This window comes from Phoca vitulina, unplaced genomic scaffold, assembly GCF_004348235.1.
Source record: "Phoca vitulina isolate PV1807 unplaced genomic scaffold, GSC_HSeal_1.0 scaffold16, whole genome shotgun sequence".
Taxonomy (NCBI): Eukaryota; Metazoa; Chordata; class Mammalia; order Carnivora; family Phocidae; genus Phoca; species Phoca vitulina.
This window is the reverse complement of record NW_022589719.1, coordinates 4,203,398-4,275,486: the sequence shown is the minus strand read 5'-3', so window position 1 is coordinate 4,275,486 and position 72,089 is coordinate 4,203,398.

The following is a 72,089-nucleotide window of genomic DNA, read 5'->3' as shown; positions in this document are numbered from 1 at the left end:
GTACTCTTACCTTTAACAGCTTTGTAGTTGAAAGACTGCAAGGTCAGGGTCATAACAACATAAGATTGAGGACATTTAGTAGGTAAAATCAATAAGACTTGTTATTGAATGGATGGCTGGGGACGGAAAAAAAAAAGGTGTCAAGGATAGCTCCAGGTCTGAAGGTGAAAACATTTGTTAGATCATTTCCCTTTCTCTTCATGGAAGTCCCTTTCTCCCTAAATAAACTGGAAGTTACTTTTGCACAAATACTATAGCGTAGATTTATTAGAAAATGCCCAAATCTCTCTGCTTATAATAGGCACTCAGTTAATGTTTGCTCAGTGAGTAAAAGCATACAATTCAGGGACTGTAGTAGTCAAAATAATGGTGCTCCAAGGAAGTCCACTTCCTAATTCCTAAAACCCATGAACATATCACCTTATATGGCAGAAGAGACTTTGCAGATAATAAGGAGCTCAAGATGGAGACATTATCATGGGTTATAATCACAAGCATTCTTAGAAGTGGAAGAAGAAGCAGAAGAGAGAAGCAGAGGAAGATTTGATTACAGAAGAGGAAGTCAGAGTGATAGAATGTGAGAACACAATGCATAGCTGTTGGCTTTAAAGATGGAGGAAGAGAGCCATGAGCAGGGAAGGTGGGCAGCCTTCTTTGCCCTGGAAAAGGCAAAGAAACAGATACTCCCCTAGAGCCTTCAGAAAGGAACATTGCCCTACCAGCTTCCATGAGACTCATTTCAGCTACTGAACTATATAACTATAAGAAAATAAAATCACATCATTTTAAGCCACCAAGTTTGCAGCAATTTAGCCATAGAAAACTAATGCAGTGGCTAATAAAATCTTCCAGTGATCCAAATGTTCTCCCTATTATTAGCCAATCATTTCAATTTCATTGACTAATACCGAGGCTTAAGTACTCACTTCTATGGCTTATAGACCTATTACAATAAACCTCTAAGGATCATACATCTTAATTTTAGTCTACTTTAATTCTCTGAGTTGTTAAAAAGCAAAAGTTGACTAATGTACATTTTACTTTTATTTTTCTTTCTCATGGTGGCAAAGTGGGAAAAAAAATCAAAATGTTCATAGTTAATGAGAAAAGCAAGAAAGCTAGTTTATTTGCTAAAATGAATGTTAGTTCTGTGCTGAATTTCCTGAGTAGCATTCTATGATACATACTGGAAATTAATAGTGTTAGCTGGTGTCATAATTCTTTTATACATAAGTATATATATTTTATACACATTTATGTAATCATATGTATATATCCAAATATTATTTGATCCCTTGAAATTTGAAGGTTAGAGAAGATTTATTAAAATCAAATGAAATAGTTAGACTTTTATATATTGATTGTAAACATCCAACAATTAGTATTATTATAAGTCTATGTTCCAAAGACTAGAAATACAAATATATGGGTTACTTATTTTGGAATAATTTAAAACAAGTTCTCATTGACAAAAAGAATCAAAACAGACCCCAGTTTTATATCAGAAATTGAAATGTTAGGTTGAGCTGATTCCAACAGTATTTTAGTCTTCGGTTTTGGAGAGATGCATGACCTTACCTTGTGAAGAAACAGAAATCTGACTTCTACCTGGCCCCTTGCGACTTTGTGATGTGGCCCTTCAGGTTGTAAAGAGCAGTTATTCCAACAATTGAGTCACAGTGGTGACTGTGTTTTGTTACTGATTATACAAGAGGTGAATAGAATGTGATTCCTGCTCTATATTAACTGATTTGGAAGGTGAGTCAAATCCTATAATCTATTAACAAGAGGTTTTTATTACAGGTGTGAAAAGGGGATTATGGTAGTTTTGCAAGATTTGTGATTAGGGGAAACTAGATAAAGGGTATGTAGTATTTCTGTCCTATTTCTTGCAACTACATGTGAATCAACAATTACCTCAAAGTAAAAAAAGAAAAGAAAAAACCCCAAAAACAAAAAGAACAGATTAACAAAAATAGGATTGGGAAGCAAAAAGCCTCTATATGATCTTATTTAGGCATGAGATTTTAAACCAAGTAAGTGTGACCTTTGATTGTCCTTCTTCACAAGCTGCATGCTTATTGAATGAAAAACAGCTGGAATCCAAAGAAAGCCTACATGCAAACTCTTGTAAATGGAGTGAAACCCTTTGTAAATGCATGTTTGGACTAAGCAAGTTAGAGCACAGATGGCTGAATGAGAAGTTACTATATTTACAGAGGGGCATCTGTTACATTACATTTAACTGGATCTATGGAGTCAAATTTTTCTCCTCACAACCTGTACCAAGTTATTGCCAATGCTCTCCACTCCATTTAGCATCTCTATGTGTTTGGCATGCTTCTGAGTTTTCATCATGAGCAGCCTTAATTGCAAAATATATAGAGGTGGTTTTCACAGATACATAAAATGGAGGTAGATAAAGTGTGGGGCCAGGGTTGACATGGCCCCTGTCTCCACGGTGCCATCTACTGGGCAATAATCCAGGCAGGGACGAGGCTGCATGGTCCACCTGGAGATGCACACTGCTCATGTGTTGTGTGCCCATATTTTATTGTCACTGAAAATATAATGTTAGAGTCAGCAGGATTTTGAGTGATTTGAATGCCCAAGAAGAGCACTTTTCCTTGGAGATTTGAGGCATATAGGTCTGGATTTATAGAGAAATGATTCAGACTATCTGTACATTTTACTTTTATTTTTCTTTCTCACGGTGGTGAGAGTGAGAGTGAGAGTATAGTGCCCGGCCCTATTATGGTTTCTCCAGTTTTTATGGTATGCATGAAAGAAAATACAGCTGCAACTTGAACTCAAATAAAGAACTTGCTTTCCCCCAAGTATTGGACCAGTCTAGGGTGGGTAAGATTGGAATAAAAAACTATATTTTTTGTGTTAATGTTAATAATGCCAAATTCCATAACCAAGCAAAGTCCTGAATTTTGCCTTATTCAGTATTAAATGTTAACTAGAGTAAAGCTGGTCCTGGTGTATTTTTGTGTTTTTGTTTTTGTATTCTTAAAATAAATGAATGAAGAGAAAATCTAATTCAATGGTGTGAATTGCTTTTTTTTTTTTTTGACAGAGAAAGATAGAGAAATTGAGGCAGATGATACTGACTTACCTAAGATCATACATTTAGATAAATGGAGGAAAGCATAAGACTGAGGATTTACAAGGTTGTCTGACCCAAAGTCTTTACTCTTAATCACTCCATGCAAATTTACCAGTTTAAAGATTAAACTGGAACATATTAAAATTTTTAAGAGTTTATTTGAGCAGAAATCAAACAGAATTGGGCAGTGGCAGACGGAGAGTGGAGAACAACTCCACTGTCAGGAGCAAAGGGAAAGACTTTGGAGAGAAAGTGCGAAAACAAAGAAAGGAAATCATTTGATTGACCGCAGCCGAAAGCCTAGTTGGCTGTTTATGATTGGTTGCCCTTAGCAGTTTGATTTTGTAACCTTAAGGCTAAGATTTTTGTTTGCTTACACAGACTGCCAGGGCATTAGAGATACCTCAGTCTAATAGCCTCCTTGTTTAATTACTTTGACAGTGTACACATAGACACACACAGAAAAATAAAATTATATTTTTTTATTTAAAAAGAGCATTTTTCACACTATAAGTTCATTTTCTTTAAGTTCTCATAATATGCTAATTTATTTTATTTTTTCCTTCCAAGTTTTTATTTAAATTCAAGTTAGTTAACATATATTGTGGTATTGGTTTCAGGAGTAGAATTTAGTGATTCATCACTTGCATACAACACCCAGTGCTCATGGTAACAAGTGCCCTCCTTAATGCCCATGACCCATATAGCCTATCCCCCTACCCAACTTCCCTCCAGCAACTCTCCATTTGCTCTCTATAGTTAAGAGTCTCTATGGTCTGTCTTCCTCTCTGTTTTTATTTTATTTTTCCTTCTCTTCTCCTATGTTCATCTGTATTGTTTCTTAACTTCCACATATGAGTGAAATCATGTGGTATTTGTCTTTCCCTGACTGACTTATTTCGCCTAGTATTATATACTATAGTTCAATCCACATTGTTGCAAATGGCAAGATTTCATTCTTTTTGATGGCTGAGTAATATTCCATCATATATTAATATGCTGTTTTAATTAAAAATCATCTTTATCTGCTTACTGGTAAATCTGTCATATTATGGATAGGTAAGATTTTTTTTTTTTCCTTTGGAAGGTTATCAGTCTAGTCTAGAAGCTAGTCTAAGAGCAAGAGAAACTAGTCTAAGAAGCAAAGACCTCCTCATTCCCTAAAATGTTACTTAATCTCAGTATGAGCTTTCTTAGAAAAAATCTTCAGCTTTTTCTCCCTTTTAACTAGAAAATTAGTTCTTATATTTTTTTAAACAAATGTACATTCCTTCACATTATTTTATTTGGAATTCTGAAATTAATCACAATGTGTATTTCCTGGGAATATGCAGACCCCTGATAATTTAAAATGTTAATCTGCATCCATATGATAGACACGCAAAAAATAAAAGACATTTTTGTTCAGTTCTTACATTCTGGATAAAGATGCCAATTCAAAAATGTAGTTCTAATGCTAGTGGACATTTTCAGACATTTTAAACAACTTTTGTTGTTGTTATTGTTGCTCTTCTAAATAATCCTATAAATAAAGAAGTTGTGAAAACGTAATATATTTAGTTAACAAATATATTTTAAATCAGGCATATTCACTAACTTTATTACACCTTAGGTGATTTTTTTTTATGTTAAGTTATACAAGTAAATGAACTCTAGTACCTAGGTACCTTGGTATAAAAATGGATATTCAGTAATATTATGCATTTATTTAAGTTATATGTTCCTATGATTGGAATGAAAAACATACTAAGGTTTAAGGGAAATAATATTTTTTAATTGTCATTTTCTTATAACAATTTATGTGATGTCCAGGTAATTTTAGATGATCACCTCTATGACTCCAGTATTTCTACCTTTCTAGGTTCACAAAACCATTCATTCCCTTCCTCTGTCCACTCTTCTGTTACTGCCATTAATTGTCACAGAGCTTATTTAGTTTTACGCAAGAGCTCTTCATCAGATCCACTTTGCAGCAAAGTGACTTCTTGCTTTGAAATATGTAGAGCTGATTAGATGTCTAGTCTTTCTAATCTCAGTCCTCTTTTTTGTTGTCATTTTCAAGAAGACGAAGGAAAAAAGAGAATAAAACCTCACAATACTAAATCAGAATTTAAATAAATTACTTAAAAGAGAGAAAATGACTTACTGAATTAGGTTTTCATAAGTGAGGAAGCAAAATATACTATAAAAGTTTGGAGGAGTAGGGCACCTGGGTGGCTTAGTTGGTTAAGCGTCTGCCTTCGGCTCAGGTCATGGTACCAGGGTCCTGGGATCCAGCCCTGCATCGGGCTCCCTGCTCAGCAGGCAGCCTGCTTCTCCCCCTCTTCCCCGCTCATGCTCTCTCTTACTATCTCCATCTCTCTCTCAAATAAATAAATAAAATCAATTAAGAAAAGTTTCTGAGGAGTTTTAAAATGACTCATGGTGGAGTGCCTGGGTGGTGCAGTCAGTTAAGTGAGTGACCCTTGGTTTCAGCTCAGGTCATGATCTTGGGGCCGTGAGATTGAGCCCCACACTGGGCTCCACAGTCAGTACGGAGTCTGCTTGGGATTCTGTCTTCTTCTCCCTGTGCCCTTTCCACTCATGCTCTCTGTCTCTGTATCTCAAAATAAATAGATAAATCTTTTAAAAAGATAAAATAAAATGAGTCATAGTAACCCCTTCTAATAGTAAATAGGAAATTAATTATCAGTCCCTTAATAATAATGACCACTATAATAATATATATTTAAAGTATGTGATTATCTTTAAAGTAATGCTTAAAATATGGATATTTTCTCTTCAGACAATAATATCTTTTCATATTAAAAAAGGAAAAATTATATACTTTAAAGAACTGTATAGGTCACTTTCTATACATTAAAGCTGACCTATTTCAATATTTGGGAGGAAAAAGGGCTCTCTTTGAGACTATTAGTTTTAGGATAAATTGAGGTGATTTGAAAAATAATATGACAAGGATTTTTATAATTTGAATTGTGAACATGAGACATGAACTTCTTGAACTCTGCAACTGGCAGTTTATAGCTTATTATTTGCCCCTCTCAACATGTATCTTATCATGTTAGCTGGGCATTACCATTAGAGAAGATGGAATTTGGGGTTGCAAAGAGAAAAATTAACAAATAAGGGTACAGAACAAGACAGTTTCACAATGCAGACTGCAGAGAAGTAACACTAGTTAAAATTAAATATATGTGGCAAAACTTAGTGGAAAAGGCTGAGACTTGTTAAAAGTGATTGACAAAGAAGGTCCACAAGGTACAGCTTTTGGTTTGGGTCCTGTTATGGAGTCATCATGAATGGAGCATGGTCTACGTAGTTCTGCCAAGTGTGGCTGTCTCCAGATACATGAGTGGAATCTGCCGTAGTGTAAATGCCTAGAAAGTAACAGAGAATCTTGCTAGGTATTTCTTTTTCCAAACTCAAAGCTTCTCTCTATTTTTACTAGCATAGTGATGAGATTCTTTAAGTGGGATTTAATGAGAAAAAAACATCAGTCAGTTACTTCTCTTGTTTCTGCTATAGTCAGGGTTTGGTTAGGAAAATAGAAAACACTCTACTTTTCTCAAGAAAGAGGAGATTTAACACAGGGATTTAGGTACTTACAAAATCATTATAAGGGTTGCAGAACTGGTCAGGAAAAGCTACTGCTAGGGTGACTGATCACCCACAGAGAATCAGAAAGTTGCTACTGCCCCAGGTCAAGACTTTGCCAACAGTGGTCACAGTACACATCTGCATTAAGATAGGTAACTCACTGACAGATGCACAGAGGTCCAACAAAGCCCATGCATCTGCCTGCTATAGCCGAAAAGGACTCATGGCTTGTGGTTTCCTTGCATTGCAAATCTTGTGTGACTTTCTTTCACTGGTGACATCTAATCAGAACTCTACTAGCAAGAGTTCTGGGAAATGAAGTTTCCTGTTTACTCCTGTGATGCAGGGAAGAAACTATCAAAGCAAAAATTGCACCAGGCAAGGAGGACTTCATTCAAGAGAGGAAAGAGACCAGAACTCAGTCAGAATTCATTCCACTGGAACGAATGGCGAGAGAAATGCAGCGCGCCCGGGGAGAACACAGGCCATCTGTGTTTTCTAACTGGCTTCACCCAAGGAAAAGTAGACTTCTAGCGTCTTTGACAGGAGGTAATTTTACAAACATTGAGCAAGACACACACTGAAGTTAGGCTCCTTCTCCCTCATAGAGACTGGGAGATGGTGGCAGAATCTTCCCTGATGATTACATTTCAAAAGGATGGTCCCCAGGCCCTTGAGAAAGATATGCCTGGGTTGTAAAACTGGCAAGAGGCTTTTCAAAAAAACTTAAATCTCAAGTGGGCAGAGGAATAGTTTAGAATGACAAGTTTTCTCAAGGAAATGCTCTAAGAAAATAGAGTCAGGAGCCTAGAATCAAGAAGAAGCCTGTCTAAAGTTTAGTCAAGCTGAGGAAAATGTTAAGATCCTCTCAGACAAAATTAGAAGGGATGAGCATTGTGTTGATAGCCAACTGCTTATCTCATCTTCCTTCCTTGGCATCAAGGATACAGATTTTTAATACCTTTTGCAATAAACCCTTTCCTCAGGGACTCATTAAAACTCTCAGTTACACACACACATAGAATTGGGTACTTGTCACTACACAGAACACATGCTGTAGTGTTTGTGGGATAGATATAATAAGACATAGCCATCACCCTTTTCTGAATACCACTTTAAGCAAATTATTGACTATGATATTCCACATTGAAGATAGAAGTATTAAGAACACATCATTAAAATCCTTAATTTCAAATGTGGCACAAACCCTAGGTTTGAATTCCAGCTCCACTACTTACTAACTTGTGTAAGACCCTCAACATTGTTTATCCCAGATTTTTCCATACATGCTGTTCATAGGAATAAATAAGAATATCTGGGAAAGTATCTAGTATATTATATGTCACAACTAAAAACTAGTTCTTTCTATTTTTTCATGGAAAATACTAATTATACTTGGTTTTGAAAGGCAAATGTAATTTTAAAATTGGATAAAGAAGGGAAAAAATGGTTCACTGAGCCATGCTGAGTTTTCTATCCAAGTTTAAATAATAGTTTAGATTCTACTTTTTTCAGCTTAGGTTTAGTCACCTAAAAAAGAACCTATTCAAATGTTGGTAAGTTTGGTTGCATTCTCTTTTTTATTGATTTCTGTCAACACTTGATGGACCAGAATTTCAATTTTAATGGTACCATAAGTTTGAAACTTGAATTTATTAAGTGTGGTATATAATGGACTCTTCCTCTCTCCTAGATATTGAGCATCTTTTCATTGGGATGACAAATACAGAAAAATTTTAATGAAAATCCTTATATTAACCTACTCTAGCTCTTACTTGGGTTAAATCCAAAATAACTTGGTCATGGAAAAAGCTGACATTTTACTCAAAATAAGTACTTTCTTTACTTGCAAATAATAAATGCATAATGGAAATCAAAATAAATACTTTCAAATGATTTTAACCTTGATAAATTTGTCTTGTATTGAATTTATCTACAATGCAGATACCAAAAGTTTTGCAGAGGACAGATTGGGTATTGACTCTGGCAGAGTGCAAAAGAAACTATTAAATAAAAGTTTTAAGCATTAAATAAATATTAAAAACAGATTAGTGTATAGCCATGAGACATGATGGAAAGAGTATTATTTGGGGAATAAAATTCTAATTTTAGCTATGTGATTGCAAGTAATTTTCAACTTTCTTGGTGTTGAGTTTCTCACCTGAAAAACCAGGCATTGATTGGACTGCATGGCTCTTTCCAACAAATCAAGTGCTCTTACTCTCTTTGGAATTTTTTATGGCTCTCTAGGCAAATCTATCCCTAATTCTCCTAATTCCCTACAATATTTTTCATAATTGAATGTAACACTTCTTAATTATAGCAATTAGCATAATATTATACTTTATAAAGTTACTCTACAGCAAGCCAGACAGCAAGCCAGTCACAAATATAAGCCCATCACATAGGAAATATGCTCCATTTGTGTTTTGGTTGTTCTTTGGGCTTCGTCCAGCTGGCCTGTCAGGCTCTCATCTGGACCTTTTTTCTCTACCTACAATAATAGGTCTTTCTCCTATTTTTTCAAGGTTCAACTCATTCAGTGGAAGTAAGAGTTATTTTTCTTTGTGTAAAAATAAGCTTAATTCTGAACGTAGTTGCTGAGGCAGGCATGCTGCTAGAATCTCACTTGCTTCTTATCAAATTAGGTAGGCGCCCCATAGGGTAGACCCATTTTATAGATGAGAAGACTGAGTTGTATTGGGGAATAGTACATGATATACTGAGCCAGGACAGGGAATGTTGGTAATGAGCTGACTGTTTGGCTAGAAAGGTCGGTCAGAGCTAAGATATGGGAATCCTAGAACGTCTTGCTAGATGTTTACACAGAAATACTTACAATATGTTGGATGCTTCAGGAGGTCTCAGCCCTAAAGCAAACAAAGGGAGGAATGCCAGATTTGAGAGAAAAAGATTTAGAATAGGAACCTGTTCTTTCCTAGATTCCATACCTCCTTCTCCAATGATGTCCTCCCGCTGCTATTGTTAAGTTTGGTGGTGCTTTGAGTCTACCACTCGTGCCCCATCTCTGAATTTATCCCTTTTTGCTTTAGTCAATTTCTCATCTGTTAATATCCTGGCTAGTTTTGTCAAAGTTGAGGGACTTGTAAGTTTCTCAAAGGAAATATTTTGCTATGAGAGAAGAAAATAGCTATCTTTCCTAGTAGAATAATATCGAGACAGTCAACAGGGGTAGGCCATACACTATACCTTTCTAGTGTGTTCTGTTTTCCTACTTTAAAGTACTATCCAGGGAAAGCAAGCTTTAAAATTATTTGTTAATTAGAAATTGCAGTGTCTGGGGTTCTAAGTTTTGACTGATTATATGTTGGCTATACAACCATAAAGAAGAATAATTTAGAATTATATGCTGAAGTACCATCACAACTATATCTCGGGATAATATGTGCGATTAAGATACATGGATTAGAAAGGCGATAAGGTCATTCTCATCTCTCTCCCTCTTAATACTTTTTTCTCTGTATTGTTTATTGGCAACATGGGCAATATGAAAAGGATTCAAAATACATCAATGTATTTTTTTTAAAAAAAGGATTAAAAGGACATATGTTCATTTATACAAAGGGGGGAATATGTGATAATACTTTTTAAGAATGTCAAAAGTAGGAACTGAAAACCATTTACTTTTTCGTCTCTGGAAGTTTCTAAATACCAAAGAATGTGAAACCATCTTAGTATGACACTTATTCTATAGGGTAGGCAGGATTCTAAGATTACCTGCAATGAGTAATGCCTTTGGATTATCTCCTTCTGTTGAGTGTGGGCAGAATTTGTGACTTCCTTCTAGCCAATAGAATATGCAAAGATGATGGGATAGTCATCCTGTGATCTTAGCCAACTGGAAAGATCCTTCTACTGGCGTTGGAGAAGCAAGCTGCAGTGAGTTCCCAGAACCGTGTCAAACATTTAGTAAGGGCTATATGTGTTTGTTAAATAAAGAGAGCGTAGATTACTCAAAGTGTATTTCAAAAACTTCAGATTTTCTTTTCTGTTTTCAATCCTCTACTCATAAATTAGTTTCTTCAATCACAAAGAAGTATGAAGTAAGGTAAAAGTACTTAGGCCTTTTTTTCCCTTCACATTTTCTGTTTTTTGTATTATGTTCGCAGCTGCTTTTGTTCAGGCTATTATGGGGTATGACATATGGGAGTGAATAATGCACTGTGTCTTCGTTTTGGTGGATTTCTAAGTTCTGGATCATTCATAATGATTAGCTACACTACCAACATTTATGAGATAATTGGCAGCAGCAATTAATTTTGTATAGATGGATTCTTTTTAACCAGAAAAAGATGACTTTCAGAATTCCATTATGCATCGTCAGTCAATGAAAAGTCTCTGAAATTCTATGTGATCATCGCACTTTTCTAAAACAAATTTCACTAGAGGAATTTAGCTTTGGCATATTAAGCATATGCTTGTCCAACCCTTTTGTCATCCTATTTCAAAGCTGTGGAAAGGTGTGTTCTGAAACTCATCAAACATTTGACAATAGTTGAACAATCGTAAAGTGAATCGAAACACTTGCATCCTGGTTCTCCCTTCTTTGTATTGTCTCAGCTGAGTTTTTGAAACGTAAGCCAAGGGCTGGCTCTGGGCAAAATGTCAAGTTCAAAATCCTCGGCCAGTCATTTAAATCCTCATTTTGTCCCTTTCTACCTTTCCAATCTCAACTCTGATTATATTCTCATGCCTCAGGATTTTTTAATCTTACTGTCTTTTAGGTTGTCCTCTGAAACCCGGTTTCCCTTTCTTGCCTGTGGCTCTTTGCTCACACTGTTAATATTTCTTTGCCTCCATAGAAGCTAGTGTGAACTTTTTCTCATGCCCCAAGATGCCTTCCCACATGGATTCAGGATTTTTATATGCTTCTCTTATTTCTCTATGTTTTACACTTTTAATATAACCCTTGCTGTGACCTTTGAATCAAAGGATTTATTTACATGTAATTATTCTTTTGCTTATGAGCTCCTGAGGCTCTGTATTACTGCTACTGTGACTACCCCCACTACGAAAACGACTTCTACAGTGCCATATGCAATGTTTTGTAAAGGGTATGTATTAAATCATGTTTATTGAATTGAGCCACATTAAAATTACCAACGCATTTCGTTTTGAAGGTCTGAAATCATTTATAGTTTTTATCTTTATCATGGACAATTTAACCCCTGATTGAATTTGCTTCACCTGTGAAAGGCAAATGAATGAGCTACATTAAAAAAGATAATGTCGGGCGCCTGGGTGGCTCAGTTGGTTAGGCGACTGCCTTCGGCTCAGGTCATGATCCTGGAGTCCCTGGATCGAGTCCCGCATCGGGCTCCCTGCTCAGCAGGGAGCCTGCTTCTCCCTCTGACTCTCCCCCCTCTCATGTGCTCTCTCTCTCTCATTCTCTCTGTCTCAAATAAATAAATAAAAATCTTTAAAAAAAAAAAAGATAATGTCATAAAAGTAATCAGTAAACTATAAAAAGCAATACAAACATCAGTTATTGAAATTTTTTTTTCCTAGATATTTAAGCTATTTCTTCTCTTTCTTTTACTCTTCAGGGTAGTATTCCATGTCTCGAACATTTTATTACTTTTATTTACTCTACTGATAATGTTTGCCTTAGTTATTTCTTAATATGTTAATGTAATCTTTACTTGGGAATCTATGTCTCTATTTCTAACTTAAATACTTTATTTAGCAGGAGCCTGCCAATATTCCTATACATACTTTCTTCTGTTAAACAAAAGGGTAACAGCATTGTAATGATCAAAATAAAAGAACAGTATGTGCTATTAGAGCAGTGGAGGAGAGCTTAAAGAGCAGGAGAAATTTGTGCTAATAGCTTCAAGAGGATGACATTTATAATCAGACTATAAGATAGGCTGTGATTTTTAAAAAGAGATGAGCCTGAGTAAAGTCATTGAGGATAGCCCAATGAATGTAGCTAGAACTCAAAAGTTAGCTCTGGGGTGAACACTTCATTCATAAGTGATCTATATACAAGTGGTATTTTAAGCCATGAACAAAGATAAGATTGCCTAGAGAGAGAGTATCTAATGAGAAGAGAGAAATCTTACCAAATAAGCTTGAGCTTGAGTAAATAGAAGGTAGAAAGCGTAAACATGCAAAAGAGATAAAAAGAACCAGAAAACAGAGTTTCGAGGAAATAGAAGAGAGAATTATGACTAGGAAGCTAAGTAACAAAGTATTTCAAGCAGAAGGGATATTCTATAATATCAAATACTGCTAAGAAGTAACGAACAATGACAAAATATCAGTTGCATTTCTCAACATGTAGGACCCTGATCACCTTGGCCGAGCTGATTCAATGGAGCCGTAAGTGTAGAAACTGGCTCAGAGTTGGTTCTGTGTAATCATCAGGTAAAGAAATGAAAATTTAACTGTGCATAATTCTTTCCAGTTGCGTAATGGAGACACAAGGATAAGACAGATCAGGATAAATAGAATCTAGACAAATGTTTAGTCGGCTCGTGAGCTTAGAATCCTGTCACAGGAAGTTCTGGACCCATCTACCAAGTGTTTTTCAGTGGTCTTTATTGAGTCTTGGGGGACTCACACACCGAGCATTATCACAGTGTAATGTTGCAAGTGTTTCCTCACCCCGTCAGCATGAACATCCTCTGATTCCTGTGTACCCAAATACTAATGAGCTTGAAGTAGTTAAATATGAAAACCTCAAGTGGCAGATAAAAATGAACTCAATGAGGTTTCAAGGTGTCCATAACTGCCTATTTGGGGAGCATTTCCAACTTATATACAATCTGTATGTCCTTCTTGCTGTTGACATGAGCCAAGTATAAACTAGGGTACCTGTGCCCCCAACAACACCTCAAAGTCTGCTTTGGAAAGACAGCAGGCGGGGCACCTGGGTGGCTCCGTCAGTTGAGCGTCTGCCTTTGGCTCGGGTCATGGTCTCGGGGTCCTGGGATCGAGTCCCGCATCGGGCTCTCTGCTCTGCGGAGAGCCTGTTTCTCCCTCTCCCCCTACTCTTCTCTGTCTTTCTCTCTGTCAAATAAATAAATAAAATCTTAAAAAAAAAAAGGACAACAGGCATCTGGATAATGAAAAAGGCACAGAACAGAGCAGATATTTCAGAGAAAGATGAGCAGACATTAACAAAAATCCAAGATGCCCTTTACAAATAGCTACCGTTAGGCTTTTTTCCTAGGCATACTGAAGAAACAAAATAGTCTGGCATTTGAGTTGGTGAATAGGCTGCGATCAAAGATTGAACAAAAGCTGACAAAGATGCGATTTTCAATGCAATTGTTAGTCAACAACTTGACACAGAGGCCTGTTGCTCTGTCAAAATCGGTGTGGGACAAGAACGATGGAGAGTTGAAAGAAGTGGATGATCAGACAATACAGAATCAGGTACCTCAGGCCCTCTACCTAACATAGTGACCACTTCCTCTAAGGGAGAAAGTGCAAACTCATAGTAAGGATTGTACAATTAGGTTTGAAGTGTACAATTAGGTTTAAGTTAATTCTATGTTAACTGCATATATGTATGTATCACACTCAAATATGATCAAAATTCTTTATAATAAACATTTGTAAGTGAGGACTTTACATATTTTTTCACAAATGCTTAGTGGAGCTTATCCGCTGTTGGTTTCTCTATATAAAAACATTTCCACTCAACGTTAAAATATCATTGTTTTTTTTTTAGAATGAACTGGGATATATATATACACAATAAAGCAATATTTGGCAGCTTATTTCTTTTGGAACCTTTTGATGAAGATGAAGGATTTGCTATGATAGTTGAATCCACATTTCATAATGCATACTACTTAGTATTTATTATATATATATAATATATAAATATATGATGGCTCACAGTAAATATGCTGTTTGTTTTGATGCTGATTTTCAATTCCATTTCACCAGAAAATAGGTGAAATTTATTAACCAGCTTGGTTAAGGGAAGACTTTCTGGTCTATGCCTCATCTCAGTTTTGCATTTGAAGTTGTTCTTGCCTTATATGTTTCCGCTAGAATGTTTTCTACTGGTATTCCACTACTTTTTGTTAATCATGGGTTATTTGCAGTCTTTGCTTAGCACTTCTTTCTGTGAAGTGTTTGAGAGCTCATAGATTTCTACTCCTTTCCCATTAGTTGTGACAATTTTCTGCTGTCTTCTTTGTTAATGAGATGGAATGGGTAGGACTGGGACTTTGGTCCCTCCTCCCTCATTCTACTTAGATCAATTTGAAATATAGTATGTAATGTTCATGTGGTCCGGCTTACCTACCCATTCCAGAGCACTTAGCATTTGTCTACTGGTGCCGGTAAACAGGTGCCCCTGATACTTTGGGAGCTTGGCTCCTTTCAAGTTCTCGTAGTTTTTAAGGTGATCAGAAATCCCAAGCCCTTCTGAAGGTCCTGTGCTCTCTTCAGTTTCCACTACCCCATCTTACACTGATGAATGTTCCTCCTCAGGCTGACCTAAGGTTCCGTCTTGAGTAGGCCCTTCCTCTTTCCCAGACATTTATCATGGCCCTCAGCTGTTGAGTAACCTGCTAAGATGCTGTCTGCTCCAGGCTCCAAGCCTCAGATCCTCCCCAGCCTTGTCCCAGAGCCTCATCCTCACCCACTGTCAGAAGAACCGTACTGCCTAGTGTTTAAGGCCTATAATGTTATCAGTTAACTTTCTCATTATTCAAGTAACTCCCTCTCCTCTAATTACCCAAGTCTTTGTAGTGCATTAGTAAATATCCAGGGGGATGATGCCACACTATCTTTATTTCAGTTAGTTTCATATGCTATGGAAACAATACATGGGTTTTCAGCATGTGCATTTTTAGTAGATTTTTCTGAATTATATAAATTTCCCATTTTTTGTTTCTCAGCTATTATCCTATCTTCATAACCTTGGTTTCTGTGTATGTTATGAATATGCAATGTATTGTCTCAATATACAGGCTCTTAACTACTACAGTGTAACAAAGCAAAGCTAGCATTTCTTTGCTGAGCCAATAAGACATAGCAATAAAGGAGCCTCAGGGGTTATCTTTAATGCCAACAAAGTGCCATTAAAGCAGTGGCATCTGGCAGTATTTATGTGTATTTAAAAAAAAAAAAAAACGTTCACTGTGCTTCTAAGAACTTAATAATTTGAAGCCCTGGAGCAACTTTTGCATAGAACCAGTTTATTTTATCACATATATTCCTCCCAAGATATCAATGAGGGGAAGAGGGATCAGCTAGTACCAAGATTTCTATAGAACTTTTCATTTTGTCATGAGAGCAATTCTAACTAAGTGGATCAAAGCTCTCATATTGAGGCATTACCAAGTGGTTTAGACTTAAGGGTCCAGGTTCTTAGAAACTCACCGAATTCAAGAGGGAAATTGAGAAAAGCTCAATTTTACTAAGTCTGTTAGTTTCTCTACCACAGGGCAGAGCAGAGAGATCTGGAACTGTTCTCTAGCAGCAGGCTGATTACAGAGGTCTTGTAGAAGGTAAAGGGCATGCATCGAGATGTAAAAGATCTCCATCAGAGTATATATATGTTCTGCTTAGCAACAACAAGAACATAAGGTGTTATTCTTTCAAACTTTTACTCAGGGAGCATTAAGCTATCTTGGTCTATGATCCTTGGAAAACAATTATCCAATGCCCCTGTATATTATATTACTTACTTAGTTATTATTTTACAAGACACAAAGTGCCAGGCATGATTATGGGCCATTCCCAAAGGGCACATTTATTTTGAAAACCCTTTGAGTGCTTATTGATACCACAAGAAGATTTTATTTTTACATTTTCAACATAAAGATCTTGCAAGATATGAGAGAACCTTTCAGAGACTACATGATTTATCTGAAGAGGAATGCTACCATGATTTTTCAGATTAAAGTGTTGTGTTTTGGGGGAGAAAGACCTAGAATCTGTTTCCTTATTTTCACAAAAGCCATTCTTAAAGAGATAAAATTAACATTCATTTTTGACTCACCAACAACAGAAAAAAAAAGTAAAAGAGAATAAATAACAAAAAGAAAAAACATTTTTTTTCTTTTTAATAAATTCTATATTAATTTTTTTAATTACACAAACTTTTACTTTCATTTCTTATGACAAAGGTTAGGATGCTAAACCATTTTCTGGTAAAATATCTGCTCTAAGATATTTTCTTAAAGTTTATTCCTTTGTTTTGGCAAACTCTTAACTTTTTTTTGTTTCTGTATAACATTGAATCTTTGTCTTAATTGAAAATAATTTACTTTTGCAAAGAAGTAAATGGCTGCACACTTTTTAGAAAGTAAACTGTGATTTTAAAAAGCAAACTTTAGGGTCAACTGGCTGGCTCAGTCGAAGAGCACGCGACTCAATCTCAGGTCCATGAGCTCGAGCCCCAGGTTAGGTGCAGAGTTTATTTAAAAAAATAAATTTTAAAAAATAAAAAGCAAACTTTATACAAAATGGCATATTTTATTTCTAATATAGTTTTCTTTATTTTCAATCATTCTAGGACTTTTCATGTATTTCTTTCTTACTGTCCTTCCTGGCTTTCTTGGTTCAGACTCTCATCATCTTTGCACTTTATAATTTTATATTTGAAAAGCAATATAGCATAGTGATCAAGGGTTTAGGATTTGAAGTTATGTTTTAATTCTGACTTTTACTTTACTTGAGGTGTTACTTAAATCTTTTAGAACTGTTTCCTCATAAACAAAATGAAGGGATTTTCTTTTCATTCCTGTCTTGCATTCGATTCTCTATTTGATGGGAATTCTAAATTTACTTTCTTATTGTGGTGCAGCATACATTCCAACCATCTACTAAGTGCTGGGCAATGTGCTAAGCGATTTACATGTATTTTCTATTTTAATCCTAACACCCTAACCCTATGTATAGGTAACATTGTTATCCCATTTTACAGATGGTGGAAACAAAGCTTAGAGAGCACTTTATCCAAAGATGAGGATTAACTGCATGTAACAAAGACCCAAAGTAAGAGTAGTTTTAGCAAGACAGACGCCTATTTCTCTCTTTATAAAAATCCAGTGGTTCAGGGCTACTTTGGTGCTATACTTCCTAAAATCGTCTGGGTTCCAGGTTCCTCTCTGCTTACTCTTCTTCCATCGCCAAGGAGTGGCCTTGATCCTTGTGTTTCCAGGTGATCATGTTCATGTTTCAGGTGGCAGAACAACTGAAAGATAAAATTAAAAAGGGCAAAGGTAATTTGCCAGTTATCCCTTAAGTGAGGTTTTGTCCAGAACTCACCTATGAGACATCACATGAATGCAAAGGAACATAGGAAATGTAGTTTTTAATTCGGGCTTGTTGTGTGCCCAGCTAGGGAGAATGGCTATTCAACAGTGGTACAATGGTACAGATTATGAATGCTAACGCTAGAGGAAAAGGACTCGGGTTCAAGCCTGGCTCTCTCATTTACGAGTTAACATAGGGCTGTTAGGATACAGACTCATTCTTGCTGTCTCTGACATGGATGGTACGGAGTCTGTAAGAGAAACTGAGGCCTCCATCATAGAGCTAAACACAAACCTGGCCTAGGAACCAAGAAACTGAGAAGAATCTAGTGAAAAACAGAGTTGTTGCATACTTGATTGATAAGTGACAATGCGTATGAGCTAAAATATTGGCTGATGATTCATTTATGCCCTCTAATTTTCACATAAGTATGTCTTTTGTGGCCCATCCTAATAGGAAACATATAGGGAAGTAAATTCTTGGAAACATAGTACAGCCTAGTTGAGTTTATATATTACGAAACCACAAACCCATCAAGCTGTGAGATCTTGGCAAGTTTTTAAATCACTGTGCCTCAATTTCCTCATTTATAAAATTGAGATAATAGGACATACTGCAGGAATTATAAGTTCCCAATAAACAATAGCTATTATTATATGGGTACCGTCTTTATGATTACCAACTTCTATTATTCCATTTTACTAGTAGAAATAATACACAATAAAACTTTTCTGTTTTTGAATCCCAATGGTGAACAACAATAAACCCTCCTTTTCCTACCTTATCTTCAAGAAAAAAAAAAAAAAAGGACAGGTATAATGTGAACATCTCTATCTTACTGAAATAATGACGTCTGTGTACAAGAATTTTAAGTATGAAATACAATTTTCTAAAACATTCTTATTGGAAACAGCTTCTGTACATAATTATTAAATGAGAAATTAGGAAAATATACTAAATTCTACCTGAGGCTGCTTTTTTGGAGAACCTACACTTTGCTAGCTTCTACTCTTAACTGCTCAGGTTACAGATGGTATTTGGCTCTATCAAGGACGTAGAACATGAGCTGTGATTGCTTTTTATTTCATGTACTTTTGTTCTACATGCCCACCTCTTGGGAAGTGGTACTAATGAGAAGCTAAAAGCCTAAGAAAACAAAGAAACAAATGACCAAATAATTAAAAAGCAGAATAAATTCCTTTTGGAGATATAAAAATAAACTATACTTTGCTTAAATGAGGTGAGAAGTCTTTTTCTCAAGGCTCCTGAAATAATGAAAAGGTGAATTAAAATTTGTACCTTTTGTTTCGCTAAATGTTACTAAGATGCTATATAAGGAGACCACTGATTCTTGTTTAGCACAAAGTTACTTGTGGGGTAGATCAATGATGGATTTCTGTCTCAATGCATTGGTGAATATGCATGTCCTTAAAGATAAAATAATAATATTATCAATGATAATAACAATAATGATGGGCAGAGAAAGAGAGATTTTGTACTAAATTTGATTTGTAGTATCTGGATTTTTACCCATTAGGGACTCCACATTTTATTTTTTGTCTTGTCTTCTTAATAATTGATCTATGGGATAGGAGTTCTTAAAACTGATGCATTGAAGCATCTCCGTAGTAGTGAATAGTGGTGGTTGGTGGGCAACCTTGCATATGACTGGTAAGTTTCTGGGCCTTTTACCTTGAACACCTTATGTGGGGAGAATGAGAGAAAACCTACTTTTAAGTCATGTGGCTTTAGGGCTCAGAAGAAATAGCTATTGGGAATGTAACTTAAGGTATTAACATGGTTATCAAAGAGAAAAACTGGGTCTATGTTTTATTCTTAGGCTGTAGGTGATTTTCAAAAAAAAACAGACAAACAAAAGCAACACATACCTATACAGTTCTTTGTCATATTTTAAATATCAGGTTTTATTAAGACCTTAATATATAAGCAATATATAAAATATGAGAAAATAACATTTAATTCCTTTTATTCCTAGGTTATTCTGACTGAACGTTCTAGTTTCTTTCAGCCCCAGCATGATAATTATTTGATGCAATTCCTAAATTTAAATAACAGCATAGTTTTTATTACTTTCATAACAAGCTAGTATTTATGATACTATTCGTGAAAAAGAAATGGCTGGAAACTAAATCTGGTTTTGGATGAGCCACTATAATGGCTATTTTTACAGGATCCCTACTGACCAGGATCCCATGATACAGAAAAAGTTGGAAGTGGAAAATTGGGGGCTATAGAGGTAGTAAATATCAGTACCTGATTAGTAGCCAAATCTCTGACTCTGTAAATAAAGGCGCTGTCCTGGGGGCAGCTGTGTGAGGGCGCTTTCCTTTGCCACTGAAAATTCCATATCCACATAATGTCATCTCAAAGCTTGAGGCTCAGAAATATGAAGCAGTTTGTTAAATGTGGTTCGCACTCAAGGGCAATGAGGATGCTGTTGAAGCAATTCTGTTTATTAGCTTGTGTTTTCCTGGAATGGAGATGCTGATGAATAAGCAGGCATGGCGTGACAGGTAGTAGGGAAACAGCCAGAAACCGTTGCTGAGCATTATGCTCCAAGGGTTTTCTCCAGAGTATTTGTAAGGAGAATTATGCACATATTAGAATTCATATTTGGTTGGGCTCTCACTTATTTTCATCCTCAGATAAACTTTCGTCTGAATTAGTTTTGTTCATAGGTATTTAAAAGTCGCATGACAAAGCCAGAGTCTTTGCTTATAATGAAGCTGCTCTAAATTGACATTAGAAGGGAAAATTGCCAGAAGGAATTAGCATATTAATTCGGAATAAAAATAAACTACGTTGCCATAGAATCTTCTTGAATATGTGTTTTCCACTCAGCAGAAGAGATCTAAGCAGAGAATTTGTTTCCATAAACAGGCAGTTTATGGGAACTGCTTACCTGGGCTCCGTCGATCTTTATTTCCAACCCTGGATAAAAGGGTAACGTGTACCAATGGGAAGCATAATTTTACTTTGGCAGGCTGCCGGGGTGTCCGTGCTAACAACTCTTGGAATAAGAATTTCAAACACGATTTGTACCCTTTTTATATATAATACATTGTGTTGTACTCAAAACCACTATGGATGAGGTTCAGGCTCCAAAGAAGTAGCTTAGATTTGCAATGATGAAAGTAAATTATTTTTATTTCTAAAGGGAAAAGTAATTCTAGGTAGCTGGTAAGCATGCAGCTCCTTCAGTTCAATCTGTTATTCGAAAACAATAGAAAGATATAGGAAAAATCAGTTCAATGTGACATTGTCATGAATTGTAGCTACATTGAGGAAGTTAGAACCCTTTTATATGACATATTGTGAACATATGCAAATATACACACATATTCACATTAAAAATATACATTGAGAAGTCACTAAATAATATATATTTTTTAAAAAATGTGAGGGTATCAGAATTTCTAATGTGAAGATGGATGGACATCTTTGTTTTGACAGTTTACCACACCTTCAGACTTAGGACAGCTGGTGTTGGCAATAGCTCCTGCCAGGGAAGGAATAGGCTAGGAAATTGTCCTTTCTAATAAAAATTGAAGAGAGGAATAGAACACTCTGGAAAAAGCAAGGTAATGCATAAAAGGGTACAGAAGTTAATGTGTAGGACCTTAACTTTTTACAATCTTTTCTCTATTGCTTGTTTGTAATTCTTACGGTAGGAGTCCCAAGGAAGAATTCCCATTTTTGTAAGATCTGAGCCCTGCAAGCAAATGCCAATCTATTATAGAACTTTATCTCTTTGATTACCAGGTTGTGCTGTAAAATTACTGAAACATATGGGCCTTATTAGTGACCAACTTTATTCACAGTACCTTAGTTCAAATTTAGTTTCAAATGCTGTGTTTGAATTATTAACATGTGATGGGCTTTTAGGTACAATTTGAAAGGTAGAGAGGGTTGCTTGTGCATTGGAAGCTCAGCTCATAGATGCCTGGTCACTACTGATAAGAAACACAGCCACAGACACAAAGGGTGGATCCTTTTTCCAGGCCAGTCACTGCATGACACAGAGAAAGAGCTGAGAAAATTATTCCTCAGAACACTTCTTATCAGAGATCTGTGTCCAATCCCCTTTTCTCCATCAAAATATCTGTATCTCAACCACAGTGTTCATTGTTTAACTCTTATTTTCCCAAGCTGTGAATCCACCCTAATTAAGAGAGGGAAGAATCAGCAACAACACTAGTTTGTATTCTTTGTACATAGGTCCATTAAAAGAAAAAAAAAATCTTGATTTACTCTTCAGATATAGGATATCAATCTTTAGGCCAAAAACATTGGGATAGGTATTTTTGAGTTCCAAAAGTTAAGGTAATTATTAGGCATCTTATTAGAGAAATTTTACAGTGATAACTTTGATACTAAATATATTTTTTTCTTTCCTTTCCTTTTTTTTTTCCTTAGGAAACTTACTAATAAGTAGGGTCCTTTTGTTCAACTTCTAGAAATTAGTGGAAACATTATGAAACAAATGTTTTGTTGATCTAAGAACTATAATTAAAATGGGAAATCTAGGGTGCCTGGGTGGCTCAGTCGTTAAGCATCTGCCTTCTGCTCAGGCCATGATCCTGGGATCCTGGGATCGAGCCCCACATCAGGCTCCCTGCTCAGCGGGAAGCCTGCTTCTCCCTCTCCCTCTCCCACTCCCCCTGCTTGTGTTCCCTCTCTCGCTGTGTCTCTCTCTATCAAATAAAAAAAAAAACTTTATAAAAAAAATAAAATGGGAAATCTAATGAAGACATGTTGAAATGAAGTAAATTGCTTAAAGCCACACAACTCAGTAGTGACAAGTATGACTGAATGAAGTCCTGCTTAGTTTATTCACTTTACAAATTGTTATTAAAATATGTTGAATATGTAGAAATGTTTATTTTTTTAAAAAATTAATAAGCAATCTGTAATTCATTTTTTTATTATTATTAATGTTTCATTTATTTGGATTTTTTTCTTAATGGATTCATAAAGTTTTACTAATTTTTTTGTTTTGCCCACTCTTGTTTGGAAACTATATATTTTATTGCTAGTCCTTTAGTGGTTACTCCTACATTTTTTACACATATGCTTAATTAACTTTTTCTAACAAGTCTAAAATTTATTTATTATAAGACAAGAACACTGTTACTCTTTAATTATCTGCTAAATTGCCTGCCCGTCCCTACCAACAATATTTTTTTTAACTTTATTGTTTTGCTTGTATAGAGCAGAGCTTGATAATTGTGTGTTGTATCCCGAGGTGACAAGTCAAGACCTACAAGGTAAATGACTCACTTAGGTATTTCACATGACGTCGTAATGGACATTGGTTTGATTTATATACATATAGGGATAAGACAATTACCCGTATATCTATATGTTTATATCTATTTGTCTATCATCTATCTATATATTGTCTCAATTATTAATGTTTCTTATCTGAAGAAAAATGTATAGAGAGATAGATGGATAATTTTCTTGTATTTGTTAAGTCCAAATAATGTTACACAGTTTGGGAAGTTAACACTTTTTCCTAAGACTGACACACTTTGTTAACACTTTAATATTCACCATGTTAACATCCATTTTGTATTTTCCATCTAATTTACTGTAGAGTAACTAGGAGCTAAAAAAAGAGAAAGGAGCTATCCTTACGATGAATATTTAACATTTAATGCATTCATTGGCTTCCTTTTCCCTTGCTACTCTCTTCCCATTATGCCCACTCTTCACTTAGGTGATTTGCATACTTAGGTTTCGGTTTGATTACAGCATATATAAATATTTCAGCGTTAATTTTTTAAATTGTGGGTTCGGGAAAACTAAACACTTACTTTACTTCACGTTTGATATAACGTCAAAACTGAGAATGATTTAATTTCCCATTTAAAGGAAACTTTTTGGAGGTGAATGTTTCGATCGTGGGGTAGTGACTACTAGGTCAAATTGCTGTCAACTAAGCGACTGTGCCAAGGGAGGAATGTTTTGAATCTTTCAATGAACGGGAATTCACAAAGCTTGAATAATAAACATATAAATGCATTTCTAAGAACAAGCGGTATGTTTTGAAAATTCAAAATAAAAGTGGCAGCAGTGAACCTCTGACTTAACACAAACTGTCCCTTCAAACTTTTTTGAGGGAATGTTCTCAATTCACTTCTGTGTAATTCACATACATGTTTTTGGCTAATACGATGGCAGTAATTTAAATGGAATAAATTTTTGGGAAGCATGTTGAATCCCGAAGTGTTTATACCCTCAGAGCATTATACTTAGTGCTGAGGACATCAGACTGGAGAAAAAATGCTAATGGGGAAAACTGTAGTTCAGTGATAAAAAGCCTGGGAAAGAGTGATGAATTCCTTGTGTTCAAACCAGCTCCGTCACCGACTAGCTGTTAGATTATGGATAGGTTAATTCAGGTTGTTTATCTCTTCTTTCTCACCTGTAAAGTGAGTGTAATAATACCATGTATCTCAGAGTTGTTAGGAAAAACAAATAATTTAAAATATGTAAAGCTTTCGAAGAGTGCTGAGATAGATAAAAAGATGAGATCAACAAAGCTAGGGAATAGCATTCACATTGAGTATTATGGGATTAGTGACATCTGGAACACAACATAATATGGATATAAAATGGTGCCCTTTGCAATTTACACAGCAGTAAGAAAGAGGTAATTATAGCTATTATTACTATTAGGATTAAAATCAGGGAAACAATATGTCTTGATTTGCTCAGGATCAGGTTGATTTGTGCTAATCATTATGTAAACTTTAACAGGGTCACCTTTCACCCTCAGAAGTGTCTCAGTTTGAATATTAAATTATAGACTCATATTCAAGGGAGCATATTTAGGTTAAACTTTTCGTTTGGGTGAAACTTACTAGTACTTGTCTTTTGAACTTTAATGAAGAGGATCTTATTTCCATCCAAATCTTAAAATCTATAACATCTGACACTTTTACATCTATGGTACATGCACTGCTATAGTTTTCCACAACCAAGAAAACTGACTTGGTTCAGAAAAAACAACAAATTCTTAATATTTTTGTAATTTTTTTTTGCTTTGTTTTTCCAACTGATTTATAGTCTCATTTCACACTAAGCTCCAGAGATAACATTTTGGCATGGTGTCTTAACACTGTCATTGTCTGAAGTTTAGTTATTCATCTGAGTTTTTTAGCTCTTCTGGCCTTTGTGAACTATAAAAATCTCAGATCTGCTTCTGGTTTTTTAGATAATCAGAAAGAATATATGATAATTCAACATTTCTCAGTTATTTCTCCATCATTGTCCATATAGGAAAGTATATTTAATTGGAAATTTGAGTTACAGTGTGGGGCTTTGGGTGTATCTATATGAATCCTGGTGAAGTAAGTCATCACACTTTCTTTACATAAGTAGAAGGAAAATAAATATTTTATTATTTTTCTTTGAGAGACTTGAGTTTGTATTCATATGCATTTTTATAGTCGATTTTATGTTTGAATAGTGAGCTACAATTTCTGATCAAGGTGTTTATAAATAATGTCTTCATTTTACTGATAGTCACTACTAACAATAGATTTTGTACAATTATCAAATAACAATTGACAGAAAAATATGTATTGCTTTTTATTTCATTGCCAGGAATTTTTTTTTTTTTTTGCTTTTTTACTTGCCAACACAAAATGCCAATTAATTTGATTTTCAAATAATATAATTCAAGAGAGAAATTCTTTTGCAGATCAAACTTCTCTTCCTTTAAAAAGAAGTGTTATGTTAAATTTTCTAATAATATAGCAAATGAATCCTGAATAATTACACTTCTTTAAAGTATTTAAAACTAATGATGGAACTTTCCCTCAAGTACATACAAATATAATATTTTATACATTAGCCCACTTCATTTTTCCAGTGTCTGATTTTTCTTTTTTGAATCCTTGAACTTTGTTGGCATACTTGCAATTTCTGATTAATTTTATTTAGGTCAGTTGAGGAAATCATCTATTTAAAGCCAGTGACTATCAAAAAATCTGCAAAATAGTAATCTTAATATCTTTAATTTCATTAGCTCGTAAATTCTTGACAAAGCTCTTCTTTTGTACAACTTAAACACTCTTTGTGAATTAACAGAGGATTTATGAAATCTCATCTCTCTGCAAACTGAAAACAGACAACGTTCTAGCAACTTGGATTTTACTAGATACACAAATTTTTGTAACACGAAATAGGTAATAGTTACACGATAAATTTTTTTTTTTTTTAAAGATTTTATTTATTTATTTGAGAGAGAGAGAATGAGAGACAGAGAGCATGAGAGGGAGGAGGGTCAGAGGGAGAAGCAGACTCCCTGCCGAGCAGGGAGCCCGATGCGGGACTCGATCCCGGGACTCCAGGATCATGACCTGAGCCGAAGGCAGTCGCTTAACCAACTGAGCCACCCAGGCGTCCCTACACGATAAATTTTATATATGAAATACTCCATGTGAAGAAACCTATGCATTATTTGAATCTCAGGGGTTTCAGAACAAACATATAACAATGTCAAAACCTTCCTGTTGATTTTCAGTTGTTGAAAAAATAGAATGCCTGTCTGGTTTGTGTTTGTTTTATGTAGTACTTGGTGGTCAATGAACTTAATGAATATATTGGTTAATAGCTTTCTTTATATCACTGCCATCAGTCCAATAATTTCATTTGCCCCATCATCTCTTCTCTCCTAGATTGCCAAATATGCTTATGTTAGACTAATTGATATTACCCACACAAGTCTTGCACATGCTGTTTTATTTTACTTCACTCTATTATTATTACCATTATTATTAATGTCTCAGGATAGTTTCAATCAGCCTCTCTTCAACTTCACTGATCCTTTCTTTTGCTGTATCCACTCTGTTGTTTATATCAGGAAATTTTCATTCCTGATATTAATTTTTATTTCTAAAATTTTCATTTATGTTTCTCCATGTCTTTACTGAAAATACACATCTCTTCATTCATGATGCCAAATTCTTCCCCTAGATACTTTAGAAGTTTTAACATAGTTATTTTAAATTCCCTGTCTGTTAATTCCATCATCTGGGCCATTTCTGGATTTGCTTCTCTGGACTATTTTTTTGTTGAACACCCCAACCCCCATCAACTTTTCTTACTTTTTAAAATGCTTATGATTTTTGAATGTGTGTCAAACATGTTATATAGGGGAAGCAGTAATGAAATGTCTTGACTCTCGTTGTATATTGATAAGAAAATAGGTTTTAAATTTAGAAAGGTTTGGATTTGATTCTGAAATCCACAGATTATTTCTGTGTGACTTTCAACAAGAAAATATCTTAGGGCCGCTTGGGTCGCTCAGTCGTTAAGCGTCTGCCTTCGGCTCAGGTCATGATCTCAGGTCATGATCTCAGGGTCCTGGGATCGAGCCCCACATAGGGCTCCCTGCTCCGTGGGAAGCCTGCTTCTCCCTCTCCCACTCCTCTGCTTGTGTTCCCTCTCTTGCTGTGTCTCTCTGTCAAATAAATAAATAAAATCTTTAAAAAAAAAAAATCTTAAAACCCCCCATTCATCATGAGTAATGTCTCTGTATTAGTAACCACATCAATAGATTATTTGTGGTGTATGTAATATTATAAATTACATAAAAATATACATTTGTAGATCATTGCTTAGAACACTAATGAGTGACTAATGAATACCAGCAGTTATTATTACTAAACTCTGAACAGTGACAGTATGTCAAACTTGTTATTCTGAGTTTGTAATTACTGCGTCTGGCAATTATGATACTTTGTAGTTTACAAAAACATATATAGAAATAAGAAGGAACTATACTTCAATATTATGGGATTGTGAATGATTGTTACTGTCTTTATTTACTCTTTCATTATGTTCCATAATTTTCATAAGAATGTAATTTTTTACAAACAGAGAAAAATACTTCTAAGAAGAAGCTATAACAGAGGACATAATATTCTGTGCTATGAACATTTTGTTATGGATATCATAATGCTATCTAATTACTTTGTTTTTCTCTTTATATTCATTTTCAGTTTCATTCTAAAGATCTACTGTTATCAAATATATGACCCTTGGGAGAATGAGCTATTCCTACATATATTTTATGTAAATTTCCCAAAGAGGCTATTTTCTTAGTCTCAGTTACTTATACTGTGACCGATCTGATTCAGTCTATTACAAACATTAATATTTCAAAATATAATCCTTATCACAACCCTGTCTAAAGGAATGACTTTTTTTTAAATAGCTGGTTGTTGATTTGTAGAAAGGTCAAAAATAACTACATAACAATAATTATGTTTTCATTTGCATTCGTGCTGGCAAACACTTTATGAAAAATTAAAAGTCAGCTATATGAATTTAAATCCATTTCTCAAATACTTGTTTCACCTTTTTTCATTTTTAGAGTTATGCACATAAAAACATTTGGCTCTATTACATACTAAAATGGTAATTTAAATATAAACACCATAAATGCAAATGCCATAAAATGTTCTGTCAAGGAAACCAAGTATTAGAGAAATAAGTTAAGAAGACAGAAAGGAAATGAGACCTATTGAGTACTAACTATCTGTTATGTGCTCTGAAAAAGTAGATGTGAAATATTTGCCATTTCATTTAGTCATTTTCATGTCATTATTGCGTTAAAGACATTATCTTAAATTTAAAGATTAGATGATTAAGAATCTGAGAGATTAACCAGGGTTTCACACAGAACCAGAATTCCAAGTCAGGTCTCTTGGAATTCAGACATTGTTCTCCCTTCATTAATACCACTGATTAATACCATCAATGCCGGCGAGTTTGCTGCTATGGTAATACATCACTTGCCAGTTGAATTAAACTGTGGATAATGTGGGTAATGTTTTGCCTTGGGTACCATTACTCAAAGCCCCTTTCTGAATAAGTGATGGGCTTCAGTCCCCTGAGAATTCCATCCTATTTTTCTGGGAATCCACAGATAATTTTTCCCATGTAGTTTAGCATGAGTTTATTACTGGGAGGTGTTAGTACTTACTTCTGTCCAGCCAGGAGACTGTGGAGCTTGTCTGCTGAGCCTCGGCCACATACCACAATACTGTCTTCACTGATGGTATTTCTCTGTTGTCTTGCGTTCTCAAATATGCTTATCCTAGAGGATTCTAAAAGAAACTAAGTTCCCTTTCATTCTCATTGTCCCAGATCTTTCTGTGTTTCATGCAGATATGAGAGGAAAACAAAACAAAGCAAAAAAATTAAAACAAAGAAACAAAAAACTATCGTTTCAAAGGCCTCAGGTCTTATACCTGAGGCAGAGCTGAAAACCAACACTGAAAGCACTTCACTTGCTCCCCGCCATGCAAAGTTCTCTTTCAAATTGCTGCCTAGTGAGATTATCTTCTCGTCGATAACCAAATCAACTCTAAATGTCGATTTAGTTTCATTGCATACCATATTAAATCACTCCTAATACATTTTGAAATAAATAACTATATTCAGTTCAACTCCAGAAATATGTATTGGGCAGACGCTCTATGCTGAACAAAGCACTGAGTGCTGTGGGGGACGGGGGTAAAAATGAACACTGTAGAGACTGATGATGTCACAGAGCTTGCAGGGGGGTAGAGTGGGAAGAGAGAAATTAAGTAAATATTTCCACAAATAAGTGTAACATTGCAAATGTGATCTTTGTTGGAACAGAAAGATTGATGGGGTAATAATGTATATTAGACATGATGTGCCTCTTCTTCATTGTAGAGACATGGGGAGAGAAATTTGACATTTTGTGTAATAAGAGTTGAGATTCCTTGAGGAGAAGGATATGAATGTTTGGGTATAGGGCCTTCGAAGGCGTCAGGACAATGTTTTACATAGAAGAATGAGAAAGACCTTAGGGCAAGAAGGCAAAGTATGGTACACTTCTAGAACTAGAAATAAAAAAAAAGAAAGAAAGAAAGAAAGAAGAAAGAAAAAAAGAAAGAAAGAAAGGGAAAAAGGTTGGCTTCACGTGAGAAAAAAATGTAATCCCCAAATTTTAAACATGTTTATTAAAAATATAAATAATAAGTGTGATGCAGTTGAAAAAAAAGATCACATTAGTTTCCAGAAAACCTAGAAGCACTAGGTTCTGCCTCTCTGAGACTCTATCTTAAATGATGGTCCTAATCACTTACCTATGTCACAGGATTGTTATGTAGCTCAAACCAGACAATGTTATATAAACTCTAAAATGTCTATATGGTGATATAAGATCAAGAATGATGACTAAATAAATTGATCATGCTTTTGAAGGGAGAACTTGTTCAGGTCATTGAAAGTTAATGACTTGAATTCATTAACAGATCAAAATTAACCTCATCTACAGTGCGGTGTGTACATGAGTAATTCATTCTACTATGAATCAGAAAGGTTTGGATGGTACTTCCCCCAATATAGCCCCCATTGTTAACAATGAAAAAAGTTCCAATTTTAACTCGATGTTAAAATAATATGGGTTTTGAATTTAGACAGATCTGTGTATAAAGCTTAGATCCATCACTCACTTCCTACATGTGAGTTTCAGATTATTTTTTAAATCCAACTAGCTCTCTGTTTTCTAATCTGTAAATAAGAGCGGTGCAAATCTTTCAGGGCTGTTATATAAGAAAATTACTTAACATGATACATGACCTTTAGTGTGTGCTCAGTCAATTTTAGTGATGAATTTGCATAAGTGTCATTTTTGCATTCTACATATTGCAAGTATGTAGACAATCCTATATCTATAGCAAGCCAGTAAGCATTTGGCATATGTCACATTGAATCCTGATTTTTGATTCCTGGAGATATAAATATTTTATTAATTGGAAGTATCCATATTCAGTAGTAACAGAGACTTCAAAAATAATTTGTGTTTCCAAACTTTCTACTCAAATGCCACTATCCTCCCATTAAATATTCAGGAAGCAGCTGAATATAAAAAGACATAATAAGCACATGAAGGGGACTTCATAGTAGAATCAGTGTTAAATCTAGTACATTTGCATAGAGGACATTTGTGCTATGTATTAAGATGGAATGCAAATAATATATCCCTTTGTGTATGGTTTCTGTACATAATAATTAGATTGTTTTTTAATGTGTAAAGCACTTGGGCTTTATACCACCAGATGAAATGCCAAATAAAACTCTGGATTACTTGGGATTTGATTTCATCCATCTTTTCCTGTAGGCCACATTTTTTAGAGTCAAGCAATACAGTATAATCTAGAATGTTAGATTGAAAAAAAACTTTGGTATTATTCATCTTACCCATACTCCTCACTAAGATGTGGCAATTGAGATCCAAATTGTCCTTTTTGGGAAAAGAGACTCAATAATGATCAACCAGTAGAATGATCATACCATATTTAACTCATTTTGTGATCTCATTTTATTTATTCAACTTCTTTCTAGCCTATTGCCAGATTCAAAATATTTTCAACCCAGGTTTTCAAAGTCATCTCTCCCCCACCTGTAAGCTCCATTTTCTCCAAATTGCTCTCAATGCATAAATGAATAAAATATGTTTAGCATACATATTTCCACAGCCTCAATTTTAAGGGAGTTACTCATTACAAAAAAATTTTACATATTTTTCAATCTTTAACAACCTGTGTTCCATGGCCACTTCAATGTGCTTATGGCTTGATCTAAGTTCCCTACAAATTGCCAGGGGTTGGCTTGTCATGTGTGCTATGCACATAACAGACATTCAGATATATCTTATTAAAAACCTAATTAATGCTGGATATAAAATTTTAACCAACTTGTTATTTTAGGTATGCAAAATTGCAGAACCCACCAATAATGGCTGAAAGGCAATGGGGGAATAAGAAAGTTGATTTGTTACAGAGGTAGAATTAGTACCAATTTTTTCCCTTTGATTTTTTTGCTATTACAATGTTGCCTGCAAAATACATACTTTAAATAGAAAGCTATCAGTGTAAACACACATAATACACTATATTGTTTCTCAACTCTCTGGAGCTTGTCTAATATGAGATTGCAGTAGGCCCTGGGGAGATGGAGAATTAAATGGAGATCAGTAGAGGGACATATAAGCAATCAGCAGAAGATTTTTGAGGAGCTGCTCACTGAGCTAGGCACAGTGGGGGATTCAGAGCAGTAGTAAAATTATTTCCTTCCCCCGAGAAAGTTAACTACATAAAATAATAATAGTCTCAATTACTTTAAAGCCATTATGTAGGTCATTTGCAGATACTTACAACAAATAGATTGATGCTTTAACATTTGAAGTCCCTGAAGCTTAAATCGTGATGATCATGCAGAGTTCATGATAACAAAAGATGACATAACAAGAAGTGCAAAATTTCTCCATGCTTTATATGAAAATCATACTAAAATCTAGAATTTTTGAGCCCTCTGTGCAATAATATCTGGCAATGATCAAAGATATGGGAGTCCTGGAAGAAGAGAAGAGATTGGAGCAGAAAAAATAACTCTCCATCAGATCATTATTACAAGGATATTCTAAAGGAAATTCTATGTTCTGAAAATTATGTCAACTGATAGAAACTCACACTTATAGAAAGAAGAACACTGGAAATGTCTTTTGCAAATGGGAAATTACATTGAGGATAATGAGAAACAATTTTCTCATTATTGGAAAAGAGAGTTACAAATATCAGAAGGAAGAAAATTAGAATGCACTCTGTAGTGTCGATTTATAGTGGAAATATAAGTATAAACTCAGAATGCTCAATATCTAAATATGTATTGATATAAAAGACATATACCTGTTTATATATACATGTAAATAGATGGAATATATAGATATGTACATGGAATGTATATTTATGTATAGTCTCCCCCATCTCTGTCCAGTAAGGAAGCCTAGAAACAATGACACCCCACTAGCATTAAGCACACTTATTGTTCAGATCTCTGTTTCTAAACCCCATTCTTCACTAAAAAGAACTAGGACTCTTTCTAGTAAAGGCACATTTCAACATAGGGGTGAAAAAACATATGTAAGATGAGCTTGAGATATCTTCTTGTATAAGTCAGGAAGTACTCAAGGAATAATGAGGATGTATCAAAATAACAAAAGATTGAGCTTGAAGGGGTTCATAATGACCAAATATAGGTTAATTTAAGCATCAAAAATAAATATAAGAATACTGAAACATTTGCGTAATGTCAAAATTTCCCTCAAAGATTACTTTTCAGTAACAAAGGGTAAAGTAGTAATTTATAGTGAAGAATCCTGGCAGATACCATTACGACCAAATGATCAAACATTATCAATACTGTGATAAATTTATTTCCTATGAAAATGCATCATTTGAATCTAATTAACAGGAAACATAAGACGAATACAAATTGAGGAACATTCTACAGAATAACTGGTCTTGACTTTTCAAATCAATCTATCAATGTGAAGAAAGATTTAAAAAAAGCTAAAGATCTTTCCAGATGAACAGAAATAAAAAATATATGGCAGTTAAATACTGGACCATTTCCTTACACCATATACAAAAATAGACTCAAAATGGATGAAAGACCTAAATGTGAAACAGGAATCCATTAAAATCCTTGCAGAGAACATAGGCAGCAACCTCTGTGACCTCGGCCACAGCAACTTCTTCCTAGACACATCGCCAAAGGCAAGGGAAACAAAGGCAAAAATGAACTATTGGCACTTCATCAAGATAAAAAGCTTTTGCACAGCAAAGGAAACAGCAAAACCAAAAGACAGTGGGCAGAATGGGAGAAGATATTTGCAAATGGCATATCAGATAAAGGGCTAGTATCCAAAATCTATAAAGAAGTTATCAAACTCAACACCCAGAGAGCAAATAATCCTGTTACGGAACATGAACTGGATTGCCCAACAGAAGAACCAAGCGGCACCCGGAGATCTTGGAGGATAGGAGGTTTATTTAACGCCCGCGGCCTCAGAGGAGAGTGGTCTCCAAAGGTCTGAGCCCTGAGCACAAACAAAGGGGGTAATTTATACACTTCTACTTACGCATACTTGGCACTTTTGGCGTGTGCAGGAAGCGGGGCAGGGAGAAGAACCTGGAAGAGCCCAGAGGCAAGGACTGGGACTCTCTCGCTGGCTTGGTCGGCCATCTTAGGACACAGATTTTCCTTATCAGTCCAATCAAGAAATGGAAGAAATGGCAGGAGACAACATTTCTCCAAAGGAGACATCCAAATGGCCAACAGACACATGAAAAAGTGCTCCACATCACTAGACAACAGGGAAATACAAATCAAAACTACAATGAGATACCTCCTCTGACACCAGTCAGAATGGCTAAAATTAACAAGTCAGGAAACAACAGATGTTGGTGAGGATGTGGAGAAAGGGGAACCCTCTGACACTGTTGGTGGGAATGCAACTGGTGCAGCCACTCTGGAAAACAGTATGGAAGTTCCTCAAGAAGTTGAAAATAGAGCTACCTTACAACCCAGCAATTGCACTACTGGGTATTTATCCCAAAGATACAAATGTAGTGATCCAAAGGGGCACCTGCACCCCAATGTTTAAAGCAGCACCTGCACCCCAATGTTTATAGCAATGTCCACAATAGCCAAACTGTGGAGAGAGCCCAGATGTCCATCAACAGATGAATGGATAAAGAAGATGTGGTATATATATATATATATATATATATATATATACACATACACATACACACACACACATACACACACACAAAGGAATACTACTCAGCCATCAAAAAAAATGAAATCTTGCCATTTGTAATGACACAGATGGAGCTAGAGGGTATGATGCTAAGTGAAATAAATCAATCAGATAAAGACAATTAGCATATGATCTCACTGATACGTGGAATTTGAGAAACAAGGCAGAGGATCATAGGGGAACAGAGGAAAAAATAAAACAAGATGAAACCAGAGAGGGAGACAAACCATAAGAGACTCTTAATTTCAGGAAACAAACAGGGTTGCTGGAAGGGAGGGGGGTGGGGGAATGGGGTGGCTGGGTGATGGACATTGGGGAGGGTATGTGTTGTGGTGAGTGCTGGGTGTTGTATAAGACTGATGAATCACAGACCTGTACCCCTGAAACAAATAATACATTATATGTTAATAATAAAAAAAATTAAAAATAAATTTAAAAAAATACTGTATGATGCTGGATAGGATTCTGTCCTGGAGGAAAACAAAAACAAAAAACAGTACTAGAATTAGTGAGGAAATCTGAATATGGACTATAGATTATGTATTTAAATAATAACATTGCATCCATGCTAAATTTCTGATTTGGGGAATTGCCCTGTAGAAATGTCAGAAAATATTTTGTTAATAAGAAATATACACAGATGTATTTAAGGCTAAAGGAACCAAGTGCATTAGTTACTTTCAAATAGGAGAGAAAAAAAACAGAGATTTTACAACAAATGGGCAGATGTAAACAGTTATATGAATTTAAGTTTATAGCAGGTTTCCTTTTATTGTTCAATAATTTAAGTGCATTCAAAAGAGACAAGAAAGGAAATAATAAAAAGAAATGGAGATTAATTAGGTAGAAAATGCAAAGATGGTATCCTAATAAATAAATAAAAACCCTGTTCTGTGAAAATATAACAAAATAAAGCTACCACTAGCTAACTTAATCAAGAAAATGGAGGGAAAGCAAAAATATACAAAATAAGAAATTATAAGAGGAAATAACCATTGACACAGAGGAATTTTAAAATTTATGAACCTATTTTATAGGCCTTCATAAAGACCTAGAAGAAATAAGAATTTTCTAGCTAAATGTCATTTTTAAACTCAATATCAAAGTTAAACCATTACAGGTAAAAAGTCTAAGCAAATTGATATCTACAAAATAAATAGACGATGTTATTAAAGAACAGCCCCCCCAATCTTTATGCCCAATGGTTTTAAAGCAAATTCTACCAAGCCTGTATTTTTTTAAAGATTTTATTTATTTATTTATTTATTTTTATTTTTTTTATTTTTTAAAGATTTTATTTATCTGACAGAGAGATACAGCGAGAGAGGGAACACAAGCAGGGGGAGTGGGAGAGGGAGAAGCAGGCTTCCCGCAGTGCAGGGAGCCCGATGTGGGGCTCGATCCCAGGACCCTGGGATCATGACCTGAGCCGAAGGCAGACGTTTAACGACTGAGCCACCCAGGCGCCCCAAGATTTTATTTATTCATGTGACACATAGAGAGAGAGAGAAATAGTGAGAGAGAGAGCACAAGCAGGGGGAGCTGCAGGCAGAGGGAGAAGCAGGCTCCCTGCTGAGCAAGGAACCTGATGCAGGACTCAATCCGAGGACCCTGGGATCATGACCTGAGCTGAAGGCAGACGCTTAACCAACTGAGCCACCTAGGCGCCCCTCTACCAAGTCTTTAAATATCAGATTGTCCCAAGGTTACAAGAATTATTCTAGAGCATAGGAAATGAAGGAAAACTTCTCTTTGGGGAAGCAACTTTATCATTGATAACTAATCGTGATAAATATACTACAAAATATTACAGATAATATTACCTATAAATATCAGTGAGGAAAAGCTAAATAAAATTTTAGCAATCAAATCCAAAACCACATTAAAAATAATAATACACCAAGGTCAAGTTGGATTTATCTCAGGGATTAGAAGATTTTTATATTAGAAACCCATAATATAAATCACTTTATTAATAAATCTGGGGGTAAAAATTATATAATTATCTCCACACATGCTGAAAAAGCTTTTGGCATAATTCAGCACTTACCTCTGATAAAAAGACACAAGAAGATGCAATTAATCATCATTGTTTAAATATGATGATCGATAAATATACCTTTGAACTACATGTAGCATCTTACTCAATGGGAAACAATACAAGAAATTTTACTAAGCCGTATATGAAGCACATGATTTGCTATTATCTCCCTTATGTAACTTAACATTGTGATAGATGGAAGAGTAAATGCAACGAAACAAAAGACACCAAAGATATAATTGAAAAAAAGAAGCAAAACAATCTTTGTTTGCAGATATTGTGGTGTGTCTGGAAATCATTACAGCCTTAATGAAAAAAAGTAAATCAAACAAAATAATCTAGTAAGGTTGCAGGATATTAAATTAGGATACAGAAATCATTCACCTTCATAAGCCCCAACAACAACAATTCATATGGTATAATAGTAGAGACAATGCCAAGTACAATGATCACAAAGAAGATAAAATATATAGAGAGAAACTAATATGCAAAATCCGTTATGAAGAAAAGCTTAAAACTTTTGTAAAAGACATAAATAAGACTTGAACAAATGGAAAAACATCCCTTGTTCTCAGGTAGATTCCACATGATACATATGTCAGTTGCCCCTAAGTCAGCTTATAAATTTAAATGATCCTCTCTCCTCCAAAAAAAAAAAAAAGGAAGGAAGGAAGGGAGGGAGAAAGAGGACATTTTAAAAATGATATTAGGCTGATAGTAATATTGATATGAAAAATAAATATTCAAGAATATCCACAAAAACATTGAAAATGAAAACTCCAGTGGGTGAGTAGTCCTATGGATTTAAAACATACCATAAAACCTCTGCAAGTAAATAATGTGATAATAAATCCTGACTAGGCAGAGACTGGTGGAACTGAATAAACCAACTATAAATATACTGGTGTGCAGAGGGAACACAGTATTTGACACCATGTCATGATAAAGGTTGCCTCTGAAATCACTAGGCACTTAGTTTCCTCATCTACAAAATGTTAAAAATCGTACTTGCCCTGCCCACCCCAGAATATTGTTTTAAGAATCAAGTGATGTATCTTAGAGAAAAGTCATCTGTAAATAATAAATTGTCATCGCCGTTATTATTATGAACTGGAAAACCTCAGCAGGAAGTCAGCTTGCATTTTCTAGCTTTCACAGACTTTTGGGATGCTGCCACAATATTTTCTGCACCGTAGTCTACAAGGTATGCCGTGACTTTCCCCAGGAGAGTTTTGCTGAGAGATTACAATCAACCAGTGCTGATTATCCTAGGAGCATCTGCCATTGTAGGGTCTTCTACATTACTGGAAATATTCTTTCTACTCAGATAGAGAAGTCCTTTAGTAAAAGTGCCTTTGTTTTCCATCAAACTCAATGGGAGAACACTTTCTTCAGAGGTAGCCTATATTTGTCAGTTTGGGCTGCTGTAATGAGATACCATCGACTGGGTGGCTTAAACAACAGAAATTTTTTCCCTCACAGTTCTGGAAGCCAAAAGTGTGAGATTGGGGTGCCAGCATGGTTGGATTCTGTTGAGCTCTCTTCCTAGCTTGCAGATGGCCACCTTCCCTCCGTGTTCTCACGTGGCAGGAGAGGGAGGACAAGCTCTCTTGTATCTCTTCTTATAAGGGCACTAATTCCATCATGAGGACTCCACCCTCATGACCTTATCTAAACCTAATTACCTCCCAAAGGCCCCATCTCCAAATGCCATCACATTGCAAATTAGGGCTTCAACATTTGAATTTGGGGGAGATAAAATTCAGTTTTATAACATAGTCTCTTACAAATCTTCCACATACTAACAAAATTGGTAAAATCACTGGAATGAAAGTATGGATGTAATTATGCCTTGTCAATTTTGTGTAAATCGAGATTAAATATTTTTTCCTTTGGAAAACAAGAAAATAGGTATTTTTCTCCTAAAGATCAGTTTTAATAGAGTATATTTTAATGCCATCCTATCAATCATTTTGAATTAATTTTGACCCATGAAGTACATTGCTTTTGAGAATATCTTCTTAATTTACAGTGTGGGTAACTCAGACTATTAAACACACTATCTTGCAAAACAATCTTTGTCTCATTACTTTTGATTACATTTAGCTCCCTATTGCTAACCCAGTAGAAATCCACCTCCTAGTGTCTACAAAAGTTCTTTCCTCTTCATGCCATTAGACAAATCCATTTTTAAAATCTCCACTAAATAGTCATTTTCTTATCAACAAAATTTCCTTTGTAATTCTGGGAAATATGTTAATTTACTTATATAATTTTTTTTCATTCATCATTTATATGTTAGAAATAACAGGTGCCTAGGGACGCCTGGGTGGCTCAGTCGGTTAAGCATCTGCCTTCGGCTCAGGTCATGATCCCAGGGTGCTGGGATCAAGCCCCACATCAGGCTCCTTGCTCAGCAGGGAGTCTGCTTATCCTTCTCCCTTTGTTCCTCCCCCTACTTGTTTTCTCTCTTTCTCTCTCTCTCTCTCTCTCTCTGTGTTAAATAAATAAATAAAATCTTTTAAAAAAAAGATAGCAGGTGCTATAAGCAAATTTCCTTCATTTTTCACTTTATTTACTTTCTTGCTGAGAATCATAGAAAGAAGAAATTAAGATTTAGTGAGTTTTAATATCAGAAAGAGAACAAAAACCAAACCCAAGCTTCAAAAGGTCAAATATTTTCAAAGATATGCTATACTCTAAGCCTGACTCATTATTTATTAAATTAAATTAGTTTCATGGAAATGATTAAATATGATATTGATTAAATATGAAGCAGGAGAATGTGGTAATATGTACTAAAATATATACTTATCACATTGCATGCATTTTTTTTTTTTTTTACTACACTTGATCTTAACGAAAAGGCTGTGAAGAAGTTGGATGTATTTTTTTTCTTCATTTTTCTTCCACCTTTCTACCCGGCAAAATAAATGTCAGAAATTATTTCTTTCATTGCATAAAAATACACCCAATATTGAATTTTGCTTAATGTAAAAGGGTTTGGTATTCATGAAAAGTGGTATTTGCATAAAGACAAAACAAGTTGGACTTCTGTTATAAGGTACATCAACTCTAATAACTGTGAACACAAGGATTTATTTAAAGCATTAGTTTATATCCTTCTGTAATTTAAGGAGAATATTGAGTATCTTACAGCCTTTGAGTTAATGCTATTTTTAAAGTACTACAGAAGATTATAATGTAGTTTACTTAATTCTCTTTTTCTTTTTAATTATTTTTATTTTTTAAAAAGCTTTATTTATTTTAGAGAGAAAGGAAGAGCGGGGGGGGGGGGGGGGGGGGGGGGGAAGGGTAGGGAAAGAATCCCAAGCAGACTCCCCACTCAGCATGGAGCTGGACATGGAGCTCGAGGAGGGGCTTGACCTCACAACCCTGAGACCATGACCTGAGCTGAAATCAAGAGTCAAGAGACAGATGCTTAACCCACTGAGCCACCTGGGCACCCCTATTTAATTCTCTTTGAAGTACCAACCTTCTGCATCCTGCTTAAATAGAACTAAATAGAAGAGAGAGGGGTTTTTGTTTGTTTCTCTTTTTAATATGAGAGATGTAAGTTCAGTGATGGTTACCACTAGACTTCTTGTATTTGAATGAATCATCAGAAGAAAGATGAGCCAGGTTTTAGAATGAATTCAGAACTCGCTTGAGTAAATCAAAAAGTAAAAAGTAAATTATCATAGAAAACAGGAATCTTTCACATTTTACACCATCTAAAGATTCACTACATTTTATGCATATTTATAAAGCTAAATCTCTGTATGGAGATTATATTTATGCGATATATTTCAATACGTTTTCTGAAGGACAATAGCTCTGAGACAGAATCGAGTACCTAATTTCCTTACCCTTAAATCTCTCCCTTGAAATCAATTCTCAGCCGTTGATGAGCTCTATTATCTCAGACAGTATCCATGACCCAGCCCATACTGTCACAGGCCTTAAATGAGGAACACTCCTTTGTCCTTTGTGATACCACATCAACTAACTTAATAGGGAGGGACTTTCAGTGCAGATGAAATTACTAGATTAAATATTCTGCTGGTTTCTTTCTTGCTATCTCCAAGGACTACCTTATTCATGAGGATATGAGATAATTTAGATGCTAGCTTACTGATACTTTAATAAATTGAGCCAAAATTGAAGATCTCAAGCATCAGGAGCACCAAAATGTTACAGTACTAGTTGACAACCCATAGAGATATGTTGGCTGAAAACAGATCACTGGGTGATGTCCAATGACTAGTATTGGATTTGTGGCTCAAAAGTCTAGTGGCTACTACTTGGAAATTGTACAGGAATTTGTCACCTTGGTAAACTGATGGCTGCCTTCAGGAAGTCTCTGACATCACCCAAGATCTTTTTTGTCATATCCATTTTCTTTCTTGGATGAAGAAATCACTAGATAAGTTAATTCAAGAAAGAGAAAAACAGAGCCTCAGTTGGGAACCAGAAGCCTAATCACTCAAGGGGAATTCTGAAATGGTGTCTTCTCTCCCTAAATCTCTTCAATTTCATGCTTTACAACAGACCAGAGTAATAGGGAGAATCTAACAGGCAGAGTCAGAGATAGAAAATGTACCCAATGCTATAGATCTTATTGTCTGATAGGATCATGAATTGGACAGGTTTAGAATAAAGACATGTTTGATCTAATATTAACCTTTGAAGAGATCTTGTGCTGTTTTAGGGAATGTCTTAAAAAGGCCGTAGCTGTAACTGTGAACACTTTTCTGGGTTCTTGATTATTACTATCCTTAAATATTACAAAAAATATTTGGCAAGCGAACAAACAATAAAAATAGAAAATTGGCCTAATCATTCATACCTCATTCCGTATACTCTATGTTGAGATGAGTTCTGTTTACGTAGCTTAATCTGGGTACTCTTGGCTTTTGGTTACTCTGATGATAATCTTTTTATTATTTGTCTATATTTCAGTGTTCAGATGTGTTATCTCAGAAGTCTTAAATTCTGCTGTGCAACTGCTATATCATCAAATGATCCAACAAATAGTCTTCAAACAAATAGAATAGAAAAACCTGAAGACCCTGAACCATCTACTCCTATATAGTTTTCTGTGCACATTAGCACAACTGTGCTATTCTAAGGAACTCTTACCCTTTGCCTGCTAAGATCAACAGTGGAAAATTACTGTTGTTTTAGGAACTTTGGGCAAACCTATTGAAACAAACATCAGAATACTTAACTTTTCAATAGATAGCATTGAAAGTACTTGAAGTAACAGTCTCTCAGACTTGCTAGAAAATCCTACCACACTGAGTCTACCAATTCCAAATGATTATATCAGAATCCTTACCAATCCTAATCAAGCCCCTGCATGATAAAACAGGAGCCCTAGCAAAAGCTTCACAAGTATCCCAAATTTGCTCTCACCATTCTGCGATGCTCCTAAGACCCTGTCACAGAGGTGACCCTTTTTACTGCTCAGAGTGATGCACTGAGCTTTACTTACCAAAAAATTATTTTGGTGGTGTTTCTGGGAGCTAGCATTTGACGTATTACAAGATAGATCATTTAAGGAAAATTGAAGCAATATAAATTTAAAGAATGTCCAATTGAAATATGTTCTTTAAGAGTGGATTGATGCATCTTCATTGAATATATATCCAGAAACAATTAAGAAATATTGAATAAAATACCTTTTATAAAAATATGTTGCTTTGGTAAAATTTTGAGTAAAACTTGGTCAGCCTTAGAGAAATATATTTAGTGTTTGTTTCTACATATATATATAATTAAAACCACTTAAGTCTATTTATAGACTTTTCAAAATTAACTTGTTTTCACACACTTGGGTTCTACAAAGGCAAGAAAGTGGTTTTGTTAAATGATGATGAAAATTAGCTCATTTCAGTGATAATAAAATGAAGGGTCTATAAAATTTTAAGTGTACAAATAAAAGCAGAGAGGAATCTTTGTGCCTACTCAAAAGACTTACTTAATTGAAATGAAGAAATTAAAATGTAAATGAAAGACACTTTCAACACAAAATACTACAAAAATAAACGGCAAAGATGCAAGATAGCTCTTGCTCTTCCTCCAATTACTTTACACATTTCTGTTTTCAACATTATATTAGGTTCTGAGACTGCAGCACTAGATAATAGTGTGTTAGAGGAAAGGGAAGGGAGTGATAGCAACAAAGATTGTGCTCCCAACAGTAGTAACAGAGCATCAGCCTTAATGTAGTCGTTCGTTCTGAGCCCAGAAATCGTTAGGCACAGTTTCAGGATCAAGAACAGAAATATCAAGGGAAGTTGAGATGCCACAGTGACCACATTAAACCCAAATGTGTACAAAAAGACTTATGCTGGCTTATTGGGCCATTAGAACCTACTGAGGGTTCTAAGTCACTGAAGGAAAAGGATTTCAAAGGTTTTTATTTTTCTCAAAATTTTTGTTTTAGAGTCTCTCTGTACACATTCTCATGTGGCTCTACTTCAGGTATATTTCATTTTAAATGACACTGCATATCATTAAAACTCTACAAAATGAGACTCTCGTAAATATTCTGTGAGTGGTTAAAATTATTCCAGGATATCAAACCCATGATTTTGTCAAGGAACTGAACTGGTTTTGTCATTAACATGATGAAGCCATTGTCTTCATTTTGTGAGAATTCAAATGAGTCCTAGGAAAGCAAAATTTTGTCTCAGGCAAATAGGTGATTTATCTTCTTTGTACAATACAGTGAATGTCACTAAAGTCGAGAAATTTTTTGGCCTTTATTGAAGGAAAATAATTATACAGTGCAAAATTATACAAATTGTGAACTAAAATTTTCCCCTAAGTTCGCTGATTAAGTTTACTTAACACAAGGGAAATACCAACAAACATGAGCATTTTATATAGATTATATTGAAATTTCCTTCAGCTACTTAATTTTTAAAAAGCTGAACTATATGAAGACAAACAAATTGACATTACATGCCTCAGTTTCTCCTGAGGTCACTAAAGTTCTTATTCTTAGAATGCTAATTGCAGCAATTTGAATTCTGCTAAAAATAAACTAATACTACCTAAAATTTCAGATGTGACAAATGTGAGAAATGAGTGAAATGAACAATATTTAACTAGACCAACAAACGCCAGTGCTTAATTGCTAGTGCATTGTTATATTAATGATGAATCAGAGACTTATCATGCAAATAATAAATCCTAGTAAAATCAGGTCACATCTGTAACTGATGATTTGATAACCTGCCATATTAAAACCATTTTCTCTAATTTAAAGTTATTTCAGTGAGCCTAAACTTAATGGAAGGAAAAATTGATATCTTACACATCATCCTCATTTCAAGACTATTAAAATTGTACACATGAACACGCAAAGAATTTGGTCTCAAATATGCAAAATGGCAAATGAAGTAGTGAAATTGTACTCGTTTAAAGACATGACTAAAGCTTGTAAAATTGGGAATTTAGAGACACCCTGGTGCCCTATTTCTAGGATCATATAAAAGAATTTAGAGGACATACTTCTTTTTTTAAATCTAACTAATCTATTCACTTCCTTTTGCTTGTGCTCTCACTGCGGCTTCTAGAGCCATGTCCACAGAGATACCAGAAAATTAATGGTACCGTTGGGATTATCTTAGCCCTTTGAGTCCCTTTACAGTTAACTTTCCACTAGGTCATGTAACCTCACATCTGGAGAAAGATTTATTAATTTATTCACTATTGCCAATATCTAGACTTTTTTTAATTGAATATCATGGTCCATGATGTTCAGTTTCCTTCAGATCCCTTAGGTTAGTTCTCATTAGAAATAAAAGCAATTAATAAATACTTTTTCTCATGAAGGGCCATGTTACAAGGTTTCAGGGATACTGTAAAAATTACACAATTAAGATTAACCTTGGCAATTTGAAAAATAGGTTTCAAGAACATGATAGGCTGTATTGTAATGATGAACAAATATCCAAAAATAATGACAAAGTAAGACAAATGGTGAACATGGTAAGGTGCAAAAGTATTAAATGATGAGCAAAATTACTTCATTTCTCCGGGTCCATATGTTTAAGATCATTCAGTTGTACTAAATGTTTCCTAGAATTCCTTTGGTATATTAATTGGTTTTCAATTCGTCCCCCCAAATTAAATTTTTAATGAGACCAGCATTGACTTTAGATACCAGGTTTGCTGGCTTTGAGTAGTTGTGTATTTCATGGCGTCACATGCTGCTCCCACTGTTTATATCCATTTCCTTTATAATTCAAAGAAAAGTAAGGAAAAATTAAAGTAGCTTCAGTTTTCTGTTAAACTGGATTACCATGAGAATCTATTTAGCTTTTACTTATAAGCAGTAAGAAACATACATACATTTCTCTGGATTTAACTTTTCTGAGAGAAAATCAGGCTCTCAGAAAATTGTTGCTGCCACAGATTTAATCCATTCTTGATTCTCCTATCACAGATATATTTGCGGGAAGGGAAGTTTACCCCTTGGAAAAATACAAGTTGTATTCATAAGTGTGTCATTTCATGAATAAAGTAAGAAAAAGGATCTTTGCTTTGAAAATCCAGGAGTTCGAAGCAAAGACCCACCTTTAAAAAGTCAAATTGTTGCATTTATGTGTTATTCATTACCACACTTAAAGAGAACACTAAATGATTGTAATAAAAATAAGGATGTCATCTTCAGGGAGAGAACCAAGCTGCTTATTAGATGACAAACTTCAGATGTAACGGAATGATTTTGTATTTCTGATTATTGTGTATTTTTATATGAGTCTTGCTGTGTAATTCTTTAAAAATATTTATAAAGACAAAATACTTTGGAACATCTTGGTGGAATAGCAAATAATATCTTTTGGAAGTTCTAATTCAATGTCCTAAAATCCTTGATCAATATTAGTATTTTTACTGGTTTTGTTAAAACCAATCAACTTAATAATAGCATTTAATCAAATATTGCATTAAGTAGCAGTTATATTGTGGGTTACACTAAGATTATCACAAGATTAATCTGTTAAAAATAGACTAACATATTCTGGCTATCCCAATAAAAATGTCTCTTTGTCATATTCCAGATGCTATAATGGACAGAAGAATAACTCAAGGACTTAGTCTCAGTTATATATATATATACTAACATATATATATATATGTTAGTAGGTTTCTTATGCCATTTTCCTATTTTTTCCAGCTTTATTGAGATATAATTGATATGCAACATTGTCCAATTTTAATATGTACAATGTAGTGATTTGATATATGTATATTTTGTGAAATGATTACCACAATAAGGTTAGTTAGCACATCCATCCCCTCAAATAACAATTTATTTTGTGGTGAGAACTTATAAAATCTATTCTCTTAGCAATCATATGTATGATAGAATACTTTTAATTATAGTCACCATGCTGCATATTTTATCCCCAGAACATATTCATATTAAAACTGGACTTTGTGCCCTCTAGTCACCTTCACTCATCCCTAGCCCCCCCTTACTACTCTATCCCTTGTAACCACCAATCTGCTCTCTGTTTCTGAGTTCACATTTTTAGATTGCAAATATAAGTGATCATATATATTTGTCTTTCTTGGTCTGAAGTATCACTTAGCATAATGCTGTTACAGTTCATCCATGTTGTTGCAAATGTCAGAATCTCCTTCTTTTTTTGTGGCTGAATAATATTCCTAAATATTTATTTACCCATTCAACTGTTAATGGACACATAGGTTGTTTCCATGTCTTGGCTATTGTAAATAATATGCAGTGAATATAGGGGTACAGGTATGTCTCTTTCTCACTCTCTCTCTCTGTCTCTCTCTCTCTCTCTCTCTCACACACACACACACACACATACCCTGGAAAATAAAAATTTAAAAATCTTTAAAGGGTCAGAAAATATGAGAAAATTATGATAAATACAAAGATATGTATGGGAACATGGAAATTTAATAATGACCAAATAGAGTTCCCCAAAGTAAAAGCAGAGACAATAGAAGTAAAGATGTTATTAATGAAATAATACAAGAAAGGTTTTAACATTAAATAAGAAGAAAATAAACAATGCTTAAAAAACAACAACTTGAGAAATCATTGAGCATATTATTTAGAGATATTGAGTTAACTATCAAAAGAAGCAGAGGAGTTAAAAATGGTTACCTGGGAAAGCATGATTATTGGTGCTAGCAGTGAAAGGTCATAGGAAGGGGTAGGGACAGTTGTTTATTATAAACTCTAAAGTATGTCAGAGAGGAAGACCTTCCTCTGTCCTACGTTCCTTTTAGCCAGGCTTAAAATCAAATTGACATGAGACAGATTAACAGGAGAAAATCAAATTCAATAGGCGTGTGAATGGGGAATCCACACAGACAGGAGATTCCAAAGACAATGAGGCAACATGAAGCTTATATGAGCTAAGGAGAGGGGAGGGACCTAAGGATAGAAAAGGGAGAATGACCATTAGTAAGAAGGTGAGAGGAGATATTTGGAAAAACAAGGTTGTTCAATTATGCAGATAAGTTCCTTAGGTAAAAGAGAGTCTCTGTTAATGGCTCTCTTCCTGGGACAGACTCTCCTTTCCACTGTAAATTTAGGCAGTTGAGGTGGGAGGCAGAAAGCTTTTCCTGCATGGGCTGGGTTTTTATTACTTTTAACTAAAAATAATCTCTTTGCCAAAATGGCCCATCTTGGGGCTGCCTGCCCTGGGCCCTTATAAGTATTAATGCTTTATTAATCATGTGCAATTTTGTGTCAACTTAAAAACAGTGAGCATAAATAAGCACATCTGAGAACCAGAAAGATGCCCAATTATCCTGCATACTCCCAGACTTTTGCGACGGCTAATCCAGGAACTAGAGAAAAGGTTGTTCAATAACCCAGACACCTCATTTTTACTTCCTTCCCTTAAGTCCGTTAGAGAAAAGTGAGCATCTGCTTTGCCTGGGTTCAAATCTTACCTCTGCCATAAGCTAACATCATAGCTTTATATGAATTACTTGTCCTCTTTGAGAGGTGTTTGTTATTATATAAATGGAATATAATAATATTGATCTCTGGGGTTATCTTTAAATTTGGGGTCATGTAAATTTGGGGTGATGGTTAATTTTATGTATCAACCTGACTGAGCCGTGGGTTGTCTAGATAGCTGGTTAAACATTATTCCTGGATGTGCCTATGGGGTTGTTTCCAGAAGAGATTAACATTTGAACTGGTGGGCTGAGTAAGGTATTTGGCTCATCCAATCTAAATGGGCCTGAATAGAACAAAAAGGAGGAGGAAAGCTGAATTGACTGCCTGACTCTTAGAGAAGACCCTCACTAAGTGTTAATGCTTATTAATATCACCATAATCTTTATTTATGAGGTCATTAAAGAGACCTACATTTATTTGTATTCAGTGAGTCGAGTGCCCAATGTACAGTCAGCAACGACAAGTCTAAGATTTCAGTGACCTATGTGGTGTGCATCTAGAGAACTAAGCAAACCAAAATGTGGCTAAAACATGAGACTCAGTATCCCTATGGACCAAAAGGGAGACTATATGAAATTCTAAAGTAAAATTTTTCTGCTGTGAACCTCACATGACCTTGACCATCATAGCTCTTTCTCCCCATCCTTCATGCATTTTATTGTAAGCCTCTGTCTTCCATACTTCTTTAAATGAACACAAATTGCTCAGTCAACAGCTACTAAACCAAGCATAATTCCTCCCTCTTCCCCAAATATATCAACAGTGAGGATTCAAAGGAATATCTGTCTGAAGAAGAAGGGCAAAATTTTTATGGAATATTGGCAAGTGGATCAATCAAACCTAGCTAGTTTTCGGAATAATTGGTCAAAATCTGTTGGGGGAAGAGGGAGGAACTACTTTTGGCTTGATTCTCATTAAACAGTTTTTCCAGATGTTCACTGGAAAAAAAGATTTTGCAGTTTTGTTAGTTGCTCTTTTCTTATATAATTTGTGGAGGGTTTTTTTCCAAATATTTTAAAATATAAAGAAAGCATGATCCAAAACTACAATAATCTTCAAAGCTTAATAGCTACCTTCTTCAAAATCCTATCTCTTAAGTATATTTATGTCACATTCTAAATGTTCTTTTCTTTTTATTCATTCAACAAACAATTACTGGAGATCTGTGACCCCAGCAAATGTAAAAAGTCATATTTATTACTCTCTAGTGAGGACAAAAAGATGCAAATAATCAATTTCTTTCTTTTTCTTTTTTTTTTTTTTGCAAATAATCAATTTCAATCCAAGGTCTTGCAGGGTGGGTAAGATGGGATGTAGGATTCAGTCCATTTAACAGTGACCAAGTGACTTAGACTCTCTGCGGGAGTCCAGCTCCAGCCGGGGTGGGTCTCTCGTAGGAAAGGACAGCCTCGGCGAATGAGGAGACACAGACACAGGATCAGGTTGTAAGCATCTCCTCCTGACAGCCTCGGAGGAACTTTATTTATATGTTAGGATATTTTTGTTTTTCCAAATCTTAGATCATTTTCTGGATTACAGCCATAGCCTTCTTTCATTTTTCCTTTGTAATGATTAACATGACCTTTATTGATTTCCGCTTATTGGCTTTCGCTAAAACTAAAAAACAGTACGCAAAGAGAAAGGTGCTCGGCAGAGCGTGACCGTCTTGTTATTTTGTTCTATAGAAACTAATTCTTCGTGGAATTAGTTTCATTATGATTGCTTAGATAGGCGTAACTAAGGTGAGTAGTCACTTTATCATGAAACCCCAGAAATATTCCCACAATTATAAAGATTGCCATAAACAAAATGAAAGAGAATAGCAGGAGCCAGCTGTGGAGTCTCCTGTTTTCAGGATCGTTCCCCATACTTGGACCTTGTCAAACAGCATGAGTAGCTTGGCTCGCGCCAACTCTCAAGTTAAAAGTAAGCTGGGGTAGACCTAATTTAAGCAGCATAAGATTAGGTATTTAAATGAATCTATGTGTGTGAGTTAAACACATGTACACAGGCAGACACAAGCACATGCATATACATGTATATTTCTAGCTTTCCTTTCTTGTTGTGACTAACTGAAGTCATAATCATTTCTCTGGCTACTAACTGTGGAAAATAAATTAAAGGCCATAATCAGCTGTTGCAGATATGAGCACAATAAATAAGCTAATTGTAATGCAAATATCCTTGCAAAAAGGCTGAGAATAATAGATGGCAGCATGATCTTTAGGATTTATTTCTACTGAAGAGCAAATCCTAGTAGTGCTTCTCCTGGCTATCCTCTTTTGTCATGCTAAATGGGATTAGGCAAATTTCATTAGTCAGGTTATATCAAATTTAAAGGAAAGGAACGAAGGAACGAAGGAAGGAACAAAGGAAGAAAAAGAATATACTTTCAGCATTTTTAATGAACTCAGATTTTAAACAGACCATTTATAAAACCAAATGCAAATGCATTTATATCTTAGAACCTGCATGTGTGTATCAACCTAATCAATCTATTTTTGTATTCAATTAAATTACTTAGCTAGGAGTGAAAGAATTCCAGGTTCTTTTTATTCTGGATCATTAATCACCTGTTCTTTTAACTTAAGGAAATGAGATAATTCAATAAAACCAAAGAAAAATCTATTTCTCACACATCTATCTTTTGCATTTAATAATAAAAACTACTTTTAAATTTATTATAGCTCAAAACTTTTCCATAATTGGACAATCTGTTTCAAATTATACATGTGTATTTATGTTCTCTCTGTATACACATGCACACACAAATAAAGAAGGGAAAAAGAAAACCTCATGCTGAAAAAGAGAAAGGCAGGAAGGAAGGGAGGAGAGATGAAAGAGGGGGAAGAAGAGACCAGGTCTTTGAGTAGTACTGCCGAATGGGAGAGCTTGGCCACTGGCAGGCATTTTAGAGCTAATCTCATTTTGTAGAAAAGAAAATTGAAACTTTGAAGCTTAAATAGTTTGTGCAAGTGTAACCCAACCAACATGAGTTGGCGCCTTGGTGAGTCACAGATACACCAGGTGGAGTTCTGGTACAAAGTAAACTTTATTTTCAGCAAATAAGGAGATCACAGGGAATAGCATTCAAAGCTGTGACTCCTCAGGAGGAGGTGAATGGGCACCTTTTGTTTAGGCTGAGGATGAATATTTAGATAGGGAAGCCTTGTCATTGTATGTAGAGGCGGGCACAAGGTCACCCATATGACTTAAGGAAACATGCCTATATGTATACTTACTATACATTGCATGTTATGTAAGTGAGGCTGAGGGTCCTCCCTGGGTGGAGATTTTAATATGCTAATGAGGTAAAGGTAATTGCTGGTCATTCCAGGGGTCACTCCATAGTCCAGTTGAGTGGGGGGGCAATTAGCCCAGGGAGTCTGGGTGGTCTGGGCCCACAAGAAGTCTTGTCCGGGCAGCCTCTATCATCTGAGGGGTGGTTTGGGGTTCCATTTGCCTGAGTAAATGTAAGACAAAGGTCAGTGAGTACAAGCAGGTGGGCAGTAACAGTCAGGTGTTGGTGTCTCGCTGGTGACAAAGGACATGCAGTGAGTGAGTGGCAGGCCAGATGCAGTAGGTTTCTTTGTTTTTAGCTTCCTATTCTGCATTCATGGAAATCAAAGTGACATCCTTGTATGTGCATCGGTTTGTTTTCGGGAACGCTACTATTTAATTCCTGTCTACCCAGTCTGTATTTATCAATGGCTTAAGTTATCGGCAGTAATGTCAATTTGTTATTATTCCATAAAGTCGACGGCCACATAGCTGTAAGAGCCACATTCTGGCTTAAATCGGGAAAAAAAAGTTACTAAATTTCTGTAACTTTGAAAAAAGGCTTTATTAGGCAAATATAAATCTGATTTTTTTTTAAAGTATCATAAATGATCAGTTCTGTCATTTTACATGCTTTCTATTCTGGAATCCCACTTTAGTTTTTAAATGTTTCTTTGTTTTTAAGCTCTATCTCCCTTTTCATGAGCATTCCTTTCATTTTAAAAAAGATATTAGGTCTCCAAGATGTTGGGCCATCTGCACAAGAAAACATTTGCAAGCTCTCCCTTCTTCCTGACCAGTAAATCTATCCCTTGGGCAAAATTGTTATTACTAATCATATTAAAAGCAAATGTATTAAATAAAAACAAATGTATATGGCAAATGACAGCAGCTATGCCTTGAAATCAGTTATATCCTTTTCCAGATGGACAGACAGCTAATAAATGGTCTGTTCTTATATTTATTGTCCTATAAATCACAATGAACTCATAAATAATTTAAATTTAAAATTCTTGGTGTAATAGATAAAATTAACGTTGATTGGTCCATGTGTTACTAATGCTACTAATATTAATATGGGTACTACCCAATTCTACTCCAAGAACAGAAATGATTAAAAAACAAAAGCAGTGCAGATTCAAAAGATTCAGTGCTGTATTTTATGCATGAAATAAAATAATAAATAAGTTGATTAAAATTTTGAGTTTTATGACATAAAACATTTGACTTGCTTTATAAAAACATCTCTGTACATCCAAAGCATTTACATTTGAAAAACACGTTACAGGTTTCTTTTTATCTGCCCCAGGAAACTTGTGTTTTATTATTAGCTGACTAAAAAGCAAAGTGGGTAGTACATAGTACTTACTTTAAAAGGAAAATAAATCATTTCAAGAACATATTGACAAACTCAAACTTAAATTCTAATATCTTTTGAGATATCAGTCATTTAAAATTTATATCTTCTTTTCTTACTCTTTCTGCTTTTAATTTTTGTGAAAATCATATGTGCCAAATAATGACAATATGATAATAGGGAGTTTCTTTATTAGAGCAGTATGTCCTCCTTAAATGCTTCAAAATCATATTTTCACATTGAAAGCAGCTCCCCCACCATTTGCATGGCCAGTTGCATTAAATTCACATATAACTACTCAGTATTAAGCCCAAAATATTTACTATCTACTGAGGAATATCACCTCTTGCATTCATGGGGTGATTATTGGATCTATGTTTCTAAAGCTGACTTTATTTTCAGACTTAGGAATACATGAAAATACTCAAGATATTTAGGAAAAGCAATAGCAAAGAACTTGTACTTCTTTCAACCACTGTGGCCCAAAATGGGGTTAATTCATAAAATCGGCTCACTTTCTGATGCACTAGTGCATTCACGTGTAGTAGAGTACTTCATAAACAGAGCCAGAGACTGCTAGCATCATTGTAGTGACAGGCAATACCATCAACACAGATTTAGTAGTACTATCAAGCCAGAAGACTACAATTTCATGAGAATATTTCCTGCCTTGTTATAAATCCATATGGGCATTAGGAGAAATGAACTATCAGACAATTTATTTAAAAACATGGTAGCTAATGTTTGCTGGGTCCATATCACATATCAGGTTCTGTGTTACTTTCTATAAGTATCATTTACTCCTCTGGGAAAGTCTAGTATAGGAATTTGTCATTTTATTGGTGAGGAAGTGAGGTTCAGAGAGATGACTTGGCCATGGCCAACAGCAGAAGCCTTCCAAGAGTCAGGATTTGAACTCAGACCTGAGTGTTAACTGTGAGGCTATTATTTTAATCCTCCTCTATATACTTGATGTTTCCATTTATCCTCGAAACATTTTTTCAAATCACGTTGCTCAGAAAAACACTAACAACTTTCAGAAGTGAGAGAGAGGAAAAAAACAAAAGGACATTCAGTGGAAGATAAATACATAATTTAATTATTTCTTGACTGTTTAGAGAGTAAACAACATTGACCCTCAAGTTCACTAATAATTGGGTAGAATTCAAACTCCTAATTCATGCATTCTAGTCTTTCAAGTATCTAGTACTCCCATTCATAAAGGTTATTGCAGAAATCACCCTTTATCTAATCTAAGTAGTGCTCAGATCTCAAGCATATTTCCTCCCTCTCTTAGCTCATTCAATAGGCACTTTAATGGTTCATGCCTCTTTCATTTTGTCTGTGAAAATTGGATGGAAGGGACTCAGAAAGATGCACACACACAGAAAACACAACTTTTATGTTTTAATTTTGATTTTAATAAGAGTACTATTATATAGATTTAAAATCAAAATGACATCACATCATTTGTAATAAAAATCAGTAAATTCTGGCCCAATATTTCCAGCCTGCAGTTCCCACTGGAACTTGTTTCTAAAATACTAATAGTATCCATATACAGCAAAACCAAAGTGGAAACGGAGAGAGGATTTACTGACTACTCTCACACCATAAATAAATATATCAATAGATAAATAATTGAATGAACAAAGAAACAAAATACACAATCAAAAAGAAACACTCAAGCTATCCAATAACCAATTTGATTCTTGTATTATTTACTCAAATGTGTATAACAAGTGATGCACTGTGGAGAAGTCAAATTTTCTATTCTCTTAACAGAGGAAATAAGAATAGAAGCAAGTAAATAAATGGACAAGATAATTTCAGCAAATGTATGTTATGAAGAAAATAAGATGAATGGAAGAGGGAGAAATAACATTTGGTATAAAAGTAGATAACAACACTGGAGTTGGTCCTTGTTCTATCCCTGGTCCGTATGCCTCCATCTGGGCTGGTGGAGGTTAGAATATACTAGATGGATAAAATCCTAATAGCAATAATAATAATAATTCACCTTCTATGTATACATTTCAAAAATGTATCACCTCATACTTTGCTTGACCTCTGACCTCTTTCTCTCTTTCCCATCTTCCTGCTCTGACTAAACTGTATATATTGCTTTTTACAAACTGTTTCTCTCAAAATAACTAGTCTTGGAGATGTTAATAGAATGCTTTGAGGCAGTGGAGTTATAAACAGCTCCTAGCTCCGTACACAAATACAGCATCTGTGTTCAACAAATGTGTTTGAGATTTTGAAGTGGTTTTCTAATTAATAGTTTTCTGTTTGTTATAATAGCAAGAGCTTAGTCTTTCAAAGTGGTGATAGCATAATTTCGCAAACTAGAATAGTTTTTTTTTTTTTAAAGATTTTATTTATTTATTTAAGACAGAGAGAATGAGAGAGAGAGAGAGCACATGAGAGGGGGGAGGGTCAGAGGGAGAAGCAGACTCCCTGCTGAGCTGGGAGCCCGATGCGGGACTCGATCCCGGGACTCCAGGATCATGACCTGAGCCGAAGGCAGTCGCTTAACCAACTGAGCCACCCAGGCGCCCAAACTAGAATAGTTTTTAAGGTGGTAAAGTTTCTGAATCTTCCACAATGCTTAACACACTTACAGTGTTTATTGATTATGGCAGATAGACTTTAATTGGAACTTAGGGGAAAAAAATCTTCGTCTTCATATACAAACAAAACAAAACAAAACAGAACAGAACGAAAACACCTCATAGCTTTGTATGAGTTTTAGTTAACATCTACACAGCAAGTCTTTAAGTTAATTTTTCTTGATCTCATATTTTTGAAATGCCCATATTCTAAGAATGATATTCAAATAGAAATCAACACTGCATAATTGCTTGTCCCCCCAAGAATAATAACATTTCCATAATATGCCTAAGTGAACTTTTATCTACAAATCAATGAAATGATCATCTATCAGTATTCTTTAGCATCTCTTCATTATAATGAGGTATTACAAAATTTTAAAAGCTTATTTAACTCTGAATTATATACCTAATCACATATGCCAGTAGGACAGTTTTATTTTATTTTTTTGTAACGAAAAACTATAATTTTTTAATCTCAAATATCAGTGTTCAGAAAAATGATAAATATTGAAAATATTAACAGTCAGTATATCTATATTTTGATTATATTTTCAATGTGAGACCTTACATAGAGTGCTAAATTCAAATTATGTTTGGTTCTTTTTCTCAGAATTTTTTTACTTCTAGAAAATATAAAAATTACTTCCCCATTTTGAGAAACTTACAGTGGAAAGAGATGAGTCTAAAGAGAATAAAATGCCTGAATTATAACTCCATGTCAGCTTTTTAATACGTGTATGATTTTGTCAAGTTTATTATTTTCCTGTCATTTCTGTGTCTTCATTTGTGACATGAAGATAATAATTCTTACTTCAAAGGATATTTATGGGAAGAAGATAAGGTTCATACATAACATTGCAAGGCGCTTAATATATGAGAGGTGCTCAGTTAACCCTAGCTTCCTTTCTCTTCAAATGTATAATTTTGTAAATGAACTGCTTACAATTTTTTTTTTCTGCATCCCTTTTCGCATGTTAATAGCTGCTTTGATCTTATTACCCATTCTGGACAGTTACTGCAACTGTAAAATTACAAACCACTTAATCAATTCAGATAATCATCTGGATGATTTATCTATAGGATGCTACCAAAAACTTAACTAAATTTGACTTGATTTTTGTTGTTGTTGTTGTTAGCTAAAGGGCTAAAACCCTGTAGATATGATCCAGGATTCCAACATCACTGACTTGGCATTTGGACGAGATGAGACTCTAGGGCAGAATGGGCTTGGCTTTAGAAGGCTTGCACTAGACAGGACTCCACAGGACCAGTCTGGCCAGGAGTCTTAAGTTGCTCTCCATTCTTTTACTGTCAACTCAAATCCCACTTTTTGTTTGTTTGTTTGTTTGTTTTCAGTCCTAGATGGTGACAAAGAGGATGGCCTCAATCTACCACCACACCCTCCCCAAATCCTTGGATGGAGGATTGGTGAGTAGTAAGTCTGGAAAGGTAAGCAGTAGCCAGAACATTAAGAATATAAAGGGTCTTATTTGTTATATTAAACAACACAAACTTTATAACAAAGAACAACCATAGTAAGGGTTACGAGCAACAGAGTTACATAATCAACATTGCATTTCAGAAGTCCACTTTTCATAGAGTAAGGAAAATGGTTTGATGAGGGTAATACTGGAGGCAGTGAGAGGTTATCACACAAATCCAGGGATTAATACCAGTTGCCTGCACGTAGTGGCACCATATACGGAAAAAAAAAAAAACGTGTCACCAATTGAGGTAGTTCAGGCCAAACAGATAAGTAATTGTCTACATGGGAGTTTTTGAAAATCCTTGGCTTTTTAAAGAAAAATTCCTTGTTCCTTAACTGCATTCTTCTGTGGGAATGAAGACTTCCCTGGTGGTATAGCAATTAAGTTGAGACCATGATGATATAGCCCATACACTTAAGATGGTCGATCCCAAAGATCCCGGATTCCTAATACCAGTGCTGGACTGCTCCATCAGGGCTGCCTGCCTACTTTCTGACTTCCGGTTATGTGAGACCAACTAAACCCTCATTTGTCTAAGTCACTGCAATTAAGTTTTTGCTACTTGTCGGCGAAATACTTTGATATAATCATCTAGGTGTTTGGTGGTACCATTCCTTGATATGAGGTAGACAGAAGAGGAGCAAGGCCTAGCTTCGCTCTTGTATGTTATACCGGAACGAGCCCAAATACACTTTCCATGGATGGGTAATTTAGAAAGAAGAGTAATCAATGGTTTTTCAGTGCTGAGTTGGTTCATATCAGATCAGAGAGCTTAGTGTTAAAATATTTAGAAGTTTTGTGCATTAGTAGTTAAATGCAGTCATCATTAAAACTTATATTTTATTGAATTATATTAAGTCAAGGTAATAAATACTCAAAATGCATTACCTTCTAATTACTTTACTATATTTTACTGCTCTTTGTTGAAGTTATGTACATCTGTTGAATCTACATGTAGATATATATAATGTGTTGCTCTACACATCTTCCCAGGTCTATTCAGTGATATCATATTGCTCACTTGAAATTGGCCAGGGAGGGAGTATTTGCACCATGGAAATCAGAAGAAACTACAAATCAGGGCTTGATTTATTGCTTTTCTGATTGTCTCAATTTAAGGTATGAAATGTTAATAACAGATTAAGCTAAAAATTATGTTGCATCTGTTAGCATTACATTATGAGTAGCAAACAATACTGAGAAAATATTGCTTCAGAATTTGAACACTATTATCCAATTCAGCAAAGAAGTCACTCATGTCATTGGCAAATGGGTGAATTTCTGACATACATCTTCATTATTTCTTGGTTGTTTTGCTTTCTTCCTATTTGTTAATCAGAACAAAAACTTTACAGACTGAAATTTGGTAAGTGTTTTAATCTACCTAGATTTTACAGTTTCCCTTTTGGCTAGACAGTGTTCAAAGAATGAAATGCCTTCAGAAAATTTACACTATATTCTGCAAACAATAAAATGGTCTTCATTTACATTTGACAGTGTTGGGTAGAAAGGCTGACCTGAAGGTTTACTCTCCTTGGAAGTGGAAACTCAGGTTTCTAGAACATATTCTTTTCCTTCATATTGTTAGGTTCTGTGAATTATAGAGCCCATGATGAATTTTTAATGCCTGTGCCCTGAAATCAATAATTTAATCGATTTTGTTTACGAGATACCAATCTTATCTTCACATTTGGGAACATGTCTTGAACTCACCACCTTTTTTGTCTGAGCCTGCACCTTGTTTATAGCTTCAGTCTTTCAATATCGTATTCTATTTCTGCTGTACAATGTGAGGTTCTGAGAAGAGTTTGCTGATTTTTTTTTTAATCTTGAAAGTGATGATATTTTTAAAATTGAAAAGGTAAAGGAAGAGGACAGTAGAGATAGCAAGAGAGTGGCAGAAAGCATATCAAAGAGGAAATTATAGTAAGTATGTTTTAAGAACTAAAATCTAAAAGATTTTCTCTTATTTCATATTTCTCAAGTTAAATAGAGTCCCCAAATGAATATCCAGTTAATAAAGTGAAGGTGCCACACAGATAACCAAATGTTATTTTTTTCTTGCATTTAGAAAAAATATGATGCATTATACTTACCATGATCACCTTCTAAATTTTTCAGCTTGATATAGGTTGATAGTAATATTAATTTTCTTTGTGTAGAACTTTTCCAACATTTCTGACTGTTCGTATTCTTCTAATTCTTTGATGTTTATATCAAATCTGTAAGAGTTTTTCTGACATCTCAAATCAGCATCACTTAATTTTACTTTCTTTCACATAGCAGTTTCTGGTCTCAATTTCTTAGTAAATCTTGCCTTGTGTAATATTTCATTATATGTCTATCTGTCATGCTCATCAAGTAGGATATTTCTTCAAGGCAAAGATCATGTTTTTCTTTTGTGCCATCCTTTTTTTTAGTGAGTTCACTGGCTTGGACAAAGCTAGTTCATCTTCATATAATCCACAACACTGCATTATGCACATGCATAGTAATAGCACTGACAACATGTGGATAGAAGGAAGTAAAGTGCTTAATACAATAATCTGATATAACAAACTTCTAGATTGTTGATACTGGTTTAGCTCATTCAATCAACAAGCATTTATTGGGCCCTTACCATATACCAAGGTCTTACAGGATGCTGGGGTTTTGATGATTAACAAGATTGACCTGGTTCTTGCTCTAATTGATTTTGGAGTCAAACTGCAGGGACTGACTATGTTATTTTTTTTTACTGTTGCTTCCATAACAAAGTACTACAAACTTAGGAGCCTAAACAATACAAATGTATTATGTTACAGTTCTCTAGGTCAGAAGTCTGACATGAGTCCCACTGGGCTAAACCCAAGGTGTTGACAGGGCTGCATTTCCTTCTGGAAGCAAGGATTATTAGCAACCTAATATTGACAAAAACAAGGAAACATGCAAATATAAAGGGAAGGGATCATAAGAAGAGGGCCCTACGTTGAGTAGCATTGTCTCAAAGGAACAGTACTTGAAAACTGAGAAGCAGCCAGCCATACAAAAAGCAAGGAAAAGAGGGTTCAAGGCGGAAGGAACAGCACTGATAAAAAGGTATAGGAAATAAATTGTCTATGCTAGAAACTAAAGAAAGACCTCAGGTAGTAGGAGGTACAGATTTCTATTAACATCTTACTTCTTAGTATGGTAAACTTGATATGAACCAAGCTGCACATGTGTATAGCATGTAATGTTCTAAGTGTTAGCATATGAAAACCCTTGGGACCATATCTATCGCCTCTCATGCACCTTTGTAATTTCTGTCTTCCACAAACCTCCTTTATTCCCAGGCAGTCACCAATGTGCATCTATCATAAGAAATTGGTTTGCATTTTCTAGAATTCTACCTAAATGGAGTCATACACAAAGAAATGGAAAAACATTCCATGCTCATGGATTGGAAGAAAAAATGTTGTTAAAATGTCTATGCTACGTAGAGCAATCTACACATTCAATGCAAACCCCATCAAAATGCCATTAACTTTTTTCACAGAGCTGGAACAAATAATCCTAAAATTTGTATAGAACCAGAAAAGACACCGAATAGTCAAAAGAATGTTGAAAAAGAAAACCAGAGCTGGTGACATCACAATTCCAGACTTCAAGCTCTATTACAAAGCTGTAATCAAGACAGTATGGTACTGGCACAAAAACAGACACATAAATCAATGGAACAGAATAGAGAGCCCAGAAATGGACCCTCAACTCTATGGTCAACTAATCTTCGACAAAGCAGGAAAGAATATCCAATGGAAAAAAGACAGTCTCTTCAACAAATGGTGTCGGGAAACCTGGACAGCCACATGCAGAAGAATGAAACTGGATCATTTTCTTACACCATACACAAAAGTAGACTCAAAATGAATGAAAGACCTAAATGTGAGACAGGAATCCATCAAAATTCTTGAGGAGACCACAGGCGGCAACCTCTTCGACCTCGGCCGCAACAACTTCTTGCTAGACACATCGCCAAAGGCAAGGGAAACAAAGGCAAAATGAACTATTGGGACTTCATCAAGATAAAAAGCTTTTGCACAGCAAAGGAAACAGTCAGCAAAACCAAAAGACAACCGACAGAATGGGAGAAGGTATTTGCAAATGACATATCAGATAAAGGGCTAGTATCCAAAATCTATACAGAACTTACCAAACTCAACACCCAGAGAGCAAATAATCCAATCAAGAAATGGATGAAATGGCAGAAGACATGAACATTTCTCCAAAGAAGACATACAAATGACCAACAGACACATGAATAAGTGCTCTACATCACCAGGCATCAGGGAAATACAAATCAAAACTACAATGAGATACCTCCTCTGACACCAGTCAGATTGGCTAAAATTAACAAGTCAGGAAGGAGTCATGAGCTAACCCAGCAATTGCACTACTGGGTATTTATCCCAAAGATACAAATGTAGTGATCCAAAGGGGCACCTGCACCCCAATGTTTATAGCAGCAATGTCCACAATAGCCAAACTATGGAAAGAGCCTAGATGTCCATCAACAGATGAGTGGATAAAGTGTGTGTGTACACACACACACACACACACACACACACACACAATGGAATACTATTCAGCCATCAAAAAAATGAAAACTTGCCATTTGTAACGACATGGATGGAACTAGAGGGTATTATGCTAACCGAAATAAATCAATCAGAGAAAGACAATTATCATATGATCTCACTGATATGTGGAATTTAAGAAACAAAACAGAGGATCAGGGTCACCTGGGTGGCTCAGTCGGATGAGCATCTGCCTTCGGCTTGGGTCATGATCCCGGGGTCCTGGGATCGAGTCCCGGGTCGGGCTCCCTGCTCAGTGGGGAGCCTGCTTCTCCCTCTCCTCCCTGTTTGTGCTCCCTCTCGCTATCTCTGTTTCTCTCTCTCAAATAAATAAATCAAATATTAAACAAACAAACAAACAAAACAAAAACAGAGGATCATAGGGGAAGAGAGGAAAAAATAAAACAAGATGAAATGAGAGAGGGAGACAAACCATAAGAGACTCTTAATCATAGGAAACACAACTGAGGATTGCTGGAGGGGAGGGAAATGGGGGGATGGGGTAACTGGGTGATAGACATTAAGGAGGGCACGTGATGTAATGAACACTGGGTATTATATAAGACTGATGAATCACTGACCTCTACCTCTGAAACCAATAATACATTATATGTTAATTGATTGAATTTAATTTTTAAAAATGGGGAAAAATTCAAAAATAAATAAAATGGGAAAAAAATCTGAGTTGAATCCTAGTGAGACTAACACAAAAGTAATCTTTATCATCACAACATAAAGAGTTGTGTTGAGAGAATGATTTTTTGTTAAAGAAACTTGGTAGGTATGGTGTAGTGGGGGAATGGAGGAGGAAAAGCCTGTGTGCCAGAGTATTTAAAATTGTCATACTTTTTGTGGTAGTTTTAAAATGTGTATTGCTATCCAGGGTATTCTTTGTTTTTATATAATTATAAAGTTTTTAGTTGTATTGTGATTCTTAAATAATGAGAAAAATAAAAAAAATAAATGGAGTCATATACTACATACTAATTTTTTTGTCTGGCCTCTTTTATTCAACATAATTATTTTGAGATTCATTCATGTCACCATGTGAATCAATAGTTTATTCTTTTTTATTGTTCAATAGTCCCTTGATGTGTGAGTATACATTGTTTATTCATTCAGCTGTTGCTGGAATGGGTCAGTTCCAGTTTGGGGCTATTACAAGTAAAGCCGCTCTGAGAAAGCAATGGAATGAGCAAGATATGAAAAGCAAGTAGGAGTTGGATTTTTTGTTGATGGAATTCAAAATTTTTATGAAATATACAAGTGGACATGTCAATCAATTGACTAGATATACTTGTCAAAAGGACAAGGGTAATATTACAAACAAAAATTTGAGAATTTTTGGCATTAAATGTCAGTTAAAATGTTAAGAATGACTGATGTCACTCAGGGAGAGTATAACAAGAGTGACAAAAAAAAAGTGACAAAGAAGTCCCCCAGTACATTTCCAAGAAACATTAGGATTTAAATAATTAATAGAAAAATAGAGACTTATGAAAAGGAGTAACAAATTTTTAAAAATTAAATTCAATCAATTAACATATAATGTATTATTTGTTTCAGGGGTAGAGGTCAGTGATTCATCAGTCTTATATAATACCCAGTGTTCATTACATCACGTGCCGTCCTTTTTAATATTTTTTTAGTGGTCTTGTTATTTTCATTCCTAGTTGTAGTATAAATGTTCCCACCATCGTGTAAGGGAGATTTTGTTGTTTTCCATTATAGACTAATCTATTTTTTTTTTTTGGTAAATTCGCCTTGCTCTCACATCTCTCTCTCTTTCTCATCTTTCGAATAATAGAGATTCTCAGGTTTTCAAAATACTGAATAACATTATTACCAAATAACAAAGTGCTGTCTTCTTTTTGACTATGTAAAGTGATTATTTTATATCCTCTTCTTAAAATATTAGTTGACCAACACAAAGATGACTAATAATGCTAATTATAGGTATTCCTGTTTTATTCATGCTGTTCATAAAGATAACATTAGCATTTTATCATTAAGTATGACATCTGCTGAGAAGCTTAGCTTATGAAACTTATTCATGTTTATACTGGTCACCTCTGAGATAGATTGAATTATTGTTCCCAGGGAGTCAGACACTGCCCTTCCTATGAAAGTACAGTATTTTCTTGCCCACTGTAATTTGACTTGCAGCGCCTCCTTGTGGAAGAAGTTATATCCCTGCTCCTGGGACAGCGGTCTTGATCATGTGGCTTGCTCTGGTAAATAGAGCATAAGCAGAAACCATAGCTTACCATGTGCAAGTAGAACCTCAGGCCCCTGTAGGATTTGCCAACATGCATTTTTCCCTCTGACATAGGAACAGTGTATTCATGATTAGGGCTGCTTCATCCTGCATGATTAAATGCAGAAGATACATGAAGCAAAGTTGAAAAGAGAAATCTAGAAGTTGAATCACTATGTTATACACTTGAAACTAATGTAACATTGTGTATCAAGTAGAAGCAAAAAATAAATAAATAAATCAGAAGCCATTGAAGGCTTTTGAGCAGAGTAGTGACAAAAATAAAAAGAAACTGGGCGCCTGGGTGGCTCAGTTGGTTGAGCGACTGCCTTCGGCTCAGGTCATGATCCTGGAGTCCCTGGATCGAGTCCCACATCGGGCTCCCTGCTCGGCAGGGAGTCTGCTTCTCCCTCTGACCCTCCCCCCTCTCATGTGCTCTCTCTCTCATTCTCTCTCTCTCAAATAAATAAATAAAATCTTTAAAAAAATAAATAAATAAATAAATAAATAAAAAGAAACAAAGAAACAAAGACAGAGAAAAGAAAAGAGAGAAGTTGAAACACAGCCAAGCCACAGTACAATGGAATTTGAGAAAGAAATATTCTTTCATTGCCACCGAGATTTCAGAGTTCTTTGTAGCTACAATATATACCTTACTGGAAGTTGACTGCTACAACGACTATTTCCATTTTATTTAATAATTTTCATCAAGAATAACTGGCAAATTTCATCAATGTTTTTCCGTATATGTTCATGAATTATATATTTTCATTCAATTTATTGATTGAATAATTATGTTAATAATAAGTAAATTAACCTTCAGGTATGAAATGCGTTGGAAGGCTTTTCTACTTTTCCTTGGCCTAATTAAGTATTTTACTTAAAATTTACAGAAAACACTGTGAATCTGTCAGAACCAACCTCCTGAGAAGAGGATGCTAGATTCTTTTCTTTTTTTAAAAGATTTAATTTATTTATTTGACAGAGAGAGACACAGCGAGAGAGGGAACACAAGCAGGAGGAGTGGGAGAGGGAGAAGCAGGCCCCCCGGGGGGCAGGGAGCCAGATGCAGGGCTCAATCCCCGGACCCTGAGATCATGACCTGAGCCGAAGGCAGACGTTCAACGACTAAGCCACCCAGGCGCCCCAGAGGCTGCTAGATTATTATCTGCTTCCAAATTCCTAAAAAATAATGAAAAAAATAGAAATATCTTGAAAACAATAAATAGAACACAGCAATGATAAGTGTCTTAGCTCAGGTTGCTCAAACAGAATATCATAAAGTGGTGGCTTAAACAACAGAATTTTATTTTCTCACAGTTCTGGAGGCTGGCAATCTGAGATCAAGGTGGCAGCATGGTTGGATTCAGGTAAGAATTCCTCCCCAGGCTTGTACATGGTTGACTTCTACTTTGTTCTCACTTAACGAAGAGAGAGAGAGAGAAAGAGAGTGAGAGAGAGAGGTCTTCCTCTTCTTATTAAGGCACTAATCCCATCATGAGAGCCCCACCTCATCACCTATGTAACCCTTCCCAAAGACCCCATCTCCAAATACTAATGATTATAATTAAAATGGAAAGGAGGTTGGTTGAAAAAATTACGTAAGTTCCAGGAATGTACCATAAATGGAAGCACTGAATAGAATCAGAGGAACTAGGAGAGAATCAAGCAAGAACGTGAATTTCTGGAGTCTCTTTCTAAGCAAGAGCAGGGAATAAAGGATCTCAGGCTAGAGAGGCAGTGTTGTGTCGCATTTGGCAACATTTGTGAGAATCAGGAAGATTCCACACTTTGAATACCGCACTGAACACAACCACTAGCTATTGTGCACTTCTCCTTTCTTAGTCTGAAAATGAGATAGAATTCACAACATTAGATACTCTCCCTAAGAGCACACAACCAAGAATGTTCGAACAATTGAGGAATCTCAACACGTGAATAAGTAAGAAAAAATCTCTGCAAAAGGTAAAATTGGTACCAAAAGAAAAATTTAATGGCACAACCAGTATTGGATTTTACCCTAACAATGGTAATAGCAGCAGTAGTCATCATAGTAGTGGTGGCTAAATTTTTTTTTTTTTTTCCTGTGTTGGGCCCTTGCAAGCCCTTTACAGGTATTGATTTTATATGGATTATTTAATCATCTTAGAGAGGTAAGAAATATACCACATCCATGAAATCATCAGCAATGAGACAAAAAGTAAAAATTCCCAAAAGGAAAATTTTAACTTTAGTTAGTTTATTTATTTTAAAGATGTTATTTATTTGAGAGAGAGAGATAGGGAGAGAGAGCATGAGTGTGGGGGAGGGGAGAGGGAGAAGCAGACTCCCCAGTGTGCAGAAAGCCCAACGTGGGGCTCGATCCTAGGACCCTGGGATCATGACCTGAGCCTAAAGCAGATGCTTAACCGACTGAGTCACCCAGGCACCCAGGAAAATTTTAATTTTAATAAAATTTAAAAAATGGAAACTCTCTGCATATATAAGCTGATTAGAGTGGACAAGATGAAGAACAAATGAGAGATCTAGAGCTTCCTGAGGATTTATACCAGAATGCACTAAAGGAGAAAGAAAGAGTATCAAAGAAAGTTTAAGAACTATGGAGAATAGCTGCTTTTCTAGTTTAATGTGTTAAGCAAACCTCATGTTTACTATAACATTGTTGCTGGAAACTGAGTCTCACTTGTGAATTTTCACATTTAAAAATTGCATTTATTTTACGTTCCCAGAAACTTTTGGCATGTATGCGTGTGTACGGTGTATGTTCGAGTACCGTCTCAATAGGAGTTTTAATTTCCTCCTAAAGTGATCTTTCAACTCTTCAAGCAGTCCTCTGTCAAGGAGACCCCTTGGTCTCTACGTACCTACCAGTCTTTCGTCATCAGGGATGGAATCTTTTCTGGGAATTTGTTGCTGTTGTTCATTGTTTTCTTGGGTTTTTGCCTGCTCCTGATTGTAAAGGATTTAGTAAGTATTCCCTCAACCTCAGAACAGATCAGGCCATGAAGGTTTCCCACGCTATGGCAACCTGCAGGCAGTGGGTGACACAGCCATCTCTACTTCTGTGACTCATGAATGAGTGAGTTCTCGGAAAGGGATCAGACAGTTACACCATTATCCTTCCACTTAGGAATGGAAAAGAGCTTCCTGGCACTCAGGTTTCTGGGAGTGCAAACAACTATTTCTTTCCCAGTGTAGGGTCAGCAGCAACCTCTGACACCAGTCCTTTGACTCATCACCCAGAGGGATTGGCAAAGGGGCAGAATTAAGCACAGTCACCCTGGACGTACTCTGGGGGTCAGCAGGTATAATCCCACTCTAAGGGACTGCCTTCTGAGGCCTCCTCAGGGATTTGCAGTTTTTATCTGAGACATAGCAGAAGCAAGATCAGTCCCCTGTGCTGCTGGCCTTTGGCTTGACCTAGACTTGCACCTCCTGTCACCCATGAGAACTCTCAGCCTCAAGTCCACTGATGCTTCCACGAGCTTCCCTTCTTCCAGGTGGTAGCTTTCCAGAGTGGGATTGAAAGGGAGAGCAGAGATGTCATTTCAAAACCACTATCTTCCCTATCTTCCCTGAATTTTCTAGAAACTTTTTACGAGTGATTTATGTTTTTCTCCATCATATAAAAAATATTGTATGCACCCAATGTATCCTTTAAAAGGTTATCTTTCTCAGGGCGCCTGGGTAGCTCAGTCGGTTAAATGTCTGCCTTCAGCTCAGGTCATGATCCTGGGGTCCTGGGATTGAGCCTTGTTTCAGGCTCCCTGCTCAGTGGGGAGCCTGCTTCTCCCTCTCCCTCTTTACCTCCCCACCTCTCTCTCTCTCTCAAATAAATAAAATCTTTAAAAAAGTTATCTTTCTCAATATTATCCTTTTTACTATAGTGGTTATGGTGAAAGCATCATTATGTAGATCTTCCCTAGAGTATTTGCCCCAGTCCAACTCAAGAGAAAATAGAAAATTCCTGACTATATTTTTAAATTAACTTCCTTTACCTGGCTTTAGTGTCTAGAAAGCAGTTGCCTGAAGTTCTTGAGAAGTGGAAGTGAGATAAATGAGTGAAAGCTAAAGAAGTAATCTTAATTAAAACTAAGGGAGCTAACTGAAGTTGTTTATTTCTTAGATTTCTTACTATACAATGGCTTTTCATTGTGTTAAAATACATAACATACTCATGGGGATGGAAAGCTAATCGGTTCTTGCATTTTGTTCATAAAAACGGTAAAAGGGATATAGGATTTGAAGCAAAGATCCTAAACTGCAAGACTAACCTCTATCATACCCTTGCAGTTTTACTGATAGTTTTCACATATTCTTTATTAAGCACATAAGTGAACTAGTTAGGTTATATGACTTCATGTTACAATTTCTGTATTTCAGTGTAGGTAGTCTTTTTACTCATAGGCACCATTATTTTCCTATTCAATAGTTTATTTATTCTTTGAATTAGTTTCAGAAAATCAAATGCAATCTTTTAGTTTTTGAAATTTTTATTGCAAGTAGTTATTGTATATCAAGAAGATTAAAATAATATGAAGTTTGGGCCTCCTGGGTGGCTCAGTCATTAAGCGTCTGCCTTCGGCTCAGGTCATGATCCCGGGACCCTGGGATCGAGCCCCGCATCGGGCTCCCTGCTCAGCGGGAAGCCTGCTTCTCCCTCTCCCTCTGCTGCTCCCCCGCTTGTGCTCTCTCTCCCTCTCTCTCTCTCTGTGTCAAATAAATAAAATCTTAAAAAAAAAAATCTTTAAAATAATATGAAGTTTAATTTGTTTCAAAAATTCATGCTTTCAAAAAACAACTCAAACTTTTATAATGTCTTTACCTCTTCACTTTTTACTTGGAATTATTTCCAAGCATATTTTAAAAAAATTATATTGACAGTCACATTAGTGATAAGGTGGTGCAGTGCTTCTTATAATTTATCATACATAAGGATCACCTAAGGATACTGATAATGTAGATTCTAATTCAGTAGCTCTGACATGGGCTTGAGATTCAGTGATTCTAACCAGCTCCCAGGAGATTCTTATTCTACTAATTGTATCATATAATGAATAACAAGGATTGATTTAGTTCAGTGATTCTCAACCTTGGCTATACACCCCGATTGCCAGGGGAATTTTTTAATTGGATCTTAGGTGCACAGGAATAAATTAAAAATAACCCTTGGTTCAAGACATGATAATATCATCAATCCAATCTTGGCTCATTATTATTATTTTATTCCTGAACTCACCACTCTACTTAAGGCCTAGAACATTCTTTATTATCTATACTTATATATGTAATGCTTCCTTTATCCAAATTCCTCAAAGTCCTCAAGGGAACCACCGTTTTGAATTTTGTGCATATCGCTCTTCTGCTGTTTTTTTCTTTTTATACACACACACACACACACACACACCAATATACACACACCCCTCTAAACATTAATTGTTTAATTTTACTGAGTTTAAATTTAAATGGGTAATCATATTAAATATCATCTCTAGGTTCTTGGATTTATTTATTCAATTTTAGGCTTTAAACTTTCACCCATGTCGTCGTGTGTGACACTAGCTCATTCTTTTGTACGGCTGTAGAATAATTACTATGTAAATACAACACAATTTGTTTGTTCCTTCTCTTGCTAGCTTGTAGATTATGTCCAGACAGTTTTTGCTATTAAATTAGTGCTGCTATGAGTATTCCTTTTTTAAATTTTTTTTAAAGATTTTATTTATTTGACACAGAGAGAGAGACAGCGAGAGAGGGAACATAAGCAGGGGAGTGGGAGAGGGAGAAGCAGGCTTCCCGCCGAGCAGGGAGCCCGATGTGGGGCTCGATCCCAGGACCCTGGGATCATGACCTGAGCCGAAGGCAGATGCTTAACGACTGAGCCACCCGGCACCCCTGCTATGAGTGTTCTTGAAAACATCTATGTACACATTTCTTAGGAGTTGAATGGGTAAATCTTAGAATGTATGCATGTTCAACTTTAAAGGGTAATGTCAAATTATTTTCCAAAGTGGATGATAAACGTATACTACAAACAAAAACTATAACAGAGTTGAACTATAGACTATTCAACACTCATTTTTTATATTATTTAATTAATCCTAATTAATCCCACTGAGTAATTTAAAAGTGGAATCATTATGATCTCACTTTGCATTTCCCTAGCTTAGGGTGAGATTAAATATCTCATTTTGTGTTTCTTTAAAGATATGTTAATTTTATATCTCCTTTTGTTTGCACTTTTCTTATGAAGCTTTACCTCATATATTTGTGACATTAGTACTTTGTAAATGATAGATGTAGCAAATACTTCTTGTTTATGGCTTGGATTTGTAGTTGCTTTAAGACATCTTTTGAAAAAAATGTTCTTAACTTTAATGTAGTCAAACACATCAATAATTTTTATTAGCCCTTTTTCATCTTATTTAAGAAATTATTTTCTTACTCATTTAAATTTCAATATCAATTTGTGAAGTGCCCCCAAAATGCCCTTGACATCTTTATTCAGATAGCATTCAGTCTATTAATTATTTGGAGGACAACTGATAATAATGATTGATTCCGTCAGATTAAACTAGGTTTTGTCTAAGAAGTAAGGATATCTACACGACAGTTTTCTTTCTTTGCTATAGACTCAGATAGCTCTTCAGAGCTACTGACCTCTGCCAGGGATTCAGGATTCCAGGCTGCATTGATCCTCTGTCACTTCAACCTCAAGATGAGATTTCAAGGCTTGTCAGAGTAGGAAAATATAACTGAATCAAATGAGAATAGAAAATTGAACACCTCTGCTTGAGCATTTTTTCCCCAGAATGATACCTGTCACTACTTGTCTTTCACAATATCTGGTCACATGAATCTATCCACCTTTAAGGGGAAAGAAAAAATAGTATTCTGTATATCCAGTAACTGGCAGACAAAGGAAATATTAATGAGCACTAATACTATTTGATAGCATGATATTAAGATATAAATACATGTAGTTATGACCATTAATTTGGTTTCCTTGAATGTCATTCAGTAAGTTAAATCAGAATTTCTGCAGATTTGGGCTAGGCATTGATATTCTTATAAAGCTCCCCATTGAAATGTGTAATGAGAATTAAAAAATACTAGAGGAGACATGTAAGTAGGAGCTCCATGAACCCTCATCTCAGTAAAAAAAAAAAAAAAAAAACCATAAATGATGAAAATTAAAACAAGGACAACAAAACCACACCACTGGGGGTATAGCTTAGGGGTAGAGCATTTGACTGCAAAACCACAACATTTAAAGTCTCTGAAAATTGCCCTATTTGCATACACATTTATTCAAGAAAAATACTGAATCTCGTTAACAAGAGGATGTTATGGTATTTGAGCCCCAGCGTGCTTTCTCTTCCCTGGCTCATTGTAATGTAGGTTCCACTCTGAGCAGAAGTTGACAACCCCCTCTTCTCCCAGCTACTAGTCAGAAGCTATAGTATCTCCCCAGGAAGGACATACTGCCATCATTTCTCATCCTCCCCTTCTTGTTTTAGAAGCTACATTTCAGGCAAGTAAGAGCAAGAGTTTGGGGGCTCCCTACCTCCGTTCTGCCCCCACTGGTAGGGTGGAGGCTGTACCTTAGTCCACCAGGAATACTTGGGCCCCAGTTGCCCTTTCTTCAGCTTGCTGATAGGGTGTAGGTCCCCCACCCAGAGCAGTAAGCCAAGAAAACCAGACACTACTGCTCCTGCCCAAGTCCCTGTTTTGTAAAGCAAGAGCATCAATACACAAGAAAAAGGCCACTGTCTCTGTCTCCAACTCCAGAGTAGTGGCAGAGATTTGCCAGGAGATGGAGGCTGACCTTACGGACAAAGAGATTCAAAGCTTTCCCCAGGGAATGGATTTTATTTGCAACAGAGTATTGGAAATTGAAATCTAAAGCTATTTTCAAAACCAGTGGCCATGCTGGAGTAAAGCCATTAAGAGGAAGTTGGTAGCTTCATGAGAAGGCATTAAACCCAACTAACTGATCAGTAGGACCAAGGAAAGAAACAACTAAGAACCCACCTCAAGTTTGAAAAAACAAAAAACAGAAACAAACAAACAAAAACAAAAAAGAATACCTAAAAAACGGGTCTCAAAAACAGCAGCCCAGATTTAATGGGATCAGAATGCAGAACCATTTACGCCTCCAGGGCACTGGAGAAACCAGTAGAACAATCAGCTGGCAGGGAATGGAGGCTAACAGCTGGGAATAATACTAACAGAGGTAGACATCCTAACGGGGAGATCAGGGAAAGGGAATCAAAGGGAGCCCTGCTGAACCCACTTTTATCGCAGGATGACTGTGTACACACCCAAGGCTGCACCCTCTGGGGAACGACCTCAGAGACTGCACAGTGTGTTGGGAACAGACTTCACTAAAATAGTCCAGCAAAGCCACAAATCAAATCGGCAAGCAAATAAAAACAAGCCCAGAGTATTATGAAAAATGGCCAGGGTGGCCAAGTCCCAGGAAAAAAAGCAGGCAAGAGAAAGCAATGTTTCATTGAATAGAGATCAAAGAGGAATCCTTATGTGCATATGATGATGGAGCCACAAGTTCTAAGACCCTTGACACTTTGCTGCCATAGTGGGGACAGTTGCCCCATAGAGTCATCTGGACCCATAGAGGCCTTTACACACACCGAAAATAAATACTTGTTGCATTTGGTATTTTGTGCTTATTTAATATGGCATAACAGCCTATCATAATTAATGAAACACTGATTAAAATAGAGCAAGGAAAAAACCAAAAATATTTGATAACAAAAGTAGAAAATGTCTTACTCTCTTTTATATGATTAACATGAATGCATAGAAATTATTATTACGATCAT